Consider the following 57,140-nt stretch of genomic DNA (forward strand, 5'->3'; position numbering starts at 1 on the left):
GGTATACCCAAATACTTAAATATAACTGGATGAAAGTAACACCGTAATGTTTACCACACTATAAATTATAATACACTATAATTTAGGCACCACATAATAAATTATATAAAATATAAAAATTGACTTGTACTAAACAATTATAACACAAAAACGCCATTCACAATATTCACGTCGACCGTAACAAAAAACGGGTGTGGACAAATGAATACGTATAATATAATATGGTCGCTATTTTTGTTTACCTTTACTTTACCAAATAATAATATAATATTATAATAACCGTTTACGTAATCGCGTTGCGCCTTGCGCAACAGCCACGACAATTTATATCTATAAATTAAAAATGTCATTATGTACACGTTTATCATATGATATTATGATATAATATAAAATTGTAAACATTTATAATTTCTTATACAGATTCATCAGTTGATACTGTAAACAAAATGATTAACACACTATTTGAGATACAATACTTAAGTATATTCAATATTGATACTTGATACTTGATAGGTATATAGTTTAAGTATGAGAAGATATAATTACAAATAATACTCGTCATATACTATAAATAACTATAAACATTATAATATAGAATATACAATCAGTGGCTTTTGGGCGCCCATAGCAGGGGCGTCATTTCAATTTTTTTTTTGGTACGCATAAATATTGAGCAGGGCACTATTTATTTTTTTTCTACATATTTTACATTATTGTGATGTGGCCGAGCGGGCCATGTGGATGTACTTTGCGGGCCAAAATTTACAATTTAGAATTTTAGGTATGCAAATGTATACCCTGCGTACCGCAAATGACGCCTCTGGCCCATAGGTTAAATTATTCTGGTGCTCTTATCCTTACCTCGTGGTACCAAGGAATCAACAATATTTAGTCTGAACCTTTCATGATAATTTTTTTTTATGCACATTTTTATTAAAATAATTTATATTAAATCTTTAAAACAAAAAAATTTAAAAAAAATACACATTTCTGCAGGCCTAATAGTTTTCTTTACTTGTCAATTTAATTCTTGTACAGTTCCATAACAACGGAAATTAAAAAATCAACATATATAATCATATAATAGTAAACATAAATAATATCAATAGCAAAATCGCAATGGATAAATCCTCACGGGACATTCTGTATATTGGTGTGTAAATTAATATTTACTAACATAGAGAAGGACTGAGAAGCAAATTTTGCTAAGAATGCATAATATTATATTATTTTATGCCATCACTGCCGTTCTTGTGGGGAGCTGTTGCTTAAGTGAGAGATTGTATAGGGTTTCAGATAAACTTTCTGGGGCAGATTTAACGGTAAAAAAAGAAAAATCTAAATTTTTAGTTATACTATTACTTTTTTGGGTTGCAAAATAGATGGTTATAAATAGTCTTCATGTACCAAGTGAAAGAATTTAAGCAATCATAAATGTGGCAGTACCTCAGAGAATGCAGGATGTGAAGGCATTTTTTGGGTTGGTTAATTATTATGGTAAGTCCGTACGATTAAGTAAAGTAAGTCACGTTATTAGTTATTAAAACGCTTTATTTGGTCTTAAACTTGTAACGACGGACGGAATACAACTGGCTGTTGACCCGTCGGCGACTTTCGCCGCCAGCAACCAGACCGGTTTATCGGTCACGCCTTTACGGACGTAATTGATAGTCAGCTCTAATTCGATGAAAAAGAGCATAAGTGGGGCTTTTGTAACTTAGCGGACAACATTTATAACACACCTTACTTCAAAAAGACCTTCGTGAGTCTACATCTATAGCTGGGTGAAGATTTTAAATGACAACACAGATTTGTTAATCCTCTTTTTGATATACGTATGAAATTCAGCTTGTAAAAGTAACAAAAATTCTCTGTAAGATTCTGGGTTTGAAGTTTGTATTTTTAAATGTTAAGCTTTATGTAAAGCTTTATATAAAAAACTACACAGCAAACACATATAATTTATTTTAGGTAAGTATACTAAACGTCTATCAGTCTACGCAGATGTCTACAACATCTACAGTCTATTATATGCACTATGCACTGAAATATAACATATTTTTATGTAATGTCTGCTAGACTTTATGAAAAATACTTTGAGTAGATAATGTTATAAATTTTTAATAGTAGATGATTTTTAAAAATGTTATAATAGTCTGAAAATTGATAGTTTTAGATATCTATTGGTTGATAATAATAAAAATTATTTTTAATAAATAGTTATAATTTAAAAAATTAAAAATACATATATTAGAAATTAATACCAACATTTATGATAAGTAACAATTACATGTAATTGCATAATATGTGAAATATATTTTACTTATTACAAAATAAACAATATCACTTTACAATCACACAACAGGTACAAACGGTCAATGACATATAAATAAGGACATATTATACATATTATTAATATTATTAATATTAAAATATTATACTAGACATATAATAAGTTATTGAGCCTTACACAAAATTTTCATTTAGGGTCAGTCACTGAGATAGATAACCTAGTTGTTATCTATCTCATTGGGGTCAGTATACCAATTGGACTCCTTATATTTTAGGATAAGTATACCAATTGCGTTCCTTATGTTTTAGATAAACGGACAATTTGTACTATATATTGTTAGAGTTGCATATTGCGCACACTTAGTACGGTGATAATAAATTGGAAAAATTAGATCGCGAACGTTTTGTACGGTATGTATGTATGTATATACTCGTAAATGGTGGTGTTTTTATTTTGCATATTTTGGATAAAATGCATATTATTGCATATATTGAATAAAATGAATATTATTGCGAAAAATTCATGTATTATAGTATATTTCGTAATTAATAAAAAATTAAAATAAAATAAATTTTATTTCTAAATTATTAAATTTCTCAATTATAATATTTTAAAACAAATAGCCAATCACTGATGTATTTTAATAAATAAATATTTTTTTTATAACTTTATTTTTGTGTTTATCTTATAACAATTTAAATGCATATTTTTGTAAATAAAATGCATATTTTACAATTGTTTATTGCATACAAATCCTAGCTCTGATTATTATTATTATTTATGTATGTTTACATTGTTAACTACCTGTATTTTGTAATAACAAATTATGTCTAACATTTCATGTCTCAACATTTTTTTTTTACCTGAAATAGTACAAACTGTCCGCGGTTTTCATTTTTTCCGGGTAACCGTACAAAGTGTCCTACAATCTATATTTTAGGATAAGTATACCAATAATTGCGCTTGTAAACCACATACTAAATTTCTTGAAAATTAAAACGTATTTATTGATCAATTGGTTACTGGTTAAAGTGTCTGGGTATAATATACTTTATAATAGTATCGGTAACTTTATGAAACGAATTATAACGTAATGTAACTGGTATTTAATTTTAAATAATTGACAATCAAAAAATAACTTGTAAAATGCAAAAAAAAATTATTTATTTATATTATATTATGTATTTATGTGTTAATACTCACAATAAAATTGGTCAATGATTTAATTTATTACATAGTAATTTTAACTACCTAACTAATAATTTTTTTTCAGGTATTGTAAAATGTTTTGAACGCAATTGGTCTATCGACACTAAAATGTAAAAATTTCATTAGACGTTTTTGGTATGTAATAAACTTAATGTTATATATTATAGTTATTTTATTAGCTTTAAAGTTATTTAAAAACATTCTTAGTGATAAATTATAATATTATATTTTTTGTTACAAAATTGTAATATATCCTATACGTCTTGTACAATAATTATATATTATTAAAATTTAAAACACAGCTAACCGGAATGTTATTATTTTGCATACGCAGTACGCCGTCTGACATTTTTATACCTAAATGCATTATGTATTAGAAATCTTATCTCGAATCAACATGTTAACATACAATTGTGATAAGGTGCTTACATATTTTAATGTGTTACAAAAATATAAATACATATACATTTATTTTATGAACAAAATTGTTAAGAATCGTATTTTATATTACTTATGTTGCAATATTACTATATTTCGTGTAATAATAAGTATTTAAATAAATATTTTAAATTGAACATTAATTTTTAAAATAATTTATTAACTGAGATGAACTTAACTTAAGTGAATAATGAAATTAAAATTGTATTTATGTTCTAGGCGATTTATTGACTGTTATTCAATGCCTGTAAAAAATGAGTAATAAAATGTTTCTTATCCTTGTTGGGCGCTGGGCCAACTATAATCATTGGCTTAGATAATTTGTGAATTAAAATATGTTTAATCATGTATATAAAAATATGAATATCATGAATAAAATTTATAGTTCAAATAAATAATTTATTGGTACTTGGTAGGCATACAGTAAATACAACTATTACTCATTTATCCAATGAAATTAAATTTGTGATGTGTCAAATTCCAAAAACTAATTAAACTTTTTAGTGTCGATTTTTATTATTTATGTAAGTATATATTTATTATACTATTAAGTCCGTAAAAATAATATACTCAATGTGTAACGTTTACAGCCTGTAGTTTCGAAGATTATTGCAAATATCCAAAGTACGAATAATATTCTTAAATTCTATAAAGCAAAATAACATTACCTACAGTATAGTGCACTTATGCTTTCCTTATCCCATTGTCAGCATTGTCTTGATTATTATGAAACAAATTCTTAAACTTTGTAAGAAACATTTTACAGTTAATAATAATATAGTTGTAATGATAATAATAATATAAATAATAAATATATATAATACAATCTTTTTTTGGAATGTTCCCATTATTTTATACCACATCCCTATTAGTTATATACGTTAATAAAATTAAAAATAAATAATTTGAACAGAATGACGAAGCTGGCCAATCAATACGAATAATACTTATCATTCCTATTTCAACTGATTTAGCTTAAAATATTATTGTTATTACTTTTTTTAAATGTTACTGTTATTTAAAATATGTATTGTTATTTTTATCATTCTAATTCACTTCAATAATTTCAGTTTTTATGTATTTACCTAGTTATTATTTAAAATGGTTTGAAATAGTTCAATTCGTTTAAAATTGCTTTATTGCTTGGACTGATAAGTATTCTATACAAATCCTAGGCTTACTATTAAATCATTTATTGTACTATTTTATAATGACATATATCATATTTTAATGTTGTTTTAAAGTTGTTAAAGTTGTTAAAGCATTATATAATTCCTAGGATTTCTATAGAAATGTAAGGTTAACTTAGAAGTTTTGTATCGTATTTAATCAATATCTCAAAAAATATATCATTTAATTATATTACTTATATAATTATGTAAATTATGTATGTATTTATTACACGATAAATTGATGCATAACGTTTTGTATTGCATAAAATATTTGACATATTGACTTGCAAGTGCATTAGACAAAACGTCGTCTAGTTCTCGTAGATTGTTGGGTTAATATTGCCCAAAAATTAAATTCATTTTTAACTGGAATCACTTTAATTGTTACTAAATTTGTTTGACGATATGTAAATTGAGTCCTTGAGTTTTGAGTAAGTATCGTAAAGTTAAAAAGGCTTTTCTTATAGTTCCTGAACGATAATATCCATTAACTGTAACCTGAAATAATATTTAATTTAATATACCATAAATTATAAGATATGAATTACTTAATATTATCTTTACGTATCATGTTATATTTACCTCTAATATAAAAAAGCTCAAACATTTCGATAATTTCTATATCAAGTATTGTAACTCATACCATAGCACGAATTTCTGCCAGATTAAGATTTTTTAATTGACTATTTTTATAATGTATAATTTTATATAAATTGTATACGCTATAAACTAACATTAGCGTTCTATACAATATTCATTGCCATTAATCATTATAAACATTTTTACTAATTTTTAGTACCTATTCTATAAAAATCCTAGGTATTTTATAGAATGTCATATTAAACTCTTTGCCGTTAACATATATATATATAAATAAATAAGTAATAACTAGGGTGCGGATGTATTTATATATTTGTCGCGAATGATAATATTCGAATGATTCCTTTATAGAAATATGTTATAGGACTATCTGATTATTTTAAGCTATGGTTCATATTACATATTTTTTCATATTTGATCTAAATAACATATTTTTACATAACTTACTTATATTACATATTTTTGTTAAATATTTAGCTATTTACAAAATTAGTACTGTATCGCCCATTTATATTATGTGTTTTTATCTTCTCCAGTCTATATATGTGTGCTAATAATAATCGTGAGTTTACTCTCCATAATCCACACCACGCGATAATAAAACTAAACTAACCTTGCGATACGCAAACTTTTTTTGAATTTAGTCTTACTGATTTAGGGTCTTTTAAATTTGATCCTATAACTTCTGTTGACGTAAAAAATATATTGTATCCTAATTGACGTCAATTTACTTTTGACAACCTAAAAAAGTATATGATTGTCAATTGTTTTGTTGACGATAAAGAATGTCATAACTCCAATGAATAATTGCATAATTTGAATATATTCATAATTAATGTTAATACAATAATAATCTAATGTAGTGTTGTATAATTTATAATTACGTACCTATACACTTATTTTATAATTTTTTTTCTAGAATAAAAACATTTTTTTTTTTTACATATTTTGTATTTTTAATTGCATTTTTGGATAAAAATAAATACATATATATGTACATATTTTTGAATTTATAATACATATAAATCCGTACCCTAGTAATAACAATGAAAAATTTTGATATATTACTATACTTATATACATATTTTATAAATTGTATGTCTAATGTTGTTAATAATACATGTAAGGATCTATAATGTATATATATATATACATACGTTACATTATTATAGTTTATTATGAGGATGTTTATAAATTATAAAAAGTTAATAAATTGTATATATTCAAATACTTGATAAAAATAATCATTGTAATATTATGGTTAAATGGATTCAATACTTTTTAAAACACCGTGTTTTTAGATGTTATAGCTGCAGACAGTTTTATGTATTTGATAAATCGATTTAGGTTTCCAAGACACCCGAAAACGTATGTTTATAGCAGGTGCCCGGTAGCTATTATTATTTGAACATAACACTTGTAATGTTAAAAGTATACAAGTGAATATTTCCTCTTCAATGATCAATACTTATTTAGTGCGTTAGGTACGTTCATAGTTATACACACAAACACACACACACACACACACACACGTCCAATCGTTAACAATCACAACGATTTACCGTTTGAAATATTTTGTTTGGCAAATTTTTGTAGTTATACACAATATAATTTTATATTATTAGTTGCTGTATATACATTATAATAATCATTGTAATAAATATTTGTTATAATATTTCGTAGGATATCAAGATGAAAAAATCTCGTTTAAAAACTAACAAAAGTCATATCAAAAACTCGGAAAAGTGTACGGATGATATTTCTATGGATGGCGTCCATCCCTTGCTGTTCTGTAGTCATACATGGACTAAATGTGTTCCAATCAGTGTAAGTTACTTTTTATTATACGTCAGTTTTAAGACGTTAAAAAACGTAATGTATATTTATTTTAATATTATCCATATTATAGCATCGGGTTCATCTGATGCATCCGTCGATGTCTATTGGACGTAACTATAGACTAGCACTCGAAAAGACATTAAGGGAAATCAACAAGTCGCGAGAAATGACTATGAGCTGTAAAATATTAGATGAAGATCGTCATTTATTAAATCGTCCGCGCCAAAAAGGTGAATCTGAACCTATATAAAACGAAATCCCCAAATGATTACAAATGCACCGGCGTCGTTCCTTTGGCGGTAAATCAATATTTATATATGTATATAGATATTATTATTATACACAACAAACATTACGCATTTGATTTGTCTTATTATCTTTGGCCTACAGGTGTTTTTATCATATATTTTTTTTTAATTTTGTACAGGATTTGTTGTCCGGAAAATATTACAGGGATAAAGCAGAGATGAGGGAACAAAAAATGATCGAAAAGAAAATAAAAAGTGAAAAAGCTATGATAAAACCTGAGTTGCCTTCAAAGTAATTAGTATTTAGTAATATCTACATAACCTAATATACCTTCAATTAATTAATACATATTTATATATATTTATAAATTTTCCATGCGCGTTTATGTATTATTTTATTTTTTCCTTGACAGTTTTATTGGTTCATCAATACGAGCTTGTACTGCAATGAGTCCGGACGAACAGTTAAATATACTGAAAGATATGTGGCGAAAAGAGAAAAACATCAAAATCGTCATTAGTAAAGAAGACAACGAAACAATTGTATACTATTTGAACGAAGTAAGATGATATTTTAAATTTATAAATTAGTCATGAAAAAAGTTTTTAATTTATATAATTTGTTTTAATAATATGAATAAAAAATTTGAACATTTATTGTTAAAAATAATATCTGAATTGCATTGATTACTTAATTTCATTTTTTTTTTTTTTTTACCAGGGTATAACGAGTGATTTTTATAATCCATTTCCCGAAGAAGTGCTGGAAAATATAAAGAAAAATCGTGTTAAAACGAATCTATTGAAAAAGTAAGTTTTCTTATTCATAGATAATTACCAACAGTATTGATGAAATAATATGGTTATTTTTAAAAAATAATTTTTTTTTTAAAGAACCACCGATTGTTTCCCGATAAAAGTTACATATTGTACTAATTCAATATTCATATAATTAATTTTAAAACTTTTTCTAAAAAGATTTATACTAAAAATTATAATTAGATAACTGTAATGGGTAATATAACTTAATGATATAATACTAGTGTATGTATTATATATGTTACTGTAAATACCCACAGTATGATGAATGCTGACAATTACCAGCAAATTTCAAAGAATACAACTTGAATTGAAAAATATGAACAATAACAAGTAAAAGCCGAAATTTACATGATTATTTTGGCATATTATTTATTTGTATACATAGGTACAATAATGAGCATAAGCTATTTTAATGTTTATATATGTATGTTTTAAAAAAAATATATTAATAATAAATTAAATTGTATTGATTCATTGTACTTTTATTATTAGGTAAACTTATTATTATATATTTTTGTATAAATTATTATTTAAAAAAGTGGCGAGAATGATAGTATAAGTTAGTTTCAGTAATTTAATTTATTGCAACAATAGTCAAATATTCATGACAGTTTGAATTTTACATTACATAATGACAATAATTTCACTACCTACACTTTGTGGTGCACTATGTTTTTTAATTGCACCATGTAACCCTTTTTATTAGGTAGTTTTTTAATTTATAGTGAAAGTCTGTCACATTTTAATTTTTCTTTGTTTTTTTCTGGTGTTAATTAAAATAACTGACTTAATAACACTATTTTTGGTAGCCCATTAATAAAAAAATCATTGAGACATTTAGTATAACATAAATATATGTTATTGATGGTGGTAAATGATAATACAATTTATTAAAGATATTAACCAACAGTTTTGTTAAGGATTGGAATATTTGTAAATAGTTGTATTGAAATACTTTTTTTGTATTTTATTTACTTTTCAAATACTTTTCGACCAATGTATTTTTTATATACTTAAGAATACTTTTTATTTGTATTTTTATTCTAAAATACTAAATACTATTTTTCATTCTAGTGTTTTATTCCAAATTCCAATTACCAATATTTAAAAAATGTTGAACCACGAAATTTTTTCAGTTATGGCCTTGTGACAAATAATGTATAAGTAATTATCTAATATCTTATACTTATTGAAGTATTACATTTATTAACTCAAATATTTATAAATAAGTTTAAATATCTATTTATTTGCAAATAGTGTTAATTATATATTAATTATTAATAAAAATATTTCAATATAAAATATATTGAACAAAAAACAAAGTATTTGTATTTATATTCAAATAATTTTATAAGGATGTATTTGAGTACTGTATATTAAATACAAATGACACAAAGTATTTAAGTATTTATTCTGAATACATTTGAAAAGTATTCTTAACAAGATTGTTAACCAATACGATATGGACAGGTATAGCACAATTTAAAATATTATATAAAAATTCAATAATAATTTATTTTGGTATTCCTATGTCAACATTTACCTGTGACAGTTATTTGTCAACTATCAAAGTCGACAAAATCTGCAAACATTTATAGTATGTAACATATAATATGTTATTAATATTATCGATTAATCTACCTATTAAATATTGCAGATATACATAAAAAATATATGCGTATTTTTTGCTGATTGTAACAACATAGCAATGCACATGCATAGCCAGTATTTTTCAATATCGTGATAGGAGAAGAAGGGGCTTCATAATTAAATCTAAAAATATATGATTTTTTGTTAACTTTCTCTTTAATTAAATTTATAAATATATAACCTATACTTATTCAATTAACGATTTACTGTAGGTATTATTGTTATTTTTTATGAAATTAAATAAAAATAATTCGGGAAACTTGCTCTGCTGTATAATAGGTGTTGAGTAAATATCTTTATTGAATAGGTCACTATAATAGATACGTTCAAATTTAACTAAGTTGAAAATCATTCCATATTATAAAAAACGATTCTGAGTGGAGATAGTTTATCAGCCTATTATTTTAAGATATTTTATAATAAATGTGTGTTACTAATTAAAATTTATTTTTTTTTAATTCGGTTTGCTGACCTAATTGTTGATAAAAAGAAATCGTATATATTAAATAATACCTAATTATTATAATTATTATGTTTTAATATGATATCAGTATATAACAAACTGTTATTAAATTATTAAATTATAAGTTATAAGTCAATATTGACTTATTGTAGAATTATGATGTAAATAGTAAGTTTTGTTATAAATAGCTTAAATTTAACCTAAATGTTTATATGCGCTTTATAATAATAAACGTAGTAGTGAAATATTTCAAGTTCCTGTGAATCATATACTTTTTAATTACAACAAAATAATTGAAATTTTAATTTTTGTTTGTCAATAAAAAAATTGTTTTTACGAATTTTGATATATTTAGGTTGGTATAAGAACAACTTAAATGGAAACTAGTATTATATTTACAAGCTTTTTAGTTGATATTTTTATATATAATTTATATAAAAATGGAATGTTTTCAATTTATTTTCTATGATTAAAATTTTTGAATTTCAATAAAATATCAAAAATCATTTACCCATAAGTCATTACTTTACATAAAAATCGTAAAAATTTTAAATTAAAACATTCATAAAAAATATATGGGGTTTCACGCAAAACTTTCTTTTAAAATTCCAGTAAACAAACCTTTGTGGAACCTTGTACTACATTTTTAAACCTTGAGTACCTATGAATATTAAAAAACAATTTTTTAACTACAAAATATTCATATAAACGTAAAAATATTATAATAATATAATGATAATATGAATATCGCATAAACATTTCACTTGATCTATAAACTTTGAAAATTTAATACAAGGTTCATACTATTTTTAATATCCAATTCAAAAATATTGAACATATAAATATATAATCACAATATTTGTTTATAAACGTTTGGTGCTAAAACCATTTATAAAATGTTCAATTTCTATACCTAATACTTGACAATTTAAAACAAGGTTCTTCATCATAAATAATTCATATTGAAATCCAATAAAATAGCTTAGGTATAACATTATTCGTGGCTTTGTGGGCACTATTGAACATTTTATATATATCATCAATTGTGCTCCATGCGCAATAATGTCATTTTTAAAATAATGTTTAGAATTTTTATACTTAATTATATACATTTTGACTTATTTATACCATGAGTCTATTCATACTGTTTAACGATAAAGTGTACTGTTAAAAAAGCTATAATACTTATTAATAATAGTAAAGCACTATAGCCTGGTATAAATATATTATATAAAAATTAGATATCAATAATATAATGAATGTTTTAAAGAAAAAATAATTCTACCTACCGTATTGTTGATAGTAAAATAAATTGCATTAATAGTAATATAAAAGGTTAGGTATTATATCACTATAATATACTTATTAATAGGGCCAATACTTGTATGCATTTGCATTTTATATTAGTTGGTCAAAAAAATAGCTAGTTTATACCAAAATTTGTTTCATAACCTAAAGATGCTGTTTTTGTATATTTTTGCATATTATGGCATTTTTGTATTTTTACGACATAATTAAGCATTTAGTATATTTTTGCACCATATTTAAGATCTTAAAAACTCGTTAAAGACTCAATTAAACTAATAGAAACTGCGCGAAGTAAAATATGTGAAGTTAGTTGTACAAATGGTACTGATATTAACAAAAAATGTGAAGATGTTTTTTTTCAAAAATAATAGTTTTCATATTCTTACAAAAATTTCTAAAGAATTATCCGTTGATGTATCCACGTTAGAAGGTATCCCACAAAATTTGACAAGTAACGATTTGTTGTATTATAAATAGGAACCTATTACATCCGTTGATGTAAAACGTTCTTTTCCACGCTACAAAAATTGAAAAATTTGTTAACGGGCAATCGACACTCAATGTTGTTTGAAAATTTATCCAAATCATTAATTGTTCAATGCCATAAGATCAAGTAAAAATTAAAATATTTATCATTTGATTAATGTTTTTGTTTAACTTATTATTTATTAATTATTTCTTTAATTTTTAATATTTTCTAATACCATACATTTTTGTAAATCATTGGCCATAATTGCATTATAGTATAATACATAAAATAAAATTAATCATTTAATTATTTTTACAATAATATTATTTTTTTAGTGCATATTTTGGTAATTTTTAGGGTATAATTGAATACATATTTTATAGATTTTGAGGGCATATAATATTTGGCCTTACTAATTATAGTGCTATTATAAACTGACCACCGACAGACCATCTTCGTTCAGAATCGTTTTTCGTATGCAATGATTTACCAATGAATTCAAATTTAACACATACATTTCAATGACAAAATATTATACTCTATACCTATACTACACAGCAAAGCGGTTACTTACGTTTTTTTCTTTTTTTGATGCTTCTGGGTGGTTAATTCTTAAATACTGCTATGAACATATCAATGTGCCACTGATATACTGTTGAAATTGACGTAAAATTATTAAAACTTGAATTTTTAAATCAAATAGTGAAATTAATTATAAAATAAATACTTACTTGTCTTAAAGTACATATAATAATTTATAATATAGTATTTAATATTAAATCATACAGACAAGGAATGAAACCTAAGACAATTTATTAAGTATTTAATAATGTTACGTTTTATTTAAATAATATTATATTATTAAGCTATTTGATGAATAATTTAAATCAGGTTTCATTTTTTGATAAAATCTTTGGAAATTGAAGTACGACAAAATTATGATACTGCTTGCAAAAAAATACTCCTAGACTATATATTAATGGATCCAGATGAATTAAAAAGAATCGGAATAACAAATTACTATAGATCTGATTATTCGTCTATGCAAATCAGAGGTCCAATTCCATGGCATCAAACAGCTATAATTCAAAGAGAAGAGCTAAGGAATAATTTATACATTTTTAGTGATTCAATTTTAATGTTGAATAATATATGGAAAAAGTAAGCAAGTTTGATGTATTCTATACAAGTATATTTATTATATTATTATTATTATTGTTTTGTTTTTATTTTTAAAGGTATTCTAAAGGTTATATTTTTCCAATAAGAAATTTAAAAAAAGTTGGTATACCTATAAAACCAAATTCTTTACAAGATTTTTTGGATAAATCGTGTGAACAATTTCGACACAAATTAGTAAAAGAGTACGTAATTTCATTAACACTTAGATTCTAAAAATATATTTTTAACGTAAAATCATCGTTTTTAAATTAATTTCTGGGCTTTAAAAATAAACTATAAGTAAGAAATACTTTTTAAAATCATTGATAATTTTTTTAATATATAGGTATTCTTTTGAATGGATTCGGGATTGATTGAAACTAAATTTATTTTAGTTAACTACCATCTATTTTGTATACCATTACATTTATCATTATTTAATGTACCAATTCGACATTAAAAATTAAAATTTTTTTGCGTATAGATACCTATTTGTTGTATACATTTAATACATAGAATACCTACTACAAATTAATATACATTTTAAGAATTATTACATAAAATAAAAAACATAAAGTATTATTTTTTTTGTATTGTTTCTGTTTAATACCTATATTATAATATTCTATAATTTATGAATACATCATTACAAAAACAAAGAAAATTGACTAAAAATCCGAGAATCAATTTAAAAAAAAATTAATCTTTTTTTACATCGCATGTAATATTATTATATTCTTAAAGCCTATAAATGTAAAGAATGCATACAATAATACATATCTTAAAAAGATTTAAATTATATAAATTGGATTTTTTTCACTTGTAAATACATTAACATGTATTATTTTGTAAATAAATAATAATAGTTAAATAATTTATTTTTTATTCAATATTTATAATTATACGTTAATCAATCACCAATTAATGATAATTATATTATGATTTTGTGAAAATTTTGAATACCTATATGCTATGATTATGTTTTATTTAACAACTTGAATTTAGTATAAAATATATACAGTTCTTAATGAATAATTTGTAACTCTAAAAGGTGGATTGTAGAATGTGCTGAATTATTTTTGAAAACAAAAGACAATTACCAAGATTTATTACCAACGCACAGCACAAAAGCATCGAAGTATCAAATTCAAAAGTTTTTTGACTGTGTTGCAGCAACTATGTCCAGACAGTTGAGACAAATTGTTTTTAAATCTTTGAAACATTTCATGAAGAAAATACTTAAATATAAGGTTTGGATAAAGTAATTTAAAAATATGTATTTTTATAACATAATTTAAAATAATTTTAATTAGTTAAATGTTTATTAAATAGTTACTTTTTTAAATATTAATAGGCAACAAAATATATATTAACAATTTTAATTTAATAAAATAATTAATTAATGCAAAAACTAGATAATCATTTATTATACTTGAAGTAAGTAGTTTATATTATAATAAATTATTACAAATATTTTAAATATTTAAAATTAGATGTCCTATGACCATAATACAAATAGGTAATTAAATGTATAAAAATATGGTTTTCTAAATACATATATAATGTATGTATGTATAAAACAATTTGTCTTAAAATGTATTTTTAGAACGGAAATGTAATAGATTCTGAATTCAAAGACAATATGTTTATAAGTCTGCCGTTTTTTGTTCTACGAGCAGTTCCAAATTCAGATTCGATTCAAATATCATTTGAGCCCACACGGGAAGAATGCTTAAATCTTTTATTGTCAATCCCGCGAAAAATAATTAAAACAGTAGAAGATATCCCAAGAGTTGAACAACTATTACTAAAAAGTAATATAAATATTAAACACCTACTATCATTAAAATATATTATCATTAACAATAAAATGTTGCTAGAATTCAAAGGTGATTCTACAATGGTACTAAAAAATATTCATGAATCTGAGGAGGAAATTCAAAAAATGTTGTTTGAAGTTGGTAAAGTTTTAGAAAACAATTTTCCAGGCCCAGAAACTTATATAACATATTATAAAACCTACAACTATTTGATAAACGGCACAGAAACTAATGCATTAAATACAATTTTTGCAAGTGATCCATTTCCATTACTAAGTGTATGTATTTAAATAGTAAAATCTTATTTAAAGAATAAATAAATTATATTAATTATACTGCCTATATTTTTCAGGAATTCAATGAATGGGTCATTAAGTATGTGACTATAAATGAAGATATTCTTAAACTTAGAGATCATGTTGAATTAAATTTAATGAAATTAGATGTATCTGAAGTTAATACAAATTTAAAAAATATAATTATGAGTTTGAAGAACAGAATTCTTGAATATTTTATGAATTTAACACAACAAAATATTTCTGGGTAAGTATATGCCGAAATTTTTAATAAATTATATATTAGTGATATAAAGAATAATAATAATAAAATTAAAATAATAAAACTAATAACAATCATAAATAAAATATTATTTTTCAGAATAAATAGTGCATTTGAGGTAATGTCTGCTAAGTCCTCGGAAATGCCGGATACCACTGAAGATTTAGTTGAACTAAGTAATTATATAACACTATGTCGAGAATCCACTTTATCAAAAATGAAAGCTCAACTGAGAACTGTCGGAGATTACATAATGTTTCTTTTTGAATATACGGAATTTAACAGTAATAAAATTAAAATTGTATTCAATTTTATTTCATTACATTTTATTTTAAAACTGCTAAACCTTAATAGTTGATGATATACATTTGCAATCGCGAGTATTTCGATGGCCTCAAGAGATTGAACAGTTTTTAGATTTAGCTACAAGTAGAGTTATTCAAAAGAAAGGAGTAGTCGAAGGCCAGTTGAAATCTAAAAAAACAGAATTTGAAATTGAGTATGTTAAAAATCGAAATAAATTATATCATGATTATTTGTTTCGATGTTTTGCTTATAGTCTTAAAAATCATTTCAAATTGTTGGAAAATTTAAAAAAAAAAGACCCACCAATATTAACTAATGACGAAATAATAGCAGCCACCGAAGAAGTTGAACGTCTTACCAATTTCCTTAAAGAGGATATTGCTGCTGCAAACGTACGTAATTTAAATATATATTATACATACGTAATAAAACAATAATATAGCTATAATTTAATTTAATTAAAACAAAATATTTTTAAAACTGCAACAGTGTTTAATATATTATAGGCTGTTATAGTTGTGTTTATTTTATCTTATATTGTAACATTAATAATAGTTAAGTTAAACAATTATCTATACCATTTAAATATATTATTTATATTATAATCTAGAGCATAAATCACACTGAAAAACTTTTGGATGTAGAGGTTACACCATATACTCAACTTCATTCAATGGTTGCGGCTAGTGAGCAATTTGACCATTTGTGGCACATTGTTCATGATTTTCAGAATTACTATGAAATATGGTTTAATGGTAAAATATACTACACAGATACTAAATAGTATATGTAAAAATGTTGATTAATATATTCCTAATAAATCAATATTTACTGAATATTTTAGGGCCATTTCATGAACTAAATGCTAAGGAAATAAAAGAAATGGTGGATGATATGTGGAAAAACCTTTATAAATTAGCTAGAACTCTTCAAGACTATCCTGGATCAAAAAGAGTAGCAGAAATTGTACGTGGTAAAGTAGATAATTTTAAAAAGTATTTGCCCGTGTTGGAAACAATTTGTAATCCAGGTATTCACGATAGACATTGGACAGAGGTAAATCAATTGATATTTTATTAGTGTAAATGATATATGAAACAATAATAAATAATTATCTATGCATATTAGATTAGCAAAAGCGTTGGTGTAGACTTACATCCTAATGATTCATCAACTTTATCTCAAATGATTGAAATTGGTTTATTGAATTATATTGAAAAACTTGAAGAAATTAGTGTTATTGCATCTAGAGAATATTCTCTTGAACAAAATCTTCGAAAAATGAAAGAAGAATGGTTAACTATTGAGTTTGAATGTAACCCATATCGAGATAGCGGTGTTAGTATATTAACGGCGTTAGATGACATTCAAGTTATGTTAGATGATCATATACTGAAAGCTCAAACGATGCATGGATCAGTTTATATAAAACCTTTTGAAGAAGAAATGGATACATGGGAAAAAAAATTAATTTTGATGCAAGAAATTTTAGATTTATGGATTTCTGTAAGTATATAAAAAATATACTAATTAAAATAGATACTTAACATAATTTTTTTTTTTATATTATTGTTATGTTATTTATCATTTTTTAGTACATTTGTTTACTAGTGATTATATACAAAAAAGTATCAATTATAACTATTTAATCCTATTGTTTTATTTATAAAGTTAATAAATAAATATTTTTCTAACGTCATTGTGTGTTGCTAATTTCATCGTTTTCAATTTAAAGGATATCTTGTGAACTAAATTTACATTAATAAGATTTATTTGTTTAAATTATAATATTAAAAAAATATATACATTTATAAACTGCTTTTGGATCTGGCTATTTTATATTGATATTTAAATATAATAATTTGATATTTTTCACGGCGAATATTTATTGTTAATTTTTAATAAAGTTTATTCAAGTAGATATGTTTTTATATTTAAAACCATTTACAAGTATGTGTAATATTATATTATTATATGTAGGTGCAAGGGATTTGGATGTATTTAGGTCCAATATTTAGTTCAGAAGATATAAATCGCCAGATGCCCGAAGAAGCTAGAAACTTTAGAGCTGTAGATGCAATTTGGCGTCAAATTATGATTAATACTGTTAAAAATCGTAAAGTTCTCGAAGCTACAAATTATCCAAATATGTTACAGTTGCTAAAAAAGTGCAGTGTTATGTTTGAACAGATACAGAAAGGCTTGAACGAGTATTTGGAAAAAAAACGTCTTTTTTTTCCACGGTATAGCAGTATAATCTTAATTTTTGTAAAATTGTCGTATTCAAATTCAATAAAAAATTACAGATTTTTCTTTTTATCAAACGACGAACTTCTTGAAATCTTGTCTGAAACTAAAGACCCACTACGGGTACAACCACATCTTAAAAAATGTTTCGAAGGCATAGATAAATTAAACTTTACAAAAAGCATAGAAATTGTGGGAATGATATCAGCTGACGGCGAAGTAGTAGCCTTTAATGGAATAATTTATCCTGCTGACGCTAAGGTATGTTGTAATACATATTTGATTTTTTTTTTAAATACATTACTAGAATTAAAATCTGTGTTAAATTTTATGTGACAGGGTTTGGTGGAAAAATGGTTAATTCAGGTTGAAATTTTAATGATGCAGTCAATAAGTGAAATTATTAACAATGCAGTAAAAGAATACGCAAATATTAAACGTAACGAATGGGTACTTAAGTGGCCGGGCATGGTAGTTCTATGTGCTGCAACTATAAATTGGACTGCTGAAGTAGAAACCGCTGTAGAAAAAAAATTGCTTCCTGTAAGAGAAATGAAAAAAAAATAGAAACGTTAATAATTTAAGTTTTGGAATATTTTCAGGCCTATATACAGAAAATTAATAAGCAAATAGAAAATTTAGTGAATTTAGTGTGTGGCGTATTAAGTAAAGGTGAAAGAGCGACGGTATGTGCTTTGATAGTTATAGACGTTCACGGTAATTAACTTAACATATTTATTATTGTTGCATATTAAATAGAAAATGTTTAATATTTTAAGCTCGCGATGTTGTTAAAAATCTTACAACACTTGAAATAAGTAATACTCGAGATTTCAATTGGATTAGTCAACTTAGGTATTATAACAAGGACTCTAAAACTACTGTGTCGATGATAACCACTACTTTAGACTATGGGAATGAATATTTAGGGAATACACCAAGATTAGTAATTACTCCGCTGACAGATCGATGTTACAGGTAAAATAATAATTAAACATAAAAAATTTTAATTTATTTGGAAATGAATTTTAATTAAAAGAACACTTATGGGCGCATTAAAATTACACCTCGGCGGTGCTCAAGAAGGTCCAGCTGGTACTGGGAAAACCGAAACTACAAAAGACTTAGCCAAAGCAATAGCCAAGCAATGTATCGTATTTAATTGTTCTAAAGGACTTGATTTTAAAGCTATGGGCAAAATTTTTATGGTTTGTATAAGACGTGTTATTATAGTAATATTAATTTTAAAATTTGTGCATCACCTTAGTACTTTACGTACTAGTATGTCTTACAATCTTATTAATAAAAAACATTAAATTAAATTATCAAAAAAATTAATTTTATTCTTTTATTGTGAATATTAGATTGAATTGAATTATTAAAAAATTAAAAAGCAAGAATATTATCCTGGGCCTCGTGTAAAATTTTTTTTTTTGTTTTCATTTTGAAGCAAGTTATGAGCTTTTTAAAGTTATAAATTTGTATTATATATTATATTTATATTTAGTAACTATGTTCGTTATTATTAAACAGTTTTAGTAGTTTTACTAGTGTATGCATATATTTTTATAGAATAAAAAAGACATATTGATTTTTGATTTAACTATTAATGGTGCTCATCGGGAGATAGGGAAGAAAGCATACAAAAAAATGCCTCTCTAGAAATTTTTAAACAGTCTATATCTATATAGTATATAGTTTATAATGATTAACAAATATGATAGATAAATGACAAAATATAATTTCAATATCTACGTTAAACAGGCTCCATTTTGTTCAGAGCATTCAGTATAATCTAAAAATATATTAAGCTTGCGGGAATTAAATAATAATTTAATAAAAAATAGTTTCCTTGTACTTAGGTTCTATATTATGACTATATTAATACGACACATATTTTACTGTCTATATTTTTATTGCACCTATTTTAAATAATTGTAAAATATTTGAAAACACTTTTCGCTTTACTACTTGTAATCTTCATTTATCAGGGATTAGCACAATCTGGAGCATGGGCTTGTTTTGACGAATTCAATAGAATTGAACTTGAAGTATTGTCGGTTATTGTTCAGCAAGTGTATACTATACAGATGTCGGTAAAAGCTAAAAAGGAAAAGTTTATATTTGAAGGCATCGAGTTGACATTAAATCCTACCTGTGCTATTTTTATAACTATGAACCCAGGGTAAAATTATATTTTTAACGAATAACATTTTATATAATAGGTAACTTATTAATAAAATTAAAAACTATAGGTATGCTGGAAGGCATGAACTACCCGATAACTTGAAAGTATTATTCCGTACAGTAGCTATGATGGTACCAGATTATACTATGATTGGAGAAATATCATTATATTCTATGGGTTTTAGTGATGCCAAAAGGTATGTTATTATTGTTTTAATTTTTGCATATAAAAATAATTTGTATATTTCTATAAAACAATTATATTACAGTTTGGCTGAAAAAATTATAGATATATATAAGTTGTGTTCAGAACAATTGTCATCTCAATCACATTATGATTACGGGATGAGGGCAGTAAAATCAGTATTAACATCTGTAGAAAATTTAAAATTAATGTATCCCGATAAAAATGGAGAGGAAATTATATTAAGAGCTATATACGATGTTAATATGCCAAAATTTTCATCAGAGGTTGTACACTATGAACAATTATTAACAAGTATAAAAATTATATAACTTAATAATGTTACTTTTAGGATATACCACTTTTTATTGATATATGTGGAGATTTGTTCCCCGGTGTTAAAATATTAATGCTAGAAAGAGAAGAACTTATAAATAAAATAAACATTAACTTAAGAAAAAAGAATTTACAATGTACTCAATGGTTCATTGACAAAATATTACAAGTATACGAAATGCTGTTAGTCAGACACGGGCTTATGATTGTTGGTGAACCATTATCTGGAAAAACTTGTGCCTATCAGGTATATATTACCGATAAATTTATTTTAATATAGTTATTGTAAATAGTAAGTGTATCGTGTATCATTGTATCAAGTATTTTCAACAGACTTATAATCATTTAAAAAGTTAAAACCTAACAGTAGTATATAGACGTACCTACATCTCACATTATCTATGTAATAATTTTTTAGTGATTATTTAATGAATGGTAGGTAATTTACTAAGATATATTTTATGTTAAGTTAGGTAATAATAATAGTTTTTCAGTCTTTAAATTCAAAGGTATACATAAATAAAAACATTAATACACTAAAATATACACGATGATATTTTAAAAAAATATTTAAATTATTTATATCATGGACTTCTTCAATAGGATCTATCTATCATTGATATTGACTTATAAGGTAGTAATATTTTACAAAAATACGAAATAATATTATATAATACATATGATATATTTTTGTCAAAAATTAATTTAAGCTATCACATTATTTATAGAAAAATACATTTTTAACTGGCTTATTCTTTTTTTTTATTTACATTTTTTTATAATATTATTTTATTATTTACGTTCAAATGCTCATTCAAGTTACACGTGTCATACATTATTTTAAAGTTCGAATTTACGCCCATTAAAAACATGCGTTGCATTGTTGCTTGTGTGAATAAGAAACGATTAGTTTCTATAAATAATTTAAAAAATATAGAATATATTATGTACAATACAATTGTTTTTAATGCATTTTATTATGTTATTATTTGATTGTTCGTCCTTATTCATAGAACTGACCTTTTAGGTAGGTACTTTATTCTATATTTTAGTCAAGTGTTTCTCAAATTGGGGGGTCGTGGATATATAACCGGTTGGCAGTACAATATATAATATATACCTAACCTAATCCTGGTAGGCCGTGAAATAATTAATGATTTTGATAAAGGGGGCCTTGATAGTATCACATTAAACTTAAGGGGACTACATGACAAAAAGTAAATTTAATCGACGTGGTTAGGTTAGTTTAAGCATTATTGTAACTTCTTGCAATTTTTATGAGCTATTTACAAAATCGGTTATACAATATACTCAATTGATTATTTTATTCTATTATGATAATAATTTATTATAATATAAATTATTTATAATATTGATTATTTCTTTAGATTTTGGCAGAATCGTTAAATGATTTACAACTCGACTGCAAAGCAATATTGAAAGAATTTAAAACCACGTGTAAAATTATCAATCCTAAAGCAATTACAATTGGTCAATTGTATGGATCATTTGATGTAGTTTCGCACGAATGGCATGATGGTAAATATTATTAGACTAAATTATTAAAAATAAAACAATAATAAGATTTAAATTATTTATTATTTTAGGAGTCATGGCAATCGTGTTTCGAGAATTTGCAAATAGTGTATCGAATGATCGTAAATGGATTGTATTTGATGGACCTGTTGATGCAGTATGGATAGAAAATATGAATACGGTTTTGGACGATAACAAAAAGCTTTGTTTAATGTCTGGAGAAATTATTCAGGTTCATAAATTCGACAGAATTACCTACTTTATTTTATAATTTATGTTCAGGGTATCAATAGCTAAATATTTACGTAATTTTTAAAAAAAAATTTCTTTTGTACAGATGAATAATAAAATGAACATGCTATTTGAACCTGCTGATCTAAAACAAGCTTCACCTGCCACGGTATCACGCTGTGGTATGATTTACATGGAACCAAAGCAGCTTAGTTGGAGATCTTTTTGGCTTTCGTACCAACAGACTATTTTTTCAAAACTTCTACCGGACCAACAAATAATGGTGAATGATTTAATCGAATGGTTGGTACCTGCCATATTTGTTTTTGTACAAAACCACTGTAGTTTATTTTTAGCTACTTCTGAAAATCATATGTTTAACGTAAGTAGTTCATTTTTTAATAATTAATTTAAATATGAACAATTTATTTTGTTTTTTTTAGTCTTTTACAAAGTTAATGGATTGCTTAATTAAAGAAGAAACTGGAGTTGGATTTTCAACCATATGGTTGGGATGTATAATAATTTTTAGTTTGATCTGGAGTCTTGGTTCTTTAATAAACGGTGATAGTCGAAATAAATTTGACACATTTTTACGGAAACTTCTACTTGGAAATAATGATCAATATCAGAAACCAATTACTTTTAAGTTGACAAAAACCCACCTTTTTCCAGAAATAGGTACAGTTTATGACTATCTGTATGATAAAAAAAATAATGGCTGTTGGGTCTTATGGTCTGAAAAAATAGATTTTAAAAGGATCTCACCAGATGCAAGGGTAAATACATTATTACTTATAGATAAACATTTTTCGCATTTTAATTAGAATTTGAATTTTTAAAATAGTCGAATAAGTGACATTAACTTTATTCGTTGTATAGATAAATGATTTGATCATTGAAACTGAGAAAACAGCTAAGCAGCATTACTTTCTTCAAATATTATTAAAAAACGAAATTCCTTTACTGTTTGTTGGACCTACTGGTACTGGAAAATCAGTTATTGTATTAGACTACTTAAAACATTTGCCGAAAGAAAAATATTTAGCAAATATTTTAAACTTCTCAGCACAAACTGTAGCTAACACAGTGCAAGATATCATCATTTCTAAATTGGACAAGTATTCAGCTATTGTAACTTTTATCAAAAAAATGTATTATATCATAAAATATTAACTTAATAGGCGAAGAAGAGGAGTTTTTGGGCCGTCTGTTGGTAAAAAATGTATGTTGTTTGTAGATGATTTAAGTATGCCATTACCTGAAAAATATGGTGCTCAACCACCAATAGAATTGTTAAGACAGTGGATTGATCATGGTCATTGGTATGATCTTCAAACTAAGTCAAGAATAGATATGCTTGATATGGTTAGATTTATTTTAATTTATTACAGTATTACTAATATTTATTCAAATATGATTTATTCAATTTTTAGTTATTTATTGGTGTACTTCAACCTCCTGGTGGGGGTTCAAATCAAATTACCGCTCGTTTTACTAGACATATGAATGCAATTGGTATTAATTCATTCAATCGAGAAACTATGTCTAAAATATTTTCTCAAATTATTAAATGGCATTTTGAAAAAGGATTTTCTGAATCTATCATATTACAAGGAAATGTATAAACTCATAATATTTTATAACAAAGATACATATTTTAACTAAAATTAATTTAGAATGTTGTAGAAGCAATACTATTTGTATACAAAGAAGCATGCTCAACGTTCTTACCAACCCCTGCTAAAATTCACTATACTTTCAACCTACGAGATTTTACCAGAGTTATAAAAGGAATATTATTGTTGACAGCATCACAGTGTAAAACTCTAGAAAAAATATTCCGACTGTGGGTTCATGAGACATGGCGTGTATTTGGTGACAGATTAGTCTATGACGACGACAGGAATAAATTATTTGAAATAATGAAAACAGCTTCTTATAGTTGTTTGAGACAATCGATGGACGTTTATCTAAGTGATTTAATGCCAGTCGAAGAGAGCTCTTTAAATACTGATCATTTACGAAACCTATTTTATGGCAACTACATGGATCCAGATAGTAATAATAAAATTTATGACGAAGTTCATAGTGAAAAACAACTAATTCAACGAATGGATTATTATTTGAACGAATACAATACTATGTCTAAAAATCCATTAGCAATGGTTATGTTTAAGTTTGCGATTGAACATGTGTCTCGTATAAGTAGAGTCTTACAACAAAACAACGGTCATTTGTTATTAGTTGGAATAGGTGGCAGTGGAAGACAATCAGCTACAAAGTTGGCCACATTTATTTCCAATTATAAAATATTTCAAGTAGTTATTATTATAATAAAATCTATAAAATTATTCATTTAAATATAATAATTAATATAATATTTTTGTCAGATTGAAATAAAAAGAAATTATGGCAAAAATGAATGGAATGATGATATGAAAAAAATATTAAGATACGCTGGATGCGAAGGAAATCCAATTACTTTTTTTTTATCTGACAATCAAATTACAGATGAAAGTTTTGTAGAAGATATAAATATGTTACTTAATACTGGAGATATACCAAATCTTTATCAATCTGATGAACGAGTTGATATTTTAGATAAAGTATCCAATATTGCTCAAAGCCTTGTAAGTTGTATCTAGATTTTTTTTAAATATTGAAATGGGTATAAAATCATTATTGCATTATTAAAATTTATAATCAATAGTAATATGATATATAGAATTGAATAAGATTTTTAATGTTTAGTTAATACTAGCTTTCTATTCTTAGTAGTTCTGTTTTATTTTTCTCATAAGGTTTGCTCAATATCCCGATTAATGAAGTTTTTTTTTATGATCTTAAAATTTGAATTATTTAATCGTAGGCATCCAATGCTCTATGTTCGTTACAATAAAAATATTTAGAATTTTATTATTAAATAATAATTTATAGTTGGTATTTGTTATTTGTTACAGGGGAAAAATGTAGAAACAACACCACTAGCACTATACAATTATTTTATAGAAAGAGTCAAAGAAAACCTTCATCTTACTTTTGCTATGTCACCAATTGGTGATATATTTAGAAACCGCTTGAGAATGTTTCCTTCGTTCATTAACTGCTGTACGATTGACTGGTATGATATACTTTAATGTACGTTGGTAGTGAAATTAAATACAGTCAATGCTAGAAATTGTGTTTACTAACTATAGGTTTACTGTTTGGCCTGAAGACGCTCTTGAAAAAGTTGCGGAATATTATTTAAAAGATATGTATATTCACAGTGACATTGCATCATCTTGTGTAATAGTTTGTAAAGAATTTCATTCGACAGCTAGAGATGCTTCTTCCAGGTAAATATTCTCATTTAAATGTTTATCAATTTAAAATAAATAATAAAATACAACTGCTATTTAAAATAAGATTTAAGTCCTTGCGAATATTAAAATTACATTATTTTGGAGTTATATTAATTAACTTAAAACTTCTCGATATAAATCGTTAAAAATATCATGACTACTATAAATCATAGTACATTAGATTAACATTAGATGTTAAGAATTATAATTTTATTATTTCAATTCCTTTATAACTATTGTCTTTAAATATTAAATTTAAGGTTTTATTCAGCGTTAAAGAGGCATAACTATGTTACACCAACTTCTTATTTAGAGTTAACCAAAACATTTCAAAATCTACATAAAAAGAAAGTAGATCAAATTACAACTTTACGTAATAGATATGAAACTGGTTTAAAAAAATTAGACTTTGCTGCTGGCCAAGTATCTGTTATGCAGGATCAATTAACAGCTTTAAGGCCAAAACTTGTAGAAACTTCGTTGGCTACTGAAGCTCTAATGGTTAAAATTGAACAAGATACAGTAAAAGTCGAAGCCAAAAAAGAAGTACTAAAACTTTTTTTATTTACTATGATTTAAAATTACTATTAATAATATATTTTAGATAGTGGGTGCTGATGAAGCTCTTGCAAATGATGCTGCCGCAGCATCACAGGCTATCAAAGATGATTGTGAAAGTGATTTAGCTGAAGCCATACCGGCTCTTGAAGCAGCAGTTTCAGCTCTAAATACTCTTAAACCTGCTGATATTACCGTAGTTAAATCTATGAAAAATCCACCATATGGTGTTAAATTGGTCCTAGAAGCAGTTTGTGTCATGAAAGGAATCAAATCTGAACGTAAACCAGATCCAAGTGGCTCTGGTCGAATGATTGAAGATTTTTGGGGACCTTCGCAGAAGCTTATTTCAGATACTAAATTTTTAGAAAGTTTAATAACATATGACAAAGATAATATAGATCCTGCAATTATGAAACATATAAGAGAAAAGTAATTTTATTAATTTTTCTTGCGTGCAAAAATAAACGCATATTTAATTTCCAGGTATATTAATGATCCAGACTTCAATCCGATTAGTATCAAATCAGTTTCTAATGCATGTGAAGGCCTTTGTAAATGGATCCGAGCGTTGGATGTTTATGATAAAGTAATTAAAATTGTTGGACCTAAAAAAGAAAAACTTCAGCAAGCGGAGACGGACTACGCTGTGCAAATGGAAAAACTTAACGAAAAAAGAGCTGAACTTTCTGGGGTATTGAGTAAGCTTCAAACACTGAGGGATGAACTTGCAGAAAAAACAAAAGAGAAAAAAGAATTGGAAGATAATATTGACTTGTGTTCTCAAAAACTAACCAGAGCTGAACAATTAATTAGTGGTCTTAGCGGAGAAAAATACAGATGGAGTCAAGCGGCTCTTGAATTGCAATCAACTCTAGATAACGCAATTGGAGATGTATTATTATCGGCAGGCGTTGTTGCTTACCTTGGTGCATTTACTGTTGACTTTAGAAATGTTCGTATAACTATAAATATGTACTTTGTATGTATTAGACATTAAAAATTTATGTATTTGAAGTTTTCCCCCTTTCCAACATTGCCCAAAATGCAACAGACAAATTTTAAGTTAAAAAGGACTAATTTGTTAGTAATTATTGGTTGATGATCCAGTAGTACTTTAAGGTTCATGCGAAGTTATACCAGTTTCAGTTAATTCTGGCCATCGCTTCAAATTGTCAATTCCAAAAAACAACATACAATTAATTATAAAACAAAATAAATGACTTATAATTTGTCGTCTAGTGTAATTCCAACAAAGTAATTGGGGATTTATAAGAAGTTGTCCCCTTCTTTAACTTTTAAGGTTATATTGATTTTCGCTTAACTCTAAAGAACTTATAAATTCAAAGATCTAGCCTAAAATTACTTATTAATTAAATTTAATATCTTCAAGTTTACTCACGGTAAATATTGATAAAGTTGAGTGGGCTAAACATAAGTTTAGATTTTATTATTTAAAATATTTACATATAAAAATAAAATTATGTCCAGGCACTTATTGAGAAATGGAACCAAAGGTGTTTGGAAATGAATATTCCGTGTTCGAAACAGTTTTCATTAATTCATACATTAGGAGAACCAATGCTAATTCGAGAATGGAATCTATATGGACTTCCAGCTGATAATTTTTCAGTTGAAAATGGAATCATTGTATTTAGTGGTACGAGGTGGCCTCTAATGATTGATCCCCAAGGTCAGGCAAATAAATGGATAAAAACTATGGAAAATAAAAACAATATTTCTATAGTTAAACTGTCAAATCCAAATTATATATTTTCCATACAATCAGCAATCGAACATGGTTTACCGGTTCTTTTAGAAAATGTACAAGAAGACATAGATGCTACTCTCGGTATGATTACCAATACACTAATTATTATATTATTATATTAATTATATGGCATACGTCATTTGTAAATTAAAATTCTTTTGTAAAATGTATTATAAATGTATTTATTTACTATATGTTGTTACTTTTTATAGACCCGGTACTACTCAGAAATATCTACAAACAAGATGGAATTGATTACTTAAGATTTGGCGATAATTTGTTGGAATATAATCATTCGTTTAGACTTTACATCACAACACGACTTCGAAACCCTCATTATTTACCAGACATTTCTGTTAAAGTAGGTTAATTTGTCAAAGATTTAGGCTAAATAAAATAAAATAAATAAAAAAAATCAACGATTAATGTTAATAGCTTTTACCTAATATTTTTAATACTTTGCATTAGTTTCATTAAACTGATAAATTTATAAAATATGTCAATTACAATTCCAAAAAAGTGGGCAAATAGGTAACTGCTCTACTGTACAGTAAGAGTGTACCTCGTCATGGCGTAATTGAATAAGTTACTAATAAAATTGCATTACGCATTAGTTAAATTAGAACTCAATAAATAATATAATATAATTACATACGAAAAATGATTTTAAGCAGAGATTTGAATCTGGTATATGTAACTAATAATAATTATAAGATACATTTATACTGCCACTATATTCATTTGTTTTACTATTAGATAATACGGTTACGGTAAGTTAGGTTTTTGATAAGAATATAGCATTTATCATATTATTAATGATTACAATAGTATATTTTTATATCTTTTAGTATTATTGATCATTGTAGAATCGTGTAAATAAGTTCGTGGACTGTGATATAAATATGCACTAATAACGTAATCTAAATACTTTGAAAACGTCATGGAGTAATCTCAGGCACCTCTTTCCCATTGGGCACTTTTGGCGATTGATAGGATATTTTAAGTTTCTAAGGTTTTTCATGTTTCAATTATAATAAAATAACAAATTGTCAATTGATCTTGTTAAAAAATAGTTTTGTGTAAAAATGTCCATTTTTCCATAATTTTATTTTATTTTTATTCTTTCGAGGTCCATCAATTTTATCAAAAAAGATATTGTAGTTGAAAATATAAGCATTTTTACTGATCCAAAAAGCAATGACAAATACAAGAAAAAATATTAGAAATACACATCGTAGTTAGATCTATACGTTCATCGCTCCGCTCTAAATAATATAAATAAAATTCAACCATCGCTTTAGAATAAGTATACAAATATTAGAATTTATACATATTTTAGTTTTAATAATATGATAAAACATAACTATATTTTTGAATTTTAAAAAATAATTATGCTTGTGTAATTTAGGTAACATTACTAAATTTTATGATCACGAAACAAGGACTGCAAGATCAATTGTTAGGAATTGTTGTAGCTAAAGAGCGACCTCAGTTAGAAGAAAAGAAAAATGAATTAATTGTTGAAAGTGCTAATAATAATAAGCTACTTAAAGAAATTGAAGACAAGATATTATACGTTCTCTCTTCATCCGAGGGAAATATTTTGGAGGATGAATCAGCAATAAAAGTTTTATCTTCATCAAAAGTATTTTAAATTACTTTATTCGTTAAAAGTCTAAATTATATTGACTAAATATTTTTACAGTCACTATCAGCTGATATTGAATTGAAGCAAGAAATTGCTATTGTAACTGAAAAAGAAATTGATGTAGCTCGTGATGTTTATATTCCTGTATCTAGCCACTCTTCGGTTTTATTTTTCTGTATCACTGATCTAAATAATATCGATCCAATGTATCAATATTCATTATCTTGGTTTATTAACTTATATTATCAGGTAAGTCATTGTTATAAATTATATTTAGTATATAAATTATAATAAATTATTATTGCTGTTATGTTTTGTGAAACAGTCAATCGTACAAAGTGAAAAATCGAATGATATTAACGAAAGAATATATATATTGAATGATTATTTCACTTATAACATTTACCGAAACATCTGTAGGTCTTTATTTCAAAAAGATAAATTAATTTTTTCATTTATTTTAACAATTGGAATTTTTCGGTCTAAGGTAATATGCTTAATACTACAGTTAAAACAATACAAGTAAACGATACATTAATATGTATTTTCATTCTTAATAATATTATGTCACAGGGTCTACTAGACGATGAATTATTTACATTCTTCCTTACCGAAGGAGCTAGGATAACTAATGAACATCCCAATCCAGCTTCTAAATGGTTAAGTGATAAATCATGGGCTGAAATTGTTCAAGCATCTCAATTGCCAAGGTAAAAATAAAAAAATGATACATTTAATTTGTATTTGTATTTTAAACTCAAATATTATAAAACAGTATTTAAATAGTACTTCAAATATTTTTATTTCTTAAAATATTTAAAATAAAAATAAAAGTATTAAATATAATATATTTATGCTTGATAATTTGACAATTAAAAAGAAAAATTAATATATAAATAAATAAAATCATAACATTAAAGTATAAATTTTAGATTAAATCAGTTCTACAAATCAATTATTGATTCAAATAATGAATGGAACATATGGTATAATTCGAATAATCCACAAGACACACCTTTTCCAGAGCCTTTTGAAAATATCGATGGCATTGAAAAACTTGTAATTATAAAGTGTATTCGTTTCGATAAAGTGGTTCCAGCTATTCAAGTATGTATTTTATTTTATTTATTTATTAACACTTTGGAAATTATTAAATTAACATCTTAAACAATATTTAGCAATATATTGTTAATTATATGGGACACAAATACGTCGAACCACCATCATTTGACTTAGCGGACTCATATAAAGACTCAACATGTTGTAGTCCATTGATTTTTATATTGTCAACTGGAATGGATCCAATGTCGAGTTTGATAAAATTTTCTGAAGACAAAAAAATTAGTCCGACAGATTTTATAACCATATCACTTGGTCAAGGACAAGTAATATAAATGATAATTAATTTGTTTATTTCAGAATGTATTTTAACGGGAACATAACTTATGTATAGGGTCCATTAGCTGCTAAAATGATAAAATCTGGAATAGAAACAGGTAAATGGGTTGTATTACAAAACTGTCATTTGGCTGTTAGTTGGATGAAAGAACTCGATCGCATTTGTGATGAAGATATTATACCCAGTCGTACACATCAATCGTTCCGTCTCTGGCTTACAAGTTATCCATCTGATGATTTCCCTGTATCTATACTACAGAATGGTAAATTAAACCTCAATGATCAAGATCGATAATTTTTATAACACATTGATTCAAAACTAGGAATTAAAATGATAAACGAAGCTCCAAAAAGTCTTAGTGAAAATTTATTGCGTTCATATACAACTAACCCCATTAATGATCCAAATTTCTACCTCAGTTGTAAGAACCATTTAGGTTTGGAAAAATTACTATTTTCACTATGTTTTTTCCATGGAATCATTCAAGAACGTCGAAAGTTTGGATCACTTGGTTGGAATATTCTCTATCAATTTAACGACTTGGATTTTCAAATCAGCGTGATGCAGTTAACTGTATTATTAAAATAATATCTTACCTACATATCTTATTATGTTATATTATGACTAGTAATAAAAAAATTAATTGTATTTAGATGTTTTTAAACGATTATGATGAAATTCCATACGAAGCATTACTTTATTTAATTGGTGAATGTAATTATGGTGGTCGAGTGACTGACGATAAGGATAGACGTTTATTGACATCTCTACTGTCAATTTTTTTCAACTCAAATGTTACTAATAAAGATCCGTAAGTAAATATAATATAACTTTTTATTTTTATTTTGTGTATTTCTTGGATTACATTTGCCTTAATAACTTTTAATTAATTAATCAATTAAGTGACAATCAATTCAAAATTTTCATTTTACGAGTTGTTTTAGTTAGAAAACTGGATCTAGTTTGTACATTAAAGAGGTCAAAATTAAAAATTCCTAGTAATTTAATTTTGGTAATTTGCGCCACGTCAGAAAAAGAAATAAAATATATAATTTCAAATCTGCGCCACAAAAGGTAAAAGGTTAAATAAATTATACGTACACTAGTATGACAGATTTATATAAATTTTTTTAATAACCGAAACTGTACTTATAATTTTAACTATTAAAATTAACTTGATTGATCAATGATTGGAAAAATATATATTTAAAAGTGGCGTAAACTGCAATTTTTAAAGGTAAAAGATAGCACAAATTACATAAATATATATATTTTTTTAGGGGGAGGGGTGTTTTTGTAATAAATTACATACGCCCACTTATCTATCTTTCAAAAAATATATTTCTTAATTTTTAATGATTACCGTATAATTATGTATTAGATATACATTTTCGGAGAGTGGGCTGTATTATATACCCAAAGACACTTCTCTTAATGGGTGTTTAGAATATATTAAATCTTTACCCATGAATGAACCGGAAGTATTCGGACTCCACCAAAATGCTGACATAACAAAAAATAACTATGAAACTAATTTGGTAGGTTAATTTTTTTTTTTTTTTTTTTTTTAATATTTATTAATTTTTTATAACAATAACATTTGTGTAGTTCCTATATGGTACCATTTTAACTCAATCTCAAATCACTGTGGGTGGTGGCGATGAAGACGGAGATGCAAAAACGACAGAGCTAGCTTGTAACATTGCGAAAAATATACCAGATTTATTTGACATAACTGAAGCAACAAAAAAATATCCAATAAAGTATGAACAATCGATGAATACTGTTCTACAACAGGTATTTAATTTGTTTATTTAAAAAATACATACTATTATTCCATTATACTCTACTCATATTATAATATATAATTATTATTCCTATCTCATAAAATATTTGAGTTACTAAGAAATAAAATTAATAAAATGTTGTAATTTCATACTTGATAGGTATATTATTATATTAGTCAAAATAAACCCTATATTTTGAAGTGAATAAAAAACTATAAATTAGTGTTATCGGTCATCGTAACGAGTTTTGTACTTTTGTGTACATTGTGTTTATGTTAAGTACCTACTACCACTTAAATTAGTTATATTTAGGGCCGGGAATGTAATGCCCTATAAAACCCTTAAAAAAATGCTTTAATACTCTAAAAATTATAAATAATGCATTAAAAAAAATTCAAGTGAATTGTTTTTATTTTTAATAAATTTAGAAGTTATACATTTTAAATGATATTTGATTAAATTAATTAATAAAAATAACTTGCGATGAACGATATCGTCAGATGTCAGTATCGATTATATTTCTCTTACAGATTATTAAACAGAATAATATATTATAGTAATCCTAAATATTCTTTACAACCTCGTCAATCTAAGTTTTTTTACAATACGAGGATACAAATAGGTACCTACTTTATTGTTTTTTATACAAAAATATACATATATAAATTTATATAAAACTCGATTTACCGTGTAAAATCTTAAAACAGAATTTAAAGTTTTATTTTTGGACCCAAAAACTCCAATAATGCCCTATAAAATTAAGAAATGACGTTAAAATCATAAAAATACAAAATAAATTTTCTTATTCTCGTTCAAAAGTACGTGTTACGGATTTGTGACCAGGCGAACATCGTACAGCAACCTCTGAAAAAAATTGAAAGTGCATCAAAATCCCAGCCCTAGTTATATTATATATACTGGGGTTAAGTTAATTAATTAATTAGTTATATTTTAATACATGGCATACGATATTCTACAAATTTATATATTTTATTATTTATTTATTTATATATTTGAGCACATTTTATTATATTTTTTAAAATTTGTTGTTTGGTACCTATCTAGTAGGTTCATACTACGCCATGGTTTGTAGTTCAAAAGAGTCGCTATCTTTAATAATTAAGTTTAAACAAGAAATTTATTAGAAATATTAATAAATAAAGCGAAGAAGAATAAATTAAAAAAGTATTTGTATTTAAAATTTAAATAGGTCCTTACAAAATATTTATATTTGTTAATATATATATTTATGTTTTTGAACTTGGTACCTATGGATATATTTTTTTCTAATTGATTTTTTTAAACCGATTTTGAGTAACGTTAAATTTCACGAAGAGTGAGCTCTGGCTCCAGCACTCCAAATGGCAATTTTTTTTATTTAGAGATTATCAAACAAAATCCAAAAGTATAAATAAATGATTCGTAATTCTCCTTGAAGTGGACAATATCGAGTACCTAACGTTATACAAGATATCGTTTTTTTTTTTTTTTAAATGCATAAATACAAAACCTACTTTAAATTTTCTTTAAAGTATTTTTAAGTTTACGTACTGTATTATTTGTATTTTCATTTAATACAAATTATAAGTATATTTTTAGAAGATATTAATATTTTATACAATGATACTTTATAATTACAAATTACACAAGTTGATAATACATTTACCATATTCTACATAGGAATTGATACGTTTCAACAAATTATTGTCAGTTATACAAAAATCATTAGCGGAAGTACAAAAAGGTATTAAAGGTATAGTTGTCATGTCTTCTGATTTAGAAGAATTACATACAAGTCTAATCATTGGACGAGTACCGGCAAATTGGATTAATTATTCATACCCGTCTTTGAAACCATTAGGTGGTTATGTAGCAGATTTATTGCAAAGGTGCATTTTATTTATTGTATTTTTGAATAGATGAATAAATTTATGATTATGATTATATAGACTAAGATTCTTACAAGACTGGCTAGATAATGGCATGCCAGAAGTATTTTGGCTTTCTGGTTTTTATTTTACACAGTCTTTCTTATCGGGTGTGTTACAAAATTTTTCACGTAAAAACAAAATACCTATAAATAAACTTGGATTTGAGTTTGATGTAACTATATGTGAATCGAAAATTGAATTGGTGAACAATCCTGAATGGGAAGTCTATTATCGGGTAAGAATACAATTATTTCATAGTATGTAGGTACATCGTATATTTGATAGATGATCATACATTTAAACATTTTTAATTCATATTTTTATGTTTCAATTTTTGTTTGTATAATACAAACTTTATATAAATATATATAAGTATATTTAAGTGTTAAAAAAAGAAAACATGTTTCATACAATCTTAAACGCCTGTTTGGGGGGAAAGCACTTTCTCCTTATTAGAAACATTATATGGGTGTAGTCGCGTACACCGTTTGGGAAAATCGACCCAAAATATGGTCAATTTGGGCGAATAAATTTATACCGTTTGGGCGAGGATTAATTCAATTAAAAATACCGTTTGGGCGAATAAGTGTGAAAATGCTTATAATATACACTCAACAATTAATTAAACAAAATAATATAAAATAAACATAATTAATATGAATCCTATTTAAAAAAAATATTAGTATAGATATTAGTAATATTATTATGTAGGTAGGTAGTAACTTACAGTCAAAAAATAATAAATAAAATTACATATAACATAATTAGTACAATAGTACCTAGTATCTACATTTTAAAGTAATCTATTGGCTTTGTATTAAAATGCTTGTAATATTATATACTCAACAATTAATTTAACAAAATCATGTATGAATCGTAATCTTGTTTTCAATAATAACGATTAATAATGATTAGCAACGATATCATCCGTATCTGTCACCAGGTTTTTACCTTGTATAGGTAAAAACAATTTCACTCGCCGAAACGGTACAAAATATGATAGTCGCCCAAAAAGACTATTATTTTATTGGTCAAAACTATTACTTTCGCCAAAACGACAACCGCCCCATTATACACATATGAACTTATAATCGCATAAACATTCATCGTGTATACAATAAGGCTAGTTTTATTCAGTGTCAATAATGATGATACTCGACATAGTGCAGTTGCAAATGTCTTTACTACATATCAGGCCGTATAGGTTATAGGTAAGTACCGAGGGTATGGTCATTATATTCATCACTATCCAAAGATTTACCCGAATCACCTATACGACGACGCGCAGACCACCGTACACATGGGTCACAATGAATAATGTGAATAATAAAATACAAATAATGGTTATGATAAAAAGAAAATTATGTCCTTAACTGATACGGTGACGGCGGAACAGCTGACACTCGATCTTCGGCGCAGCGTCAACGACGGGGGAGGTCAATGCTCTGAGCTCTCGCCGCTATATGAACAACCGCGAACACTGGCTGATGACGCGAAGGGGAAAACGTCCGTGACCAGTATCGCGATGAGTCGCAACCACTGAACCACTCCCGGCGGAAGTACGCGGACTGACGGAGAACTCGGAGAAGACAGAAGACGTGCGCGGACTCCACGCGAACTCGCGGACGGAGACACTCGTGTAAATCAATGTACTGTAGTTGGCGCGGGAAACGAGCCGAACAAACAACGCGCGATTACTATGAGCTTGCGTGGAACGCGCGTGCGCAGTGGCGTACCAACGGCATGGAAGAGTGTGCCTACGCCAAGAGACGCAAGTTGTGAATAGGCGCGAAATTCTGCTTTGAAAGTAATGTTTTTTATTCTACCTTGAAAACGACGTTTTTTTCATTATATATTTTGAATTGTATATGATTTCGTCTATTTATACACACTATAGGTACGTGTGAAACTAATGACGAAATATTATCAAAATGGCATAAAGAAAATCCCAAATTGTCCAACCGTTGTTCTATTAATTATTGTTATTAGCTTGTACATTGCGAACATTTTTCATTTTTCAAAGGGTGATTTTTTTCTAAGATTCCCAGGGGTGCTAACGAGAATTTCTATACACTACTGCGCGCGTGCGCGAACAACGAGCAACCCACGTGCACTGCAAATAACACAAGTAACGGCACGACACGTCACAAGACAAACGATTGAGCCTTTTAAACGACGAAACGTCGACCGCGAAAAAAAAACAATATGGAGGCAGACACTACCGCGGCGGCGCTGTAAAAGCGAATGCGCGACGCAATGGTAAACGGACGCAGACGGTCTTTTGACACGTATCGTATGGTGTGTACCGATTACCGAACGCGACGATATATCTGATATAGTGATATCGTGGACTGATTGACGTATACGTGATTGATTGACTGCCGCGACGACGACGCTGACGACGGCCGGACACCTGTCGGAACGGCAGCGCATTATGGTTTGGTGAGAGGGTCGAAATAATGTTCGCAGACAAAAGCTCGTACACAAACACTCGTTATGTTGCCGGAAGCGGCGGTCATCAAAACCGCACACTTACCGTTCATAAACGCACATTTTACATCGTTCAATACTGCGCACATTTGATTGACAGTTAGACAGTTAAAAATTAAACATATTTTATTAATATTCATTAAAAAAAATAATTTAATATTATCTAAAAATGATTTTGTTGTTTTTAAAAAAATAATTTAGTATTATTTAAAAATCATAATATAAAATAATTCAATATATAATTAAATTGAAATAAATTTACATCCTAATGTTTTTAAATAATCAATCAAGCTAATCTCGTTGTTAATGAAACGATCATGTACATTTAAAATAGATTTTTCTCTCTCCCTGCATACTTTGCGTGTACAGTTCACGTTGCCATTTCGTATGAGTCGAAATTTGGTTTCAGTAATTATCTGTTGTTGTTTTAACACATCTATCTGGAAGAAAAAAATAAACAAAAATAAATTAATAATAACTCAAAATGTATTTATTGTTTTAAATTCATATTCTTACCGAATGAAATATAGTAGGATGTGGAACATAAAATTCATGCCTAAGTTGACTATGGTAACTTTCTGCACTGTTAGTCGTTCTTGTACTTTTATTTGACTCTTCTGCCCACGATATTGGTGAAAAATGATTGGTCTCATTATAATTATCCAATATGTTATCAGCAAAGTCATAATATTGTTTTTCTTCTGGACAAGTAGCCTTTATCTCAATAAACGCCTCAGAAATCATATGTGATGGTAAATAAGGCAAACCAAAAAAAAGTTTTAACCATAGTCCAGATTGTGAATTTTTATCGTCGTAGTTTTTTTTTTAATATTGGAATAGAACTGATTTTTCTATACCATACTTGACCAAGATGTAAACGACAGGCTTTAATAATAATTAAAGGAAATACTTCTTTAGCAGCAATGTGAGCACCAAGTTCAAAATCGAATAGTAAGAGAGAAGGCTGGAATACACTACTGGCATTATTTAAACATAAATCTTTTAATGTTTACCACATTTGTTTATAAATATATTTTGTTTTTGATGGCAAAAAAAAACAAAAAACAAGTGGTACATAATATTGTTTACAAACACCGTGGATGGTATATTGTTGATAAAAATGTTTTGGGCAATAAGTAAAAGTTCTGTCTGCTAATATAAATTCAATTTCATTGCACAAAAATTGGAGATTTTTTTTACATGTCACTATAATTATTTGAGTGGACCCATTCACAAACACAAATTGTTCACCATTATTTAATGTGATGTTTGATTCCTTTACCATATTAAGAGCATCTGAGAGTGACACAGACACAGGGGGTAGAAGTTTTCGTCTTTCACGATACATAGACTGTCTCATAGCATCAATATTATCTGAACTCACTGAAGACATACATAATTCTCGCCTTATAATTTTTAAAGGTTTTTTATTTAAATCCAATTGCGATTTACGTTTAATGGCACATCGAATTTCTTTTAATTCTGGGTTAATTTCATTTGTTTCATGGTAATGTTCACTTTCATTCTGTTTGATGAATACATTTACATTTGAATTTGTCGTCACCATAACACCGCATAACTTATTATTGCAACGCCAAACTAAGTCCCCGGAATTTTTATTTGTATGAAAAAGTCGATATGAATACTTTTGGTAAATTATTGATTGCGCACCTTTATTATTTGTGTACACTTGTATCACGTCATCCGTTATGCGATTTCGATGTTAAATTATTAAATGTTAAATTACTATAAATGTATGTGAAGTCGAGTAGAGTCGCAATCACACTAAATGTTGTTAACTTATTAGGTACTAATATTTAGAAAATAAAAACCATAATCGTATAATATTATTTTATTTCTTAAACGTGTAGATATAGCAATCTGCGTATAAACTTTTATTTTTATTATTTTGTGATTTTGATTAAATATGATTAACTGGTGTGCGGTACTAAACGATAATGTTATTTTAGATAAATTTATACGTTATTGATAAATTTCAATGTGTGCGGTATTGAACGGTTTAATTTGGCGAACATATGCGGGATTAAGATATAAAAGTGTGCGGTTTTGAACGACGACCTGTTTTTATAAGTGTGTGGTTATGAACGACACCCGCCAGAAGAAGAGGAGGGTGCCTAAAATTGTACTTATGGCATGGACACTCAAAACCGCACAATTGTATACTTAATTCTGCATATTTTCCCCAAATCAAACAGTTCAGTACCGCACACGTTGATGTATATTAATAACAACGTATACATTTATCTGAAATAACAATATCATTTAGTACCGCACACCAGTTAATCATATTTAATCAAGATCATAAAATCATAAAAATAAAACTTTCGGGATTTTACAGAAAAATCAGTTCCATTCCAATATAAAAAAAAAAAATTACAATGACAAAATGTACAAGCTGATTATGGTCGAAACTTTTTTTTAATTCGCCTTATTTGCCATCAGCGTCCATCACATTTGATTCCTAAGGCGTTTTTTGTGATTATGGCTACTTTTCCAGATGAAAAACAATTTTATGATTTTGCTGTTTTGAACTATCGACCTTTTAAATTTCCCTTTTTAACAATGGAATACATTTATACGTTATTGAACGGTGTAAAATAAGCTGTTATGAACGGCAAGTGTGCGGTTATGACGTCAAATCGTCGTTATGGAATGTGGTGTAAACATGGGTGTTCATGAATATTTTCATTTTTTTGTATCATACAAGTAATTCTTTCACTTTTTTTTATCCATGTGATGTAAATTTGGCATGTGAATACGTAATTATTTCACGCGGAAATTGAGTTGCATTATTACATTTATCTAGTACACATATGCCTACACTATTTGTTAAATAAATTATAATCTTTTTTGTCTTATTTTATATTTTTAACAGATCGAAAATCCTGAATTCTGATTACAAATAGAAAGTTATACACCTATTACATGTCCTGTAAGGCTGTATTACTTGTATTAAGTAATTAAGTGAATATTACATATTTAATTATTTATAGTTCATAGAGATTATTCAACATAACAACATCTTTATTGCACTTTGCAACAATACTCACTATAGAATACCAAATTTATTATATACGCGATTATACGATACACACCTACATATTTATTATTACAATCGATTCATATTATTTGTTTCATTTATTTAACACTAATAAATTTAAATTATTATACCTATATCTGACTATATGGATGATAATAAAATGTTAGTCTCGATTTAAATATACGAGTACAAACAGTTGATTTTGTTTTGTATTATAAATACAACAAATAACAATTATATGACTTTAATGTATCGTGGTCAATTAATTTAGTTTTATAATGATATATTATTAGTTTTAGTTTATATTTTATACTTTATAGCAACCTGTTATATTTTTCATGCTCTCGTTAATATTGTATTAATAAAGGACAAATTGGATATTGAAAAATTCAGCGTTTTTGTAAAGGTAAACACACACACACACATTACAATATTTTACGTAACCTACTATTGTCTATTAATAAGTAATTTTCTAAATAAAATTGTTTGAATTGTAAAAAAATGAATATACCTATACAAATGCTATATAATTACCTTATATACGCACTTATAGGAGATCCACTCATTTTATCATATCTTATACACCTACCAACCTACCTATTATATACCACGTTTTCAACTAACTATATACCTTTTTAATATAATATACATGATGTATCGTGTGCCAAATATATTGCAATAAAAATTGAGAAACTAATTTATATCCATAATTTATAATATAATATTTTGAATTATTAATTGTAAAAATTAAACTTTGTACTTTTCTAATCGTCTGAAAAATTATATTGCTGCATTAACAGCTATAATATTTAATTTATGCTTAATATTTACAGGGTTTATTTTTAGAAGGAGCTAGATGGGATCGAGAATTACAAATATTGAATGAGTCTTATCCAAGGATTCTTTTCGATACTCTTCCAATAATTTGTTTCAAACCAGGAATTAAAGTACAGTATACTTGTAATACTCATATATTCATATATACACTACATTATACAATACGAGAATCCTACCTAGTTGGTTTTCAATTGCCAAATTGGTTCCCAGGTGATCTACAGGAATCCAATTAAGCCAAATTTGCTTTGATGAACTTTTATTTTAATAATATAATAACTATGTTAAAAATTACTTTTTCAATTATATTATAAATTATAAGGAGGAAGGATAAATTGGATATAAGTGGATTGGAATAGTTGAGTGTATTTTGATGGAATAGCTTATGGTAATATGAGGCTAGAGTATAGTAGGCTAGATGTTTTGAATATTGAGGTCTGAGTGGAGGGTGAGATTAGTGACGTACCAGGGGGCATTAGTGATGAGGCGAAGGCAAATTGATTGAAAGGATTGAAATATTTGAGTGTTAGATTTTTTATATGTTTTCTAAACCAAAACTGTATTCCGTAAGTCATAGTAGAGCGGATAATGTGTTTATAGATTAAAAGTTTAGTACTGAGTGGAAGAGTTGATTTAAGAAGGTGTCTAATTTTGTGAAGTTTGAAATCGAGAGATTTTCTCTTTGTTTTTATGTGATTGGCCCAGGCGAGTTTGTTATCGAGGTAGAGACTCCAAGATAGCGGGTAACTTTTGTTTGGGGAATTATGTCATTATTGAGGGTCGTTGGGGGGGGCAAGGCCTGGGGTCGTAGGGAAAAAGTAATGTGCGTTGATTTGTTGATTTGTGTAATCTGTTGAATTCTCTACAGATTGAACTAATTTTGAAATTCAGTAAAATGTGTTTGGAGTGCAAAGGAGGCTACAATTAGGTCGACATTTGTTGATATCATGCCTGTATCATCAGCGAACGTTACAAGAGTGGTGTGGTCAGAATGTGGTATATCGGAAGTAAATAAGTTGTAAAGTGTGGGAGCTAGTATACTACCTTGAGGGATACCTGAGGGTATCCCTCAGGTCCCTCTGCTTGTGTTGACTGTGTCTGTAACACAGATAAGTTCAAGGTGTGTTAAGGATCGGTTGATATGTGCACAACGTTTGCACTTTCGATATTGAAATTATGCGCTCACAGTACGATGTCTAGTGTATGAAAATTGATACATCAATCTTCTGGTTCACTTTTATACCCAGAAATCTAAATCGCCTTCTTTTGTTTCAAAGTTGTCCTTGAGATATCTGACCAAGTTACTGACTCAGCTTACTCAGCAGGTTACTGCTCGACAGTTGTTGCTGCTACAAGTCCATCGTCTACAAAAATAGCTACTATAATTATTTATCTTACTTATATATACACAAGAATCTGCTTTGGTCTCCTTTAAGTCGAAACTGTTTAACATATTATTGAACTTTTTTTTCCAATATCTGGGAGCTTGCTTCAGTCCATATAAGCTCCGCTGAAATTCGCAAACTTGAGTGCTTTCATCTTCATATCCTTTAGGCTGATTCATGTATATTTCTTCTCCAAAGTCACCATAAAGAAATGCTATCTTTATATCGAATTGCTTAAGAACTAATTTCTTTGCTGCTGTTATAGCTAATATTATACAAATCGAATCATACTTAACCACGGAGCTAAACGTTTCTTGGTAGTCTATTCCAAACACTTGCGCACAGCATTTTACAACTAGCCTAGCTTTAAATCGATCTACTTCTCCATTTGTTTTGTACTTAGTTTTATATATCCACCCTTTATTTATTGGATTTTCATTTTTTGGTAAATCCACTAATTGCCAAGTTTCATTTTTCTGCAATGATAACATTTCGTCATCCATTGCTGCCTTCCAATAAAATTGTCTGCATTTTTACCTGTCATAGCTACTTTATATGTAGCTGGGTCATTACAAGCTGTAAAAAATGCATCGCTATACCTAATAGGTTTATTGAATTTTCCTCTGTCTCTGAGTATCATCTGTTGTTGATCCTCTACTTCAACTGGCATCTGATTATCATCATTCAGTTCTTCTTCTTTGTCATTTTTATCTTCAAAGTTTTCAGCAAGATTGTTTAAATTGATTTCTTCCTCTTCTGCTTCATTTATAACATTTACTTCTGTAGCTGTTGATGGGTTTGATGACTCTTTGAATATAACATCTCTGCTTAGTGAAATTTTTCTTCCACCAAAGCATACTCGATATCTTTTCGTTCCTTTTGAATATCCAACGAAATACCTTTTCTTCATTTTGATCCCATTTTCTTCGTTTTTCTTTCGGTATATGTGCATAAATTTCACTACCAAATATTTTCAGATGATTTATATCTGACGTTGGTGTTTTATTGAACCATAATTCGTAAGGTGTTTTTCCATCTTAGGTACCTAGGTGTGATCACTTGCACCTGAATCCACATACCATTTTTCTGACTCACTGATGTCCTTTGATTGTACTCAAACCAACGCATTTCCTGAGTATGATTTGCTCTAAATTCATTCTTTTTGTTCTTTTAAAAAAATCCGGCAATCACGCTTCCAGTGCCCTGGTTTTTTGCAATGATTGCACTTGCCTGGTTTATTATCATTATTCTGTTGGTTTTCAGAATTACCAATTTTTGTAGTTTTTCTTTATTTGTTCCATACGTTTTCTTTACCGAAAATGCACTACTTGCAGTATCTCTCTGAGCATCATGTCCTTGAGTTTGCCTTGTTTCCTCCACCATGAGTCTGGATGACAAGTTAGACAATGTTTTGTCCACATTTGATATCGAATCCCATGCACTGTAAAAATGTTTGTAATTTTCTGACAGTCATTAATATTTTGACCATAAGCATTGAATCGGATATTAGTTCACCTAATTGTTTTAATTTTCCACTAAGACTCTCCAATTTCGAAATATGACTCGTCATATTGTTATATTTTTTCAAACAAAAATAATTTAAATACATGTAAATAATTTTGTAAAATTAATATACTTTAAATAATAATTGATGATCATTTGAAAAATATAAAAATATAATAATTTACAATAAATAATAATTAATAACATTATACATGCATATACCTACATACATAGTACATTTTTATAAAACTTAATTTCAAAAATGTATCCCTTCAAAATAACGGACTCTTGGTGACCAAGAGTGTCCGCTATTCAGAGGTTTCACTGTATTTTTATACATATAGCCATATAGAAAACAATTTGTATACTTTATTTTGTAAACTTATCCAACAGAAAAAAAAATATTAAAAATCGTTATATATTGTTATCATATTTTTTTAGTCGCAGTTTGAGAAGAAATCGTATTATGACGCTCCAATCTACAAGACGAGTGCTCGCCAAGGTGCTCTTTCGACTACAGGCCATTCGACTAATTTTGTGATGTTTATGGACTTCTTAATTGATCGACCAAAAGATCATTGGATTAAACGAGGAACCGCATGCTTGTGTCAATTAGACAATTAAATACTTACAAAATAATTGTATTAATATATATATATATATTTTTTTTTTGCTATCCTATAAATTTTCTGGTCCATCTTCAAATGATAACTTTTTATTCCTTTGAATTCTATTGGTACATCCCCAAGCACTGCTTTAAACAATTTTTTAGATACACAAGAAAATGTGTCATCATATAATAATTTTTAGTTTTAAAAGTTAAGACGTTGTTTGCTACTGCTAAATATAGATAACAATGTTCTGTATCGTAATCTTAAAAGTAGGTAATTTCATTTTTTTTCTAATACCAATTTAAGGTAACAAATTTGAGGAATATAAGTACATTCCAACTATTATTTATTATTTTTATACTAGATAAGTACCTAGGATTAATATGCATCGTTATATTAATGTAGATACACAACGTTACTTACATTTTTTTTATGATTATTATTATTTTGTTTAATTATATATTATAATATACGTGTTAAAAAATCTTATTTATTATTATATAGATAATATAATTTATAAATAATATGGTACTTTGTCAAAAATTTTTTGTTTTATTTTTTTTTATTTTTAATAAGTTTCACCCATTATTTAATAATTATAAAAAAAATTTTATGTTTGACAATATAATTTTTTATATACCATTTATATTATTTTTAAACTACATATTTGGCATTATGATATTATTGATTATAATATGAGGTCTATAAAACTATTACTATTAATTATTTGCTCAGTAGGTATATCAATATGTCTATTTACATGCAGTAACGCCTAACCACCTAAACTTTCTTGTCCCCCATTTTCGATCTGAGCCATGTTTTCAATCTATAAAAATGAAAAAGTGCCAAATGAATGCACAAGAAAAATTAGATGAGATGTTGTAGAAATTGTTTATAAAATGTAATATCATCAACATCATTTAATATTATCTCTCATATTAGGAAATGCAGTAACTACAACAAATAATAACAAGAAAGTTATTTTGTAGTCAGAGGAAAATACAGTAGATATATTTTATTATTTAGGTCCACTAAACATATTTTTCTATATTTTAACCTTAGTAAAACTACACACATAATAATATCATTAACAATACAATACCAAAACCTCATTTTTGATATTTTTGTAATTACTGTATTTAACAGTACCTAGCAGGGTAGTATAATATAATGAATTATATTTTAATACATTGCTAAAGCACAGAGATGGGAGTTTGTATTATACAGCGGTATAAAACTGTATTATACAAGGTATTAAATACATGGTATAAAATTATTTTATACTGACGGTAATAAAAAAAATACTTAACCAGTAATGGGAACCAAAGTGGGCATGTGGCCATGTTTATTTAAATTTTTTTTAAATTAAATAATTTAGTTAATATAACCTTTTTTTTTTTTACTAAATTTCTGATATTAAATATAAGTAAGTACTTAGTAGTTATAGTACTTACAAAAAATAAAAAATGTGAAACCAAAAAGTTAGAAGATATATTTAAATGTTGGTTGACAGATAGGTAAGGTTACTTAAATCTTAATTTATTTCGAAATTTATTAAGAAAATGTACTTGATAATATTTATTATTTTTTTAATTCATTTAAAAATGATCAATAGTTCATAATTAACTATGGTTTCATAACTAGTATAATACGGTATTATACAAAAATAAAATTAAATACTACTATAAAAATAATATGTATATGGAAAAAAATTGAATAAGTAGATCAAGAAAAAACGTTAAGAAATGCTTAATTTAGTAAAAAGCCCAAGTTAATAAAAAATCTAATTTATAAATAAATATTCTTTAAGGAATAAAAATCCTAAATAATTAAAATATTCATTATTTCATAAAAAGTTCAAATTAATAAAAAATGTAATACAATGAGTATTAATAAAACGTTGTTATTATTGAATAAAAAGACCAAATTTATAGTCTATAATTCAAAAAAATAATTAATTTTTATGAAATAAAAAACCAAAATTAATAAAAATGAAATATTCATTTTTTATTTTTGAAGGAAAGGAATGTCGTGCGAATTACGTGGATACTAAATATTTGCAAAAAAAAAAATTGAAAAATGTTAATTTTGTCTATGAGGGGGACTGGCGAGACGTGTTCCTGCCCCCTCCCACATATACACGAATTTTTTATTTTTGAAGGGAAGCAGTGTCGTGGGAATTTCGAAACTAGGCTTGCGGATTTGTGCGAATTACATTCTATATATCTGTATAATTATTTTTTAAATTTTTCATTGGGGGACTAGCCAAACGTACGTCTAGCGGTTCCCGAACTGTTAGGCGCAATGTTAATATTGATATTGCACTTATTAGCTTAGCCCGCTTAGCATCTATATTCTGTAGCTTATCATTTAATTGCTTGTAGGTATACCTACTCAATTTTAGTATAACGTCGAGTTTTTGATTGAATCTCTCACAATCGCGGCGATTTAATCAACCAATAACATGTGAATGTGTAATTTTTGAATTTTTTTGTGGTATAATATCACGAGTTTTTTGTAAATAATAGTTCGTTTACACTAAATTGTCATGGATATTTGACAAAATTTAAAGTGATCAAATTCTAAATAATAATCTATAATTAAAATAATTAATAAAACATTAGATTAATATTTTTTGTTATTAATTTTAATATACACAATTTTTAATATATTTATGTTATGATGTAGAAAAAACTGATTAATTTAAGAATTGATCAACATTTAATAGACTACTAACAAACTATTAAATTATTTTTAAGGTACTTTTAACCCTAAATTAATTCAATTAATATTACTTTCGTGCACCCAGCATAAAAATTATAAATTTGTTGTAAATATCTTATAAGAAAGAAAAGAAAAACAAACTGTTGTATTATGTTATGTTATTACATTTTTTTTTAATATTATGAACAATATCAATTAAATTTATATAAATATATAATGAATATGCATATATATTCCCAACAAAATGTACTTTTAGTTTATTATTATAAATTGAAATAATTTTAATTTTCAGAATTATTAAATAAAAAGTTTATTTTATTTCATATAAATTGTCATTCTCGAGATGAAGAACAATATTATTTTCCTGCTAAAATAGCAGCAATAGAATTTAATTTAAAAAATGGGCTTTCTCGCACTTATCATCTAATTATTGGTATTTGTAAGTATATAAAATATTATAGTAGTCCCCTAGCACAGATAATAAAAATTATTAATAATTAAATATTTCATTAATGATGTATCAAATTGTTCTTAAAAATATTTATAATCTTTGTACTAGAAGGCCAGTTAACTTATTAATAAGTAAATAACATGGAACTAAAATGCTATTCTTAAAAAAAAAAAAAAACTAACTCAACTTATGTTTATAGCTAAAATTTACCCGAAAGGTTATGCTGGAGGTATGAGAATATTTTCTGATCAATTTCATCAAATTAATTGTTAGGATAAACATCCGGATGATTATCAAATTATATTTTTTGAATTTTCGACATTTCTTAAGGTAAATGTAATAATTATAAAGATCATTTTCAACTTTTAACTATATTACTTTAGGATGAAATAATCAATAAAACAGATTTAATAGAAGACACATTAGACTTACCATATTTATTTACTGTTTAGTCAGAAATTGGTGTAAATATGATGAAAGCTAAACATAGCTTAGAAAGGCTATACTCTATAGCTTTTCCTGAAGGTAAATCAAATTAATATAAATTTATTACGATCACCCTCTTTGAAGAATATTATACTATCTACGGTGCTGTCTAATTGCACTGAATTCAATTGTTAACATTGTAAAAGTTAACTTTTTAATCAAACTGATGTAAATTAATCTTAAGTTTATATATTTTATCCTATATATTATATCTAAATGAATGGTTACTTAAACAAAAGTGACTTAAATAACATATTATTATATAATTTCCTCCAGTGACGGCGCGAATAGTTTTAATTTGTGGGACATGTTGGTGCATTAATACTAATGTGAAATAATACAACTAAATCTATGAACTATAATTATCAGGTATAATTAATCCAGAGCCATTGAAAAAATAAAAACTGCCAACTTTTACATTTTCCAACCACCTACCCAACAAATATTTTTCTGTAGCACTTGTCCCACAAAATCACGATCACACTGCATCTAATATCCTCTTAAGAGGACGGCGCACCCGCATGTATTGTCTCCGGTTTATTACGTACGGCATGGTAAATTTTCGTTCACCAGTTTCAATACTGTGCTTTTAGTTTTGATATTATAGTGAATTGACCTATTATTTAACTTATAGGTAAATACATTATCTGTGTTCTCTCGTTGGTTTTTTAAGATATAATAATTTTTAAGTGAGTTATAGCATTTTCAAATGTTTAATATTTTTCATACTCATAAATCACTTTAAAATTTAAGTTAAAAATCAACGAGAGAACACAGATAATGTATTTACCTATAAGTTAAATAATAGGTCAATTCACTATAACATCAAAACTAAAAGTACAGTATTGAAACTGGTGAACGAAAATTTACCATGTCGTACGTAATAAACCGGAGACAATACATGCGGGTGCGCCGTCCTCTTAAGAGGATATTAGAGGCAGTTGTTTATTGTTATATATGGTATATTGTGTTATTTAATATGGGTCGCTTATGTTTGGTTCAAAGATGTGACAGAACAAATACAAGTAATAATTAAAATATTACTTTATTTTCAATACCCAAAGACGAATTTTTCCGTAAACCATGGAATAATATTGTAAATAATTGAAATGGTATTAACTAAAATGTTTCATGTCATAAACATTTTAATGATAAGGAAATAATAAATGAAGAGCAAATTAGTAAAAGTAACCAGGTATATATAATAGAAAATCTCTACATTTAGAAAATGATTAGTTTATTACTTATTAACTTTGAAATTGATTCATATAATTTAAAAGTATTTGGTTTTTGATAATTTATTGTTTAGTCTTGAGCAAATAGGAGAAAATTTGTTTTAAAATGTGGTACTATACCATCAGTGCATACATTGAACACACCAAAATGTCAAAGGCTTTAGATTGGACCTCAATAAATATTACAAGGTAATGTTTAAAATATATTTTGTATTAAAAAACAAATTTTCCTTAATATTTAACATTTAAACATTTTTAAATAACACTATAGTTTATATGTAAATGGAATTGAACCTTTACATCCTAAACATTACATTCATAAACGAATAATCTTCACCAAGTAGTGTTGAATGTACCTATTTATAACTCTTAATGCAAGTTTAAGGTTTTTACTTTCTAGAACACTTAAAAACATTTTTAATTTACAGATAATGTAATTTAATGATTTAATCAATATGTATGAAAATATTATCTTACCAAAAGGTATCTGTAATGGATAGAGAAACAATTGCGTAAAATACGAAAAATTTCGTACCATGTTAATAATAAATTTGTAAATAATAATAAACATAACTATATGTTAGCATTTAAAATAATGGGAAAACATTATTTAGAACACGCAGTAATAGATTTTGATAAAAAACAAATCTGTCATGGAATTCCTCTTTCGGTTTATTCAGGTAGATAATAAATTAAACAAAAATTAATTTATCGAATGATTATTTATAGTTAATTTTTCAGGTACTTGGATGAAACATGGTTATATTGATCTTAATGGTGTTTGGTATCATCAAAATTGTAGTATTTTTGTAAATTGATTACTTATGTGCATACTTTTAAACATAAGGTATTATCATAATAGGTAATAATATTTTTCTAGAGACAATATGGTCTAAATACAAAATTATCATATGTTTTCTAGATCACTTAGTACATACAGATTTTTACACGAGCAAGAAGTACTCCCATTTTCTAATGTTAAAACAATTCCCCGTTATTTATCTTTAGGCAAGTCTGGTTGTGGATTTGACATAACATTTTTTATGCTTCTAGAAAAGAAATTAACATCAATGAATGATCGAGAAAAACATGACATTTGAGTATTTGATGAGATTTTTTTAAGAGAAAGTTTTGAAGTAAATAGAAATACTCTTACTTATTCAGGTCTAGTAGACTGATGGAAATGTAGACACTCATAATTTTGGAGAAAAATCTGATCATGGATTGGTTTTTTTGTTCCAAAGTTTAGGTTGTAGTTTTTCACAACCAATAGCTGTATTTGTATCTAAAGGAAATGTTAAAGGTTATTATTTCAATAACAATAACTATTGATATTTACAAATTACCTTTTATTTTTTAATTTGTATACCTATTACCTACTGTTACATTAATTCATAGGTACCATATTAGTCCAACTGATAATTAAAGCAGGTATTCTGTTAGAGAATGTAAGTGCAAAAGTAGACAGTATGGCAGGTATGTGATGGTGCAACGACCAACAGAAGTTATTTCGATGTCGTTTACTCAGACTTCAGTATAGTATATACCACTGTAGAGTTTGGTACAGTGTTTTAAAATGAATTATTCTTTCGGAATATTGGAAACTACTAAAGGCAATGCATTAGCAGTACACGACGGTTATCAATATAGAAAACATCGAACCAATGATGATAAGTATATAATAACTTTGTTATGTTTGAATGAAAAAAAAAGAAAAATGCACAGGGAGATTAAAAACAAAAGATAATAGAATTTCAAATGTTACAAAAATTTTGAAAAAAAATGCTTGAACATCATAGCCGACATTCGAAATCTAAAATAAGAATAACTAATAAATATAGACTGTATAGAATCAATTTTGTATATGTATACCTTCAATTTGATATTCGTTTGTATGGGAAGAAGAACAGAAAAAGTATGTTTGTTGTTTGGACCGGGAACGAACAATAATAGGCCAGGCCGTTATGGGATTGCACTTAAAACGTACACACCTAAATACACACAGACCGTCCAGTGTTTGTGGGTGTATCTTTAAATAATAACACTCAACAGGAAGTGGACAAGGAAGCCGAGCAAATCCCGCGAGTGCTGATATGTGAGTGGTGTGTGTTTGTGTGTATATATTATATGTGTACATTGTGTGTGTAGGTTAAGACTAGGGTCACGGGCAACTGATAAAAAAAAAAAATGGTAAATCTAAATAGATCTATATAAAATCTATTTAGTCATGGGTAACTCAGTGGCAAATATGATAGAAAAAATATAATAAAAATTATTCAATACGGAAATAAGTATTTGAATACTTTTACTCAAATAATTTACAATATTGAAAATATGTTGTACAATAACACAATAATAAATAGCAATTAGTATAACTAGTATAAGCCCATGGTGGGACTGGTTGAAGTATTAATTAATTAGCTTATTATTGTGTTTAGTTGTGTAGTATTCTGAAAAATAAACCATAATAAATAGTACCCATACAATGTACATCGGATAATAATTTATTTTTTGTCCGAGCACTCCGGTACGGGCAGTGCGCTCTACGCGAAACGTGCGGTAGCTGGCCCGTGGCGATCGTACTCCACCGCCTGGGCGCGGTGTTCGATCCAAAAAAATCACCTATCCTCTACCCAGTGATCACTGAGGCCAGTGTGCTATGTATATATACAACTGAACCGATGCCTACGAATGCGAGGACGCCCGCAGTAGTCGACGTCAGCTCAGCCGCACGGCAGACCTCTGTACAAGAGTGACGATTAACAAATCTCCCCTAACAGACCTATTAACAACATGCTCTATATAGTATGCACCTACATCATTGCTCCATTGTGCGTTTGTGGCTAACCACCCGAACGACACAGGAGTAGTTCAGACGTCTTCGACTAACTTGCAACTATAATCCGTCCTTGCCACAAAACTTTTATGCCGAATTTCGGTGTATTTTTTTCTGAATCGCGGACGAAAAGTCCGATTTAAAAAAAGTTGGACAAAAAGTACGGATTCAATTTTTATAGTCGGACAAAAAGTTCGAAAATACAAAATATTTTATATAATTACCTAATTAATATTTATTTTAAAAATTTAAAAATTTACACATATTGTTATATTTTTGTACAGCTAACACAAATATAACGGAAATCCACTATATTATGATATACTATTATTTTTTTTAGTTTTAGTTTAGATTGACGTGCTTATAAATAAAATAAAATTCATTGTTTGTTAAAATGTATTTAGTTACAAATAAATGTTGATTTTGTTGTTCTAATATGTATTATGTTGTAATAAATTGTATAAATATAAATGAAAATAAAAATAAGAAAATAGAAAAAATATAATAATATAATGTGTATAATATTATAAACATGTCTACAAACATTTTTAAATTTTTAAAATAAAAATTAATAGTATAAAATATTTTGTATTTTCGGACTTTTTGCCCGACACTAAAAATGTGCTCGGACTTTTTAATAAAAATAACTATTTGTCAGTTATATATAATTATACGTTATAATTTTAAAGTTTTCCATCATACTTATATCATATATTAGGTACACTATAGTCTACATTATACACTATATTACGTATTGTTACTGTGCTGTCTAACAAACAACTGAATTTGGCAATAATTTTGGAATATCTGCAGATAGGTACGTATACCACGATATTGTATTTATTATCTTTATTACTTTATTACTAAACATTAAGAAGACGTTGCACCCACACGTGTTATCTCCGTCCTACATACGTACTACTTAGAAAATTTTCGTTATTTTTGATATTAGACTATATTTATATTTTAAATACTCATAACGACAACGTCGTTCGAAAAATCGTTCTAAGTCGTTTGATTATACGGTACAAAATATTGTGTCTTTGATCTGCCGGCCATCGTTCTCAATCGTGTTACCAAAAAGGTAAAACGTTTTCAATCGTACAACATCGGTTTCTAGTCTTCGAGTGAGAAATAAATTATAAATAATAAATCGATATTCGATGTTATAGTTTTGTATATTTTTTTATGTGCAAATTGCACAGTGCAATAATAATAATAATATATAAGCTTCGTGTTCAGTAAATGATCATTTAAATGTTAGAGAACTAAAGAAGTGTTTATAAAAAGAAGGAGCATTTGCGCAAAATGACAAATTTATTAAATTTATTTATAGGCAGCATTGGTTTAAACGCTTTATAACATTTTTTAGTTTAATCGCCAAACATTGATTTTTCTATCAACTATTCATACGTCCAATAGCTTGAGAGCTAGAATAATTTATAGTTTAACTTTTGACAAGTAAGATTAAAAGTTTGTAGTGTTTTTCAAAATAATCAGAGAAAAAAAACAAAAGAATATAAAATTAATTCGCTATCTAAATAAATTGTATGAAAACTTTGTAAAAAAACCAATCACTAGATATTTGAATTATATTATTTTACTATTTTAACAAATTTTACTTCGTATTTAATTACGTTTTTTGTCATAATATATGTATAATTGTGTTATATTTTCCGTTGTGACAATATTTGAATTGTAGTGGACCAATCAACTATAGGCGTTGAATAGTTAATATGTAGTCGTGTTGAAAAATAAAAACTATAAAAATATTTCTGTGTTTATAATTGCAAATTAGACTAAATCCAGTAGATGCAAATGACAATATTCTAATGGAGTCAGTCTGACGTGAATGTGCTTGCGCTAACTGGTAATATCACGTATGTCGGAGTCTTTTACAGACTTCCAGTGCCCTCTTATATAGTAGGTTTCCCCGTCCTACTACTCATATCCCTTCTGCCTTCTGGTCTATGATATGTGTCATTACATTCTCACACTATTACGCATTTCAGGATTCAGGGCTGTATGTGCGATGATCGTATCACAATATGACGTCCGGATGATGCTCTGCCCACGCGCAAGCTTGTCGCAACCGCAACGGTCCAGCTAGCATTTCTCAGAAATGCTGCCCTATCGTCGTTACCCGTTATAAACCTACAATGTATTAATGTATGCGGGTGATGCTGGTTCCACCCCTATATAAAGTGGTGTGACTCCTTTTTTTTTTTGTTTATTAGCTAAAAAAAATGTATATGTTGTGTTATAATCTGGAACTATAGTTGTGATATTACACTCTTATGATAATCAAAGAAAATAAGAAATAACTAGGTAAATGTTTACATGTAGTGGCGCCAAACCTATATGGCTATATGTAAAGTTTGACAGCTGCCACACATAATTTAAAAGACGTGTACTCCTAGCATTGGTAGTGTTTAAGTATAAAAAAATTATAATTAAAATAAGAAGGAGCAATGGACATAATATTAATGTCTATTGCCACACCTAAAAAAAATTAATTCAGCACCTCTGTTTACATGCATGTATTATTGAAGTTACTTTTCAATAATGGTGTGTTTATTTTTTGAAAAATTAGCATTATTATTTAACTATGTTGATATAGAACAGTGAAATAGTATTAAGATTAAAAAAATGTTGAGACATTGAAAAACACTGATAAAGTTGATTCAATGATTAATACCTAATGAAAAAAATCATTATTATGTTTGACACGTGAGAATCAATAAATAAATCATATGAAAAATAAAAATTGAAAATGTGTATAATATAAACAATTTCCACATTAAATTTTTTTTTTTGATGTTTGTACAAGCCAGGTATTGATTTGTTTTACTCTTGTTGCCCGCCAAGGCGCCAATTACTCTGTTCTTTACATATTTCATTATAATTTTCTATACTAATAAAACAGAAAAATGTATACAAATAATTAAATTAGGATTATAGAAGAAAACAGTACTTATTAATTATTATCAATTGAAATTATAAAATTTAGTAGACCAGTTGAAAACTAAGTAGAATTCATACATTTAATATATTGTTATAATAACAATGTCTTCTAATGAGTGTAATAAATAATAATTAATAAATTAACATACTTTTTACTACAAATAAAATATTGACAATTAACAATATTTTTTACTGTTATGACTTTTAATATAACAGATTATTTAAATTAAAAATTATTTTACAAATTGAGATTTATTAAAATTATATATATATTATTCTAAAATAAATTTATTGGACATACGTTTATAAAAATCCATTATTGTCGGTAACAAGTAATTTCTACGTTTTGTTTTCACCCAGTACTGTGCAACAGAGGTTAAAACATTTTTAACTGCTTCTGATGGTGCATTAAACATTTTCCTAATATTTTTAGGATTAACAACCTGGTTAGAATCCAATAAGTAAATTTTAAAAAGTAATAAATAATTAAATTAATACAATTTACTAATAATTTAATATAATATATTAATATATTCAGGGTTATTCAGGGGCCCTGAATCAGGGCAAACCAATAAACATTGTTGTAAGCAATTACAGCAAGGATAAATTAATAATTTTAAAAATATATACTCTAGACTACAGTATTCAAAAAATGTTAAGGCTTTTATTTTCCATATAGCATCACAACTATCATCTCATATGATTAGCGAGCGGACCCAGACTAAATACTGCTCACTAATAATAAAATCGTAATATAATGATAATCAGATATGAAATTTGATTGATTGAATCGATAAGAGCGACTATCAGTATTCATAACATAATAAAATTAAATTAAAATAAATTGCATGGTATATTATTTGTAACTTATGTAATAAACTTTTAGATATCTAACAAATGTACAGTAAAAGTAACATACTTTTGCTCATAAAATGACAAAACTGTTTATCTTATTATATTTTATAAAATTCATGAAAACATTATATGAAATTCAATAAAAATATAGCTGTTTTCATATGAAGAGTAATATAATTATTGTCAG

The 57,140-nt window shown here is 26.7% G+C and overlaps 2 protein-coding genes and 1 pseudogene across 2 annotated transcripts; 2 read left to right on the top strand and 1 right to left on the bottom strand.

Annotated features, from left to right (window-relative positions):
* The first annotated feature begins 7,404 nt into the window (after nt 1–7,404).
* Nucleotides 7,405–7,801, top strand: LOC113555648. Its single transcript, XM_026960121.1, has 2 exons — nt 7,405–7,539; nt 7,622–7,801. The coding sequence occupies exons 1-2, from the start codon at nt 7,405–7,407 to the stop codon at nt 7,799–7,801; spliced, it is 315 nt and encodes a 104-aa protein (XP_026815922.1).
* An 8,157-nt stretch (nt 7,802–15,958) lies between these two features.
* On the top strand, nt 15,959–45,739 carry LOC113558579 (dynein heavy chain 3, axonemal-like). The gene is made up of 49 exons (XM_026964074.1): nt 15,959–16,035; nt 16,150–16,334; nt 16,405–16,549; nt 16,610–16,748; nt 16,967–17,111; nt 17,201–17,412; nt 17,485–17,862; nt 18,337–18,599; nt 18,663–18,864; nt 18,943–19,146; nt 19,206–19,320; nt 19,383–19,581; nt 19,643–19,811; nt 20,595–20,788; nt 20,859–20,987; nt 21,060–21,261; nt 21,327–21,557; nt 22,699–22,849; nt 22,918–23,078; nt 23,184–23,459; nt 23,521–23,856; nt 23,960–24,198; nt 24,262–24,445; nt 24,514–24,699; nt 24,757–25,398; nt 25,471–25,710; nt 26,041–26,201; nt 26,278–26,418; nt 26,685–26,970; nt 27,029–27,414; nt 27,469–27,937; nt 28,474–28,834; nt 28,966–29,114; nt 30,162–30,398; nt 30,459–30,650; nt 30,727–30,888; nt 30,975–31,111; nt 31,334–31,508; nt 31,580–31,786; nt 31,855–32,062; nt 32,123–32,373; nt 32,454–32,611; nt 33,182–33,338; nt 33,409–33,597; nt 35,268–35,476; nt 35,537–35,753; nt 41,437–41,475; nt 41,903–42,016; nt 45,233–45,739. Exons 1-49 carry the CDS (start codon nt 15,974–15,976, stop codon nt 45,413–45,415), a joined length of 10,377 nt encoding a protein of 3,458 aa, XP_026819875.1. The 5' UTR covers nt 15,959–15,973; the 3' UTR covers nt 45,416–45,739.
* Nucleotides 38,295–38,752, bottom strand: LOC113558580 (annotated as a pseudogene).
* Nucleotides 45,740–57,140: the final 11,401 nt, after the last annotated feature.

This window comes from Rhopalosiphum maidis, chromosome 3 (genome assembly GCF_003676215.2).
Source record: "Rhopalosiphum maidis isolate BTI-1 chromosome 3, ASM367621v3, whole genome shotgun sequence".
NCBI lineage: Eukaryota > Metazoa > Arthropoda > Insecta > Hemiptera > Aphididae > Rhopalosiphum > Rhopalosiphum maidis.

Excerpts from the sequence above, each read along its gene's own strand:
- LOC113555648 (XM_026960121.1), top strand. The coding sequence starts at position 7,405 with ATGAAAAAATCTCGTTTAAAAACTAACAAAAGTCATATCAAAAACTCG. Across the intron at positions 7,540-7,621 it reads CTAAATGTGTTCCAATCAGT|CATCGGGTTCATCTGATGCA; the intron begins GTAAGTTACTTT and ends TCCATATTATAG.
- LOC113558579 (XM_026964074.1), top strand. The coding sequence starts at position 15,974 with ATGAGTTTGAAGAACAGAATTCTTGAATATTTTATGAATTTAACACAA. Across the intron at positions 33,339-33,408 it reads ATAACTATGAAACTAATTTG|TTCCTATATGGTACCATTTT; the intron begins GTAGGTTAATTT and ends ACATTTGTGTAG. Across the intron at positions 35,754-41,436 it reads AATGGGAAGTCTATTATCGG|GACAAATTGGATATTGAAAA; the intron begins GTAAGAATACAA and ends GTATTAATAAAG.